General features: G+C 46.0%; 1 protein-coding gene and 1 long non-coding RNA gene across 2 annotated transcripts; both read left to right on the top strand.

Moving 5' to 3' along the window:
* Nucleotides 1-13,415: 13,415 nt before the first annotated feature.
* Nucleotides 13,416-27,122, top strand: LOC144177938 (uncharacterized). The gene is made up of 3 exons (XR_013323884.1): nucleotides 13,416-13,513; nucleotides 17,707-17,881; nucleotides 26,131-27,122. It is a non-coding gene; the product is annotated as an uncharacterized LOC144177938 (long non-coding RNA).
* A 17,308-nt stretch (nucleotides 27,123-44,430) lies between these two features.
* On the top strand, nucleotides 44,431-48,660 carry LOC144177937 (uncharacterized). The gene is made up of 3 exons (XM_077705511.1): nucleotides 44,431-45,844; nucleotides 46,943-47,062; nucleotides 47,864-48,660. The coding sequence occupies exons 1-3, from the start codon at nucleotides 44,906-44,908 to the stop codon at nucleotides 48,407-48,409; spliced, it is 1,605 nt and encodes a 534-aa protein (XP_077561637.1). The 5' UTR covers nucleotides 44,431-44,905; the 3' UTR covers nucleotides 48,410-48,660.
* Nucleotides 48,661-72,089: the final 23,429 nt, after the last annotated feature.

Genomic DNA, 72,089 nt, shown 5'->3' with positions numbered 1-72,089 from the left:
TTCCAGACATGGCGTGCGCGTCGTCTTTTCAGCCCAGAACAAAGTGGGTAAGATTTGCTCTGTGGTGCAAAGGTTAGCAGACAAGAAAGAAAAAGGGACGGATGGGTGTGGGATAAGACATGGCATTAAATTTGTTAAGTGCGGTAAGGAAGTTGTGTATAGTATCCCTTGAAAGTGTGGAAAGAAGTACATCGGTCAGACTTGGCGCTGCCTGAACGTTCGCCTTCGTGAGCATAAGAGCTCATTGAAACGGGTGCCGTGTTCTCACTTGGCCACGCATTGCAAGAAGTGCACGGGCCACCCGGAGTTGCCACTCACGCTCACTGATGGAAGCCAAAATCACGAGGAACGCGCGTGCCATCCGGAGCTACCGAACACCATCGTTCTTGACAAACACCGTAAGCGGGCTAAAAGAGAGATCATGGAAGCATTTTACATCAAAAAAGAGGAAAATACCTGTGTCAGCCAACCTTCTGTTTTGTTATCAGATGCCGAGTTTGCTTTCTTGGATAAGGGCTGATAAAGTGTACCATGCAACTTTCGTTGTCTCAACACGTGCGGTTTGGTTGTATGCACGTATGCAGTGTTTTTGGTGGTTGTTCCCCGTGACTGTACAAGATGGTAGATTGTACTGTACTTCTGTGCTGGCGGTGGCTTAGATTGTGTGTATATATTTGTGTGTTTTGACGATTAAACGTTTCAGTTGCTAGTAGCGCTTCGTCCGGTTGTCTTTCTTGTCCAAGTTTTGTTTTTGCGCTGTTTCCCATTATGTTCGAGATTTTGCCACGCGTTGAATATCCCGAGATGGTAAAAATAAATCTGGAGCCGTCTCCTACAGTGCGCCTTTGCCTGTGTAGCGTGGTGCGTTAAACCCTGGAATTACTAAACCTCAACATCATGTTTCAGAGAGCTTCGCTCATCATGCACCTTGGCCTTTAGGACGGTCTGATGATTATTTCTTGAAAGTACCTTCGACCAAAGCCTGGTCAATACCAATGTATTTAAAAAAAGCGCTTCACTTCGCCAGGCATGGTGCATTTTTGGCAGATACACGGCATTAGACGGTTGGTGTTCTGGGGAACTCGCAAAGAATTCCCAAACACAGGTACTTGTAAATAATAACACCTTCGTACTACAGATATATTGCTGAAGGAAATGCTTCGTTGTTGCACTAAAATGGAGCAAATCAGGGCAACAAAAATGAAGTATACGTGTACAAACGCTCTAGTGCAATAGATAAATATATGTTACTTTTAGGAACGTTTCTTTCGGGAATTAGCAGGGACAACAATTTAGAAAACACCTCTCATAGTACGTGACAGCAATGAAGCGCTATCCTATTTGTTTTCATAGCTATTATGCTGTAGAAATCGATATCCCATGCAGTGGATCGGCTAGAATGACATTTTAATTAAAGCCACGGGAAAGCGTGAGAAGACAAAACCTCAGTCTAAAAGCTGGCAAGCACAATAATTTAGGCGACCTGTTCTCTTACTAAATCTTCTCTGAATAACCCTCCATCTTCCACGCAGCATTTTCTAAGCAAAAGCGAAATTTTATGTAGCATTAAACATATCCGCACTTCGGTTGCTAACACATAGGCGCGCTTGTTGCCAGACATTGCAAGCAACAACGTGCCAAACAACCACATCTCAATAATGGCGCGGCCAAAACTTGCGAGAGCAGTTGGGTAATCTTGGCGCCGGCTGATGGATTGTGCTGTTGCCGTTTTGCCATATCTAGCTGGGCCATATTCTGCGGCTTTCATGTGCAAAAGGTGCGCCTTATTCTTTCCTTGATAGCTTTATTTCGACACCGATCTTCCTCGAAAGCCATCGCTTTTTCCTTTTACTTTTCTCGTTAGACGCCTTCGCTATATCAGGATAGAATCATTAGGTGGGATCAAATGGCTTCTCAGGACCTTTCCATCGGAACCTTCTGCAGTTTCTTACGGTCATTCAAACATCCGGAGTGAGATTCCTGTTTCAACTGATATTTATGCAGCACGGATGAATCAGCGGGATCCATTTATATTCCCTAGACCTGCCTCCCCTCCTCCTGTCTTTTAATGATCCACCACACAAGCTTGGAGGGCGTCACATTGAGCACAACAAAATTATAAAAAGGCATATTGTCCTTAGGAAAAATTCGGCCCGCGAAATCTTGAGCTGACATTTTATTTACGCGTGTGAGACTGTTTGAGAGTACAGAATCTCCGTACAAGGCACGAAAACGCGACACAACCTCAGCGGTAACTTGTGAACGGACAATTGACAGCTTAAATTTTACGCTGCTAGTTCTGGCGTCATTGTCACTCGGCCAACTCGAGTATTGCGTCTTCATACCTTCGCTCCCCTAGCATTTTGCATTTGTTCGAACCGAACGTTTAACTCAAGTGCTCTTGTGCTTCTAGGCTGTGTTTTAGAACTTCCTTCACATCACAAGTGGCTACGAGGGCAATAATCTACACCCAGTACATTGAAGTGTCGGGAACTTCTTAAGGACTCAACCTTTTCCCCAGCATTGAAGGTCCTACACACTTAGGAAAAATAGTATAAAACTCTCATTCGACGTCTTTTTAAGATGAGGTAGGCCCACCACAAGGACAACGGCCCGCTGACGAGTAAGAAGACGAAATATAAGACAACGAAAGGGCGTTACGGCAATTTATTAACTAATTTTTTTGTTTACAGGTACCTCAAAAACCCCAAAGGCTGGGGTTTTACATGAAGGGTGGTGATGCACAAAAAATTACAAAAGAACCGAACAACCAACAAGAAAAAAAACGAACAAGCATATCACGAATGCCGAGGGTTTGAAGCACGTACTGTTCCGGAGACCCGAGAATTTGGCAAGTTATCGCCGATTTTCTGATCCCGGCGTGGCCGCCCGACTAAGCCTAACCTAGGCTTAGCACGAGTACGGCCCCGAGCTGCAGCGGCGACGGCCGCCCAGCCCCGCCTGTGAGCCCACGGATGGACCCTGCAGCCGTAACGATGGACATGGACACCGGTGCTAATACTACTACCGAATCAGCGACAACGGAGCAAGAGCTACGAGTGGACCGAAGCTCTGGACGAACGGCCGTCGCCGTTACCGGAGTCGAGCTCTCGTCGTCGGACGACGCCGGAGGGTGGACGGTCACCGGCAAGCAAGTACGACAACGGCTATCAGCCAACAACGACATCAGCGGTGAGTCGCCCCCACCATTGATTGTGAAGCCAGCGGTTCCGAATCGCGCAGCCTACGCGAAGAGGATAGCGACCCGTCTCGTTAAAGCGGCACGCATGCCACGCACGTTGCCGAGGGAAGACATTAAGATCGTGATGCGGCCACGTGGCGGCTTGAACGTCGCCCGGACTGAGGCGTCAATATTAATGTCGGCGGTTCTAGGTGCTGTGGGAATGCCCAAAACGCAAACGCAAGTGGATACGATCTGCACGAACGGGGTCCAAAATATCATAATCGTGAGTACCCTCGACGAGGAACGGGCACGGCGGTACGCCGGCGCTCGGAGACTCCACGTAGGCGGTCAGAACTACGAGATCAGTGCGTATCGCTCGGCTCCCAACGGAACGGCGAAGGGCATCATACCCGTGCCTTCTAGGCGGCTATAGCCTTGGCCATCGTGGACCCGCAAACAACCACGGTACTAAGTGACTCCAAGTCGGCAATGCTGGCCTACGCAACCAACCAAGTGAACCCAAACACTGTGAAAGTGCTGTGCAGTGCGCGTACCAACGCGCTGCCGGTGGCACTCCGATGGTTCCCCGCCCACGTAGGTCCCTTGCGCCTCCGCGGCGGACTGACGAACCGGAACGAGGAGGCCGACTCCGCCGCGCGCGAGCTCACCAGACGCGCGGCGTCCACGAGTCTGGCCTCCTCACCGGACCCGTCCGGCGACGTAGAGATGCCCGACCCCCTCACCACATACGGGGAAATCTTGGAGTGGTACCGGCAGACCCGAAGACGACGTCCGCCACCTCACCCAAATCTAAATCGGGAAGAAGCAGTTCTCTACAGACAATTACAGACCGAATCGCTCCTTACCCCAGTGCTTGCAAAACATCTGTGCCCCGGTGTATACGAAACCAACAAACCAACAAAATAGATGACACGACTGCAAATAATGGCATACATGACACGGTGAATAATCAATACAAAAGTTTTTGAACGGCAGCTTTGAACTGCGCCGGGTTTGTGTGAATTACGACGCTTTCTGGAAGGCCGTTTCATTCGATGACGGTCAAAACGGGAAATGAATGAAGATAAGTGATCGTGCGTGCGTGAGGTGGGTACACTGCTTTTGAGTGGTTGAGGCGATTCGATGGGTGGTGAGCAGTTTTTATGGAGAGGCTGTCACATGATAACGAGTTGTAGAATTTTTGGAAGAGGCAAAATCTTGCTACTGTATGTCGTACCACAGCTCCCAGCGTACTACTCGCACTATTCGTATTCACTCGTACTACGGCGTCCAGCCCTCAACGTACCCACACGTGAAAGCGGATGCGTGGTAGACGTGATCTCTTGGTGGTAAGACGAAGATAACGTAGTAAGAGGCGGGTGTGCCTGGGACGCATTGAAGTCGGGTGTTCGGACCCGTGCTCTGTCCAAGTGGTGGTCCACCAAAGCAACCACGACGCCTGCCGAACCGAAACAAGTCTGATCGCGCGCTATCGAATGAAGGCCGCGGGGCTTCCACGAGATCCCGGTTTGAAATACAAGCCGTGTCTCCGTTGACCTCCACTGGTGATGCCGCCCCGCAATGCCGTACGCGACAACCATGCCGAGGGTACCAGGTATGCATCAGACAAAAAACAGCGCCAGGGGCGAACACGTATGGTTTGTGTTTTTTGTTTTTGTACTTGGAGTATTCTACTTTGTTTAACTCTTTGTTGTTTCGTCTGCCGCTTTATAAAATTCCCCAGTGATCGTTTGTTAATAATTTATACCTCTCTCGTGCATGTATTTCCCACATTTTAGATGCGAAGCATCTCATGGTCGGGGCTATGTCCCTCCCTTGTTGCGCCGTCCACACCCCCACTGCGCATGCTCGGCTTTCTGAACGCTGGGTGGTGTCTTACCTCTTAATGGCTCCTAGAGCGACAGTGTTGCCGGTGTCTTCCTGGGCCGGCACGAGACGAGCACGCTTCCTCTTTAAGGGCTCCTGGAGCGACAGTGTTGCCGGTGTCTTCGTGGGCCGGCTCGAGACGAGCACGTTTTATCGTCGTCGGCAACGGAATGCGTCGGCGAGTCTCGGCGGGCCATGATTACAAGCATCCCACAACGATCCGGGGAACGTGCATCGACCTCATCTCCAGCCACTTTAGGGTTCATCGACTACAACAGCCTTGACTTTACATTTGACAGACCATAAGGCGGTCATAATCAAAGAGGAACGCAAACCCCAGCTCGACGTCACCTACGTTAAAGATGATGATGATAATGCTTAAATAAAGGCAAACTCATGCCACGTACAACGTCTCTCTCTCTCTCTTTTTATCTCTCTCTTTTTAATGCCTCTCCACTCTAACACCCCCCTCCTTCCAACAAAATTACACCATCTTCCTATAGGAGAACCCTGAGTAGTATGCGAAACAGCCATGGGGTCAACGCAATTTCCCATTTCATAGTTCCGGTAAATGAAAAGTGTGGTAGTTACCATGAAAACCAAACGGTAAAAATAACGGCAGCTACGTACCTCAACCTAACGGAAACGACGAACTGACAACTAATTGGCACTCGAATCGACCCCATGGCTGCTTTGCATACTACTAGGGTTCCGCTAGGGGACGGTGGTGTAATTTTGGGGGGAAATACATACATGAACTCATTACAAAGGTATTTATTTTATTTATTCTTTTCTCAAACCTTGCAAATACTGATCAACTGTTAAGTTATGAACAAAAAACCGACGCGCATCTGGACGGATCACTGCGAACGTCGTTCAGAGTTACCAGTCTACGGCCGCCCGTCCGTATAACTGCTTATCCTGTTTCATCCCCCACCTCTTACGGTGTTCTTTTCCTGACTCGGGCCCCACATTAGAGGCTTGCTAAGTTCCAAAGGGCCAAGTTTGCACTGCTTGGCGTTCTATTGTGACAGTCGAGACATAGCTCTCGAGACACAAGAGGTAGGCTCGGGCGCCTATTTTGCGTTTCGTGGCCAAAAGTTCTAATTTTGAAAAACGATGGTATTTATAAGGCTACTTAAGCAAAGAAATTTTGGTGTCTGTCTGTCTGTCTGTCTGTCTGTCTGTCTGTCTGTCTGTGACTCGATTCAGCTAGCCGTCTAAAGTGAAACAGATGCCTTATATACTGAGAGCCAAAGGCTTATATACTCACAGCCAAATATAAGCGACTCAGTCTGGTGACGATTTTCACATTTGTAAATATTTAAAAATTGAACAAGAACAAAACATTACACAAATATGAGGCAGAAATCAACACACCAGTAACATTTTCAGTGTTCCTTTATAAATAATTCACGGAAGCTTAATTTGTCGACAACAGTTACTACAGCACTGCACAAAAAAATCCACTTTGTTGCCTGCTGTCGTCTGCGCCACCACAGCTATTCGCGGCATTTTAAAGATGTCTAACGGCAACAGTTACGAAAGGTTCCACTAGATAGGTTCCACGTTCCACTTGGAAAGCAGGCTATGTAGGGCAACAGGGTTCTATAAAAGTTGTAATAGGGTGCTTCGATTAACGCGCGTATCCGCCGTACGGTAGCACTGTCATCTAGGCGCCCGGTACAAAGATGCAAAAAACGAAACAAAAAATTGACTTCAGCAAACCTCTAGCTTGTGTACCTTGGGTGGAGCACGACGGCAGAGGAACAGCATAAGAGCTGAGCTGTAGAGCGAATACTATCGTCTTTCGTGGACATTTGCAACGAACGGAGCAGATCCGCACTCATTTTGAAAATTGTGGGCGCAAAAATTAAGCACATCTACGTTAAAATAAAACAGCAGTGCCCACATACTGCATAGGTATTTAAAAAATCCTCAAATTAGCCCAACAAATTTTTTGGCCCTACAATAGTGAAAAAGCGGGGCCTATAAGAATGATAGTGTTCTTCTATATGGACGTCTCACTGGAGCCTGGCAGCTGAAGATGGCAACAGTCTAATTAGTGTCGCACAATAGCCGCCATAGGAGCAGTCGGTCTTGATTTCACCCAACCCGACCAAACCGCTTCCGCTCACTGACTACCCTGAGCCCCTGTTAATTATTAATATTGACGATGGCTAGTCAGTGAGCGGAAGCGGTTTGGCCAGTTAGGTAAAATCAAGACAGACTCACTTGCAGGTGCGAAATGACACCAGCTAGGATTGCTGTTCTGGATGGGAGCAGTCGGCTTGATTGTTACCCAACCGGCCAAACCACTTCCGCTCACTGACTAGCCAGAGTCACTGGTAATTATTAATAACGACTCTGGCTAGTCAGTGAGCGGAAGCGGTTAGACTGCTCCAATGGCGGCAATTTTGCGACACTAATTAGACCAGCGCCTCTGAAGTTTAGGAACACTCACCTGAATGGCCGCGTCATCGCAGTGCACGTACCACAACCAGGCTCCAATGCTAAGTCACACAACAACTGGTGGAAATGTTTGCGGATGGTCTAATTAACTGATGGACATTTTTTACCTTTACTAGAACGCTGCACAAACAATTATTATTAAATCATAACCTTTTCTAAAAATATTTCAAACTAGGCACAAGAAATCAAATTAAAGGAAACGTTTGTTTTGATGCTTATGCAGTACATACGCTTTTATTCTCAGCTACGAATACAAAATGCAAACTCTGCCGCCGTACGGCATTTTAATGTACTATATTGTTACTTTAAAATTAACAATCATTGAAATGAGATATTATCAAACTCTTTGTTGTCACGGCTAGTTGTGAACGTTTTTGAAAGTGTCATTTGGGCCGGATAACCTCATTATAATGCATTTAAAACGCCAGTGGAGCTCGTAAAAGGAACGTACTCTTGCAAGCGTTATGCACTTTGTCGGCACCTACGAAGTCTACAGCTTATGTTGTCCATTTTCCTTGATGACACCACTGTGCTTATTCTTTACACCCCAGAACTACGTGTAGTAGAATGTATCACACCTAGAACCTCTTAAAGGGACACTGAAGTGAATTTGTCAAGCTCCCGTTTTTGCTTGCACTGCGTAGACTGGCTCAAATTAGCACACTTTTCATCGTTTATCCGGTTGACAAATCGGTAATTATTTTACAAAGCGCGAAAGAAGAAAAACTACCATGCGCGGTTTGCGGCGGCCGCACCAACTAAAGCTGTGACGTTGGGAGGAGGGGCGCCGTGATTGGACGATGCCCAAGGTTAGCAATCACAGAAGTTTCGGTTTTGGTTTCGGTTCTGTAAAACATAACCAATGGCTTTGTTGGATGGGCATTCTCAATATCTCAGTAATCATCGTACCGCGCTTCTGCCATGTTGTCGGCTGTAAAATGCACAAGATAAGCCTCCCAGGACGGCTTGTAGTCATAGCATTCACTAGCCGAGACCTACGCAGTGCATGAACGCCCTCCGCGTACCCGCAGACGTTCAAATGTCATGCGCTTTTCCCCCATATTTGGAGCTTGCCTCCCTCATGCCTGTATCGTAAAAAGCGTGTTCGCACCAGGCCAAGGGTCTGTTCATTCTGGCCTGTGCCCACTGCCTGCAAGCAGTCGGTGCTTATGGCAACAGCACGCCAACGAGAACTCGCTAGCGCGCCAGTGCCAGCCTGCGCGCGTGTTGTGAACTAGTTCGTGTAGCCATGAACGTTGCGGCCCAAAAAAGGTGAACTCAATATAGAAAACATCGGCGGAAAACAAAAAAGTTAACTTACAAAAAAAAAGCACGTACCCGCGGGGATTCGAACTCGTGACTCGCAAAACATTTGCGGTGACATACCTGGCGCCCCAGACCGCTAGGCCACGGAGCGGGACGCAGAGGCCTTCCTAATATAGGGTATATATTATACAACCGGTTTGCACTTTTATTTAGTTTTGGCATTTTAAGCCACTTAGGTGACTATTTGTGGTACTGCGATCGTGCAGTAAGCGTCGCCCGAGTTTCCACAGTAGCTCACGTCTAGCAATTGCATTTCGTAGACGGAAAAGCGTTCGCAGATGCGTAGTCGTGCTGCTGACCGCTGTGCTTGTTCGCCCAGCGCAAAAAAGTGCTTCCCGCGCCCTAGTTTTACTGCTGTACGTAAAAATATCAGTTGATTTTATTTGCTTAGTACCTATATTGACTTCGCTGACTCTTCTCCCGCCTTCAAGAGGCCTTATATTTTCCTACTGGCGTACCAGTCAGCGAAGCGACCTTGACTTGGAGCTAGATACAGTGTACAAACAAACCAAGTAAAGAAAGGCACATTCTTCCATTCACAAACGTGTCCTGGCTTCGTTTCAACTAAGCGAACGAATTGCGACCAAGCAATTTTTTTTAACCTCCTTGATTGCGACGACCCGCCGGCGGCCGGCGGACGAAACGCTGGGCCGACTGACTCTGTCGGCCGGGGAGCCGTGCAGTAGCGCAGCCGTGGCGCAGCGAATTGCCAGCTCATCCCCTCCTGACGTCACACGAAAACGCCACAGAAAATGGGCGAGCGTAAAGAGAGGAGGACAGCGTTTTCGAATTAGTTTTTCTACTAAATAAAATCGCGTAAACGCGCCTAGAGTGGTCGAAACATGGCCTGGGGACTCCGGACTACAATTTGCGCTAGTAATCCCGCAATGTTTACATATCACTTCAGTGTCCCTTTAAACAACAAGACGTATCGCCAGCGTCGAAATCCTATCTCCAACGCACTACCATCGTGCCTTTTATCCTTAATGACCTCAGCCAGCTCCCTTAGACAACTTCGTTGACTAAGAGCTGACTGCCGCAGAAAAAAGTGCAATGACCTGGAGCGTTCATAATAACGCTCCGTGTATTTAAAACTCGATGTTTACTAGGGGTAATTAAATTGCACTTTCCGCCACTCTCACAGGGAGGCACGTTCGATGTCTCATCAATCTCCTTTTTCCTGAATCCTGTACACGATAGTGAAGATCTGTGCCGCAACCTTCACAATCGCGACATGGCTGCCTGCAGGCCCACTCCTCTTCATTTGTGAGGTGAGGGATAATACCAGGAAAGCCACTAAGGTATTTTGAAGCCTGGAACGTGAGTACATTACATTACATAAATTGTCGAGGAGCGTGACACACATTCAGAACGAACAAACTCGTCCTTCACAGAACAAACGTGCCGAAAGAAGGACGATAGATTGATGAGAATTCCAGTTGTATTGATGTAGTCACCTACGTCACCACCACGCATGAAACAGCGTTGTCGGCAATTCCGAGTCTCAGTAAGTTGTTTATTGTCACAATGTCTCTTTTGTTGGCTAGATGTGATGGGCCAAAAAGTCAGGTGGTAGGGCTGCGGGGAAGGTTATTGAACTCCCGAGATAGTGCCCAGTGCTCCTATTAATCTAAAATACCTAACTTGCATGAAAGAGCCACTGTTACAAAGCAAGTCGAGAGCCTTCTGAACTTCTGTCGTGGGGTAGCAATGACGACAGTATGGCGTCATGCTGTGTCATTCGAACATTAATACAGGCAGCCGCTCGAGTGCACCGAAACCCATAAGAGCCGACGGGCGTCTCACCCCATGTTCGAGCAATAACCGTTCTTCGAAAACATTGCCATGCCATTCCCCCTCCTTCCTCCTCCCCTCTCCCAGGCGCTTGGTTGGGTCGGCGCAAAAGCGCGCAGACTGCGCTACAACCGGCCAGCCGGCAGTTCCACGAACAGGGACCCAGCTCTGCCTTCCCTCCAAGCACAAGCGGAGAGCATAACAAGTCAGCCCCCAGATCGCGCGCTCGCCACCCGCCGTCATCGGAAATGCCGTAGGAGACATTGCAAGCGCTCCTGCGCCCCAAGAAAGATCGACACTACGGTCATTCCTTGTACCTCCCCACAAACAAAAGCGAGTCTGCTGTAGCACCTTGTGTTCGTCGCCATGGCCATGTAGCATGCGCGAACACCACCGCGCCATGGAAGGAGAGTGGGGGCCTTCCAGGAACATAGAGACCAAGCTTATCCCGGGCACTCCAATCACACAACGATAGGCCGCATCCACAAGGTCGAGCGCCAGCCGCCTTCCTTACCATATCTTGCGAGTCACACCATCATGCCGGGTGAGCGTGTCTGAACCAGCCCAACTTCATTGCTAATTAAAATATTTCTATACCCAAACCTGTGTTGCCTGTTATATCCTCGACTCCCTGTTTACCCACCTAGTGGAGAGCATGAAGCTAACCCCCTATTGCGGCGTCAAAACGTGGACTATGCGAGGTGTTCTTTTCTGTAGGCAACTTCAAGTCCACTTTGAAATAACATAATGAACTCAAGCTGCGTCATATCGCGAAAAAGGCCTCTGAAAGTTCACTTACGTAACTGTAGGTGTTCTATTTCTTACTGTGTTTTTGTGTGTTGTATCTGATATTCCTAAAAGTATTATACACACTAAACTTTTTTACGCCCTTTTGGCCAAAAAAGGTGTAAAATAATTGAAAAAAGGGTGTTGGGAGGCCCTCACACCCTTTTTCTTGAATCTCAACACCCTCTTTCATTGCTTTCCACCCTTTTTTCGTGAAAAAAAGGGTGTTGACCAACCTCAACACCCTGTTTTGAGGAAGGGTGTTGAAAGGGTGTGGGAAAGGTGTTCAGCTCTTCATTGATTGAGGCCATGCATGCAATATAATTTCAAAAAGACATCCCATAGCACCATCCTCCCAACCTCGTCAAAAATGTTCAAAAGAAAAAAAAAAGCTGCCAAATTCAATAAAAAGCATCGGCAGCACCGACGTTGAAACAGGAAAAAATATCAGCCCTTGCTTGTTACGACTTCGACAGAACAACACTCCCCCTCCCACTTTTTGTTTTCTACAGCCTTGCACGGAGCACAGCACAGCCTTGAACTGTGACATCTGTATCATCATTCCGTCGTTCCCTGTTCCTCTCGTGCCCCACCAACACAATCATAGCCCTCTCTGACAACAGTCATTCTCGTCACTCAGTGGAGTTATAACGTACTAGCAATCACAATTTTATTCCATTCTTATTGTTAGCGACCGTAAATATTGTGTACAAATGCAATAAACAGACCACATAGTTTTTCCTGCAGAAACAACGTTGGAGAACAAGGCAGATATCAAAAGAAAACAATAGTTGGGGAGGTAGGGGCATGAAATCGGGCGCTAAATAAACAGACGCCAAATAATAATACGATTACTTACACTAGAACACTGCCAAATTTCATTTCGCAGTGTTATCTTACTATCTGCTGCTTTTTTTAACGTTCAAATCGAGCGCCAAAAGCTTCAGTTCGCGTTTTGTGTTTGTAAACTGAAATATCTAAACTTCTTTATTATAATACACACAATAAATAATAAACCTAAAGATTATGTTATATTCAGTAAAAGAGGCAATTATTTATTGTTGTCGTTTTAATTTGTTTACGCAACTCCCTGCCAACGGCCGATTCCCTGAGTACGGCGCGCGGCGGCGTGGCCGGATTCCGGAACAGATACCCCGTGACCCGTCTTTCATCGATTGTTTACGTGTTTACTGTGGTGTGCGGTTAAACAAGCACAGTTATTATGATTAATTGGGCACCTCGTCGTCTTCGGTTGTGTCTGTCGTGTTCGACTTCGCGATGAAGTATTTGAGAACTTTGCCACCTGAAGACGGCTAATTTCGTTGGCGCTTGCCTCTGAACGTCGCTCGCTCTTCTGCGTCGGCTCCTCTCGGTAAGCTGTCTCGTCACATTTGCCGCCTTTCTTGTCACTGGATGTCGTTTGTAGCTGTCATCGCCGCTTTAAGGATTCGTTAACAGGAGCACGCGTGTGTGAATTGTTTAACTGAACTGGCGAGGTTGAACCTAGAGGGCTCGTCTCTAGAAAGGCGATGTGCGAAAGATGTGGTGCTTGCATTGAGCGCTAAACGCACTGGCGCTCAGTAACGCCGTGGCGCTCAGTAACTCAGTAACTTTTCCCATTCCGCAGCACTATATTGAACAGCTTCAGAGTTCACCACTGCGAACCACGTCTTACGCGTAGTTTATCAGAACACGGGCGGCTACTCCTCTAAACTGTGCTGCGCAGCGTTTTCGGCTTCGTTGATCACCGCAGTCGTTTGTGCCGTGTTGGGAATTGCGAGGGAGAATCGTTTGCGAGCGAATGTGCGCGCCTCGCAAGCTTCGTTGCGTTTGCGGCGAGCCACCTCACCATGTGTACGGTGCCGCGGTACGCGGGCAGTGATTTTGGCTGAATGTTGTGTGCCCGAGACGTAACATTCGTGCACCTAATCATTTCCATTCTTGCATGTGTGGTAATCATGTGTCATCCCGTTTTGGACCTCTGGACGGTCTGAGCGCATCACGTCCCTCCATTCAACCGGACAAGAGCCACAAGCATTGTCAACAGTGTTTGGCCTCCAGAACGTAAGTTTTCAAACACAGTTTTGGTAGCACAGTGGGCTATCATACTTGAATATTGTTCGATCACTTGTTCGATCACTTGTTCGATCACTTGACATCACAAGTTCTCTCCCCCGTAACAATTATTGGTGTTTCATGCATAACCTAACATGTAGGCGCTCAATGGCAACCTTTATTGTTAATTTCGGAAAACTCAAAGTTTCACCCAAAATCATAATGTGGGCGTAGCAGTTAATCACCATGTATACGAACTTCCTGGTGTTAGTCATGTCTACGGTGAAGCCATATTTCTTAGGGGGTGACACAAAAATGTTATTACCTTTGTAGTTTATTCTTCGGTAAAGCCTTACCAGTTCTGTTTTCAGCTATTTTTTGGATGTTTATCATGTGAATTGACAGTCCTTGCAGTCCACTTTTTCAAATAGTTATGTAACTGCCTGTACCATTTAAACAGCCCTGATTGGGGTTCTGAAGGCTGCGATTTACGCACGCTAGTGCTGTACCGCCAATAAAGAAACATCCTTCCACAAAAAAAAAAGATTTGAAAAATGTAAAGTATCCGCAGCATTATTCTTAACTGGAACATGCTAATTGTTAGGCCTGGGGCTTTTCCTGAAAGCACTGTGGATGTTATGAGAGAGGAAAACCACTCAAACACATCTGCCAAGGCCGTTGCTGCTCCAAGATGCGTGCAAGCATTGAGTCTTCTGAGCAATACATTACACCTTTTTTTTTAAACAACCGACGTGCATGCTGAACGTACTCCTGATTGGGCGTTTGCCAGGCGCAAGGAATTTTTTTTCGGGGGGGGGGGGGGGAGCCGTGGTCGACCAAAAGATGGGACGGGGAAATATGTAGGCAAGACATCTTGCGCGTTGTTTTGCAAACGATGCTTGAAATAACTGACTTTAACATGCGATTTGTGTATGCTCAACGCTAACTGTAGAGCCCACCTTAAAGGAGCCATGAAGAGAAAATGCAAGTTGGTTTTATTCGAAAGATTTCGTGTTTTATAGTGCCCCCAGCGCTTGTCTGGATACAAACGGTGCTTTATTCACTGAGAAATTAAACAATTTAGGTTAAAATTTTGATTTTCCCGCTCAATCGTGCGTTTTCGTGGTCCCAAATGACATCACAGGAACCGACCGCTCTGCAGCCTAGAGTACCTTCATTCACGCATCCGCCGTACAGGGCAGAGACACGTATACGCTGGCGCCGCCATTTTCGGTTGCTCGCTCGCCGCCGAAGCAAGTCATTGTGTCAAAACCGCGCTAAAATTATCGCCGCAACGCGGTTTACTGAAGAAGTTTGAATCATATTGTCTGTTTCGCGTTGCTAGGTCTCGTGGGAAACGAAAAGAATAACGCGTTGAGCCTGTTGGCCCAATCGCGGCGGCACGGGACCGTTCAAAGGTTGTCTCCACCCTGTACAGCGGTGTTGGTTTGTTCCCGCGTTTTTTTACGTTCTGTAACCTAGATGGCGCCACCATACCGTGGCAAGCGTTTGGTTTGTTTTTGCCCGCATTTAAATCTGGCTTGTTTTTGTTCTGGGAGAAAATATTCGTTCGCTGAAACAGTGCTCGCTCGACAAATGGGGTCACGTAAGACACCGTTGCTTGGGTCAATCGGCCAGTGTCGTCTGAGACAACCCCAAGCCCCGCAGTGCTGTGCAGCTAAACCAAGCATGCTGTGCGCAGTACGAACAGCAGAACGCATCAGTACTTCTATGTTTACATGTGCTTTCGTAACTTCCACTGTTTGTCCCATCATTATTATTGCTTTGTAAAGAATGTGCCCTAAATTTAAGCGCAAATCGCTCATTCGTCTAGTTTGTAAGCTCTACCAAATTGGCGTCTGCTTCTGCCAGCCTCCGCCAATCGCAGAGCTTAGCTCATGTGACATTATAGGTTCTGTTGCGGGAAATGAGCTGGTGGGTCGCATGACCATTCCCGTTTTTCCTAATTATGTAGCTTATTTGAGCGAAGTTTACGTTAAAAGTGGTGTCAGTATGATTCTAACGAGACAATCTTTTGAATGAACCAAACTTGTGTTTTCTCTTCATGGCTCTTTTAAGGAGCTTAGATGGTGATGATAATTAGGATCACCTAAATTCCCGTTCGCTGGTCTATGGGCAGACCACGGGCGAATCATTCGTCCGCAGAGCAGGTGGTTAGGCGGACCCGCGCTCGTGAGCGTGATCATGAGTGCGCTCGTGAGTGGCGCGCGGTCCCCGAAGTTCGTCGGGAGGAAGTGGAGGCCAACACTGAATGTTTGCTATCAAGATTCTCGTGTTTTAGATTTCCTTTAGAAAAGGGACTATTAAGTTTTCTTGTCAGCTATGAAGTACAGTCGAGCACGATTTGAAGGTTATCGCGCCAGCATTGAGCGGCCAAGCGTGCCACCAGCCCACGGTTTCGTTTCGGAACCATGAAAATCGAGATTTCGCACTCTTCGCTCCCTTGTTGGCTGTTCCATGATACAACAATGGCCCGCACGACTGACTTGCCACCCTTTTGGTTTCAAGCTGTACATTCGTTGTTATCAAGCACAGACTTGGACTTGGTTGCCCTTTATTACGCCGACGATAACGAAACTTGCATGGAATATTTGCTAAAGCTGGTGTTCTTTCTGCTTCGTTTGAAAGAGTAGCTTTCCCGCGACAACCATCGAATCGCAGTGGACTGTACATGCGGCGCATTCGTATATTATGGCGGTGAAGCTAGCAAACGTGCGTCTTCGTCCTTAAGTAATCGCCTTTTGTTATTTTTTGTGCTAGTAACGTGAGTAGTAAACTTGCGCTAAGCAGAACACCTCATTGCACTGCTGTTGAATGTTGAGCTTGTTGCACGTTTCTTAAATTTCATTATATTTCTATCTGTTAAATCGAAACAGACATGGCTTCAGTAAAATTCCGGTTAAGCAAATACAGAATGCTGATTCTAACCAAGAGGGAGGTCAAGGAAACAGTGGAATAGTGCCAAAAAAACAAAGCTCCGCAATAAGGAGAATTGTGTAGTTTTGTTGACGTGGAGGAAATACAACATGGGCAGAGCAATGCTTTTTATGCAGCAGAAATTATGGATCTGCAATAGTCAATGAAATGCGATGTCGGTAGAAAAATAAACATATCAAGGATTGATAGTTGACTGAACAATATACAGCGACATGCTCTGTCATGTGATTATACTTTGTACCAGTGTAAAGACAAGGAATGACACGCTCCCGTCCACATGTAAGCCTATATGAGGCTTTTCCTGCTGTTCTGCCATTCCCCGGCCGTGCTGTTCCGCCATTGAAACAGTGGGGCTGTTTTGATCGGCTCGCAGCAGGTTCCCGGCGCTTGTCGGTGTATCCGGCGCGAAATGCAGCCGGGCTGTATATATTGACAGGTACAGCATCTGGAGCGGGCGCAGGGATCAGACGTTGACATAGCCCTTGTTTTCAGCTTTATGTGAGCAAGAATGTCCTTAAAACTGCAGGTAACTTCAGGCGGTTTTTCAGGCTGCCTAAACCGCACCCCAGCCTTGGCATAAAACATTATGAAGAAGGGGGGGGGGAGCACCTGGACCCCCCCCCCCCCGGCTACGCCCTTGGCGTGTGCTTATTCTTTCTTACATCCACCACATTCGAGTCGTCACGTTGAATTGGGAATGCTGGAATCCAGCATGTGCTGGCAAGATACGAGAGCTTGAACACAACCCACTTGCCCACAATGAGTTTTCAAAGATCTCCACCACCTGAAGGTACTGAAGTGAGATGTAAGCATTGCCTGAAAACCATTCCAGATAAGGGTACGAAATTATAGTTATGGGCCTTTCTCGCCGATTTACGTGTTTTGAACAAAAAAAGTGCCATTTAAAGGTAACACGTCGTTCCCTGCCGATTTCTGATGCCTGATTAAGTTTGTGGGCATAAATGTAGCAGCTTTCTCACATGTCTAACGTGTATGCGGGCTTGTTAGGAGTGAAGTAGGTAAAAATTGAAAGGTTTGATTGTAGTGGTGTATAGATTACCTACATTGTTTTCATTCCTAGCAAAGAAAAATTGAGGTAACCTGCCAATTGTTCTGCATTGCTGCATTTTATTATGCTTGTATGATCCGTAGAACCTGCAGGAGTTCAGCTGCTTGTTAAAGGAAAAATGAACAATGGTACAAAAAGAAGAGCATCTACTAAATAAAAATCTTCACAATCGCAGGATGCCAACGGTCCACCTACCAACTTGCGTCCTCCATTGTTTCTGCTGGCTGGAGCGGCGCATGGAGCATTTTTCAGCTTCTCGAAGTTTGTGATCAAGCGGTGCCCCAAGTGAAGGATGCCGCAGACGGATCTTCTGTTTTAATGCCACAATTTCATGTGCTGAGCACTTACTCGTAAGGCATTTTAAATATTCATCTATTCATCATCCCAGAGGGTATGTTACCTTCGTCTTGGGTGGAATGTGGCTGGAATCAGGTTATTTGTGACAGAAACAAGTGAACCACGTGGGGAGGGTCATTGAGGCCTTGTTGATTGCGCATGGTTCTGAAATAACGTTTTCATTCAGCTGAATACTTTCTAAATATTACAATTTGTGAACAAAATATGATAAAAGTCATGATTAGTTGTACTACAGTGCAGGAAAGAAATGCCAGCACATGTTTTAAGAGCCTCTTATATTTCAGGTCATTGGCTGGTGAGCAATAAAACCGAACTCAAAATTGTTTAAAGTGAAATCAAATATTTGTTGTCACCAGTGCATGACCCGTAGTAAAAGCTATCTGGTCTCCCAATATCAAATGAGACAGGAAATGCCAAAAAAATAAGGAAATAAACAAGACAGCTTGCTACAATAAACCAATTCAAAGAATTGCTCAATGTCCATAAAGTGGTTGCTTGCTACAATAAACCAATTCAAAGAATTGCTCAATGTCTATAAAGTGGTGATTCAGGCGGCTTAGTTCGGTGTTGATGAAATACAAGCAGGCACTCGCCTGGTCAAAAACAAATAAACAAATAAAGACATTTTGGGGCCCCTACTGGTCCCTTGATCACAATGAAAGGGGGTGAAAGGTCTCGATTATTTATAGGTTCGGTGGCGCAGAGTGCGCATGTGTATCTCGGGGAGATTACCCCGCGACCGGTTAATCGTGTTTTTAGTTGGTTGAATTTGCACTGATTCTAAAAGTAGTCGTGTCGACAGGCGCTTCTCTGACGCGATTATGCTTGCGGAGTACCAATTGATGACGTGGTCAGTAGCCAGGTGATGATCCGCCAAGGCATTTCAGCTTACATTGCCCTTTTTGACATCGTTCTGGTGCTATTGAATTCTTCTTTTAAAAAATTCCAGTGAACTATGTAGGATGCATTGCTATCCTTGCATGGAATTTTGTAGGCAACTCCGGGGAATCTTGATTTTCTAAAGGGTCCTTCACGCGTACCAGCTTCTGCTTAAGCCTGTTCGTTGGCACGTGTGCAGTTTTAACGCCATATGTGCCAAACACCCTTGCAAGAGCTTCACTGATGCCTTGCGTGTAGGGGACGGCAGCGCGTTTTTGCCTGTCTTCTTCAGGAACCCTTTTTGAGGAGGCAACTGAAGCCCGCAATTGTTGCGTCCTCACAAGCTTTGAAGGGTAGCCGTTACTGCGAAGGTCCTTCCTTACCACGGCTAGCTCTTGCTCTTGCAGACCAGGCTCAGAGCAGATTCGTGATGCGCGTGAGAAGAGTGCAGCGGCGACGGAGCATTTTTGGCCTATAGGATGCGCAGAGTCGAACCCCAGGTATCTACCCGTGTGGGTCGGCTTTCGATACACAGTGGTTGTAAATCCTTTGGCCGACCGTCTGACAAGTACGTCGAGGAAGGCGATCTGTCCATTATTTTCCTGTTCCATGGTGAACTGGTTGCTTGGAACACAAGAGTTTAGATGCTCAATTAAAGGCATTACGTCTCGGCGGTGGATCACACAAAAACAGTCGTCTACGTAGCAGACAAAGATCTTGGGGCCGTCTTGTACGAGCATAGCGCAGAATTTTCTAGAGCCTCTAAGGCAATATTCGCACAGACTGCTGAAATGGAATCTCCCATCGCTGTTCCAAACCGCTGCTTGTAACATTATACGTTGAAAACAAAACGTGTTCTGCAGGCCAAATTCCAGGCAAAATTACGCGGTCCGGAGTTGCAAGGATCTACTCGAGAACGATGCATCTCTGCCTTCACGTTCGCCAATTGAGACGCAAGACTTATATTGTCTCCTGGAATTTGGCCTGCAGAACACATATATTTTGTTTTCAACGGACCAGCGGTTTTGAACAGGGATGGGAGCTTCCGTTTCAGTAGTCTGTGCGAATATTGTCCTAGAGGCTCTAGAAAATTCTGCGCTATACTCGTACAAGACGGCCCCAAGATGTTTGTCTGCTACGTAGACGACTGTTTTTGTGTGATCCACCGCCGAGACGTAATGCCTTTATTTGAGCATCTAAACTCTTGTGTTCCAAGCATCCAGTTCACCATGGAACAGGAAAATAATGGACAGATCACCTTCTTCGACGTACTTGTGAGACGGTCGGCCAAAGGATTTACAACCAGTGTGTATCGAAAGCCGACCCACACGAGTAGATACCTGGGGTTCGACTCTGCGCATCCTATAGGCCAAAAACGCTCCGTTGCCGCTGCACTCTTCTCACGCGCATCACGAATCTGCTCTGAGCCTGGTCTGCGCAAGCAAAAGCTAGCCGTGGTAAGGAAGGACCTTCGCAGCAATGGCTACCCTTCAAAGCTTGTGAGGACGCAACAATTGCGGGCTTCAGTTGCCTCCCCCGAAAGGGTTCCTGAAAAATACAGGCAAAACCGCGCTGCCGTCCTCTACACGCAAGGCATCAGTGAAGCTCTTGCAAGGGTGTCTGGCACATATGGCGTTAAAATTGCACACGTGCCAACGAACAGGCTTAATCAGAAGCTGGTACGCGTGAAGGACCCTTTAGAAAAATCAAGATTCCCCGGTGTTGCCTACAAAATTCCATGCAAGGATTGCGACGCATCCTACATAGGTGAAATCGAGAGCATGATGGAATCCCGTCTGGCCGGGAGGGTACATTAGGAACGAAAAAGAGACGCCGACCAGTCCAAAAAAAACGTACTGACGTTTGGGCTTCCAGCACCGAAGCCTTGTTCACAATAAATGCATCACCAGAAGTGGGTCGTTTAAGTGGGCTTCTATAATCGCTGCAAAGAGCGTGAGTAGATCGGGTTTAGATTTCCGTCGTTACGATTGACTGTGTTAGATGTGGTCTGAATGATTAGTGATTCCAGATGTAGCCGTGATGGTCACTTTTTCTGTAGCGACGATTCTTGCATTGTCCCAATCAATCTTGTGGTCATTCACGACGGCGTGTTTGGCTAAAGGATTGTTGCGGACGCTTTTATTCTTTACTTCACGTGCGTGCTGCTGCCGATGATTCTTATAATTTCCTGATTCCCCGATATACACGCCGCTGCAGTCTGCACAAGGTATCTCGTATACCACACCTGGGAAGCGCTCCTTGTGCAAGCGGTCCTTGACTCTCACGAGCTCATGGCGCATCTTTTTGGCTGAAACGTGGGCCACCTGCACGTCATATTCCCGTAAGATACGTGCCAAACATTTACTTGTTCCTGGAAGGTAATGCACAGGAGCTCGCTTCATCGGGGCAGGAGGCACGTCCAGTTGTCCCCGTCGTGTCAGTTGGCGTTCTGTTGTGTTTATAATGTGCCTCGGTAGCCAGGTCGTCCCGTACCTTTGCCGTGTCCACCACCGCATCCTCGGGCTTCGAGCACGATCTTTTCGCACGCTGCAGTAGCGTGCTAACAACAGCCGTCTTGCGGGAAGCGGGGTGCACGGAGTTGAAGTTCAGGTAGCGGTCTGTGTGCGTTTCCTTGCGGTACACGCTGAAACGTAGCCTCTGGCCCTGCCGAGACTCGAGGACGTCCAGGAAGGGAAGTTTGCCATCGGCCCCCTCTTCTGACGTGAACTGAATGGCACGTTCCATACTGCTGAGGTGGGCCAGCAAGCTGTTCGCCGCGTCTTTCTGAACGACGCCGAAACAATCGTCGACATAACGCAAGAACACTTTTGGTTGAGGGGCAAAGGAGGCTAGCGCGCGTGCTTCCAGCGCTTCCATAGTCAGGTTCGCCGCCGTGACCGAAATAGCGGCACCCATTGGAGTCTCCTGCCTTTGCTTGTAAAAATGGCCTATAAATACGAAGTACGTATTGTTGAGGCAAAAATCTGGAAGCCTACGTAGTTCTGGCACATCCATCGGTGATCTCTTGGGCAACGTCTGATCAGCCTTGAGAGCAGCGGTGCATAGGTTGACAGCCAGGTCAATCGGAATGCTCGTGAAAAGGGACTTCACGTCGAAGGACACCATCAAGTCGTCTTTCTCGATCACGGTGTTGCGAGTCTTCTCGACAAAATCGAAAGAATTACGAATGTGAGTGGTCCCTTTACCGACGAGCGGAGCCAGAACTTGGTGCAGGGCCACCTGTCGAAGTTCCTGCACCAAGTTCTGGCGCCGCTCGTCGGTAAAGGGACCACTCACATTCGTAATTCTTTCGATTTTGTCGAGAAGACTCGCAACACCGTGATCGAGAAAGACGACTTGATGGTGTCCTTCGACGTGAAGTCCCTTTTCACGAGCATTCCGATTGACCTGGCTGTCAACCTATGCACCGCTGCTCTCAAGGCTGATCAGACGTTGCCCAAGAGATCACCGATGGATGTGCCAGAACTACGTAGGCTTCTAGATTTTTGCCTCAACAATACGTACTTCGTCTTTATAGGCCATTTTTACAAGCAAAGGCAGGAGACTCCAATGGGTGCCGCTATTTCGGTCACGGTGGCGAACCTGACTATGGAAGCGCTGGAAGCACGCGCGCTAGCCTCCTTTGCCCCCTCAACCAAAAGTGTTCTTGCGTTATGTCGACGATTGTTTCGGCGTCGTTCAGAAAGACGCGGCGAACAGCTTGCTGGCCCACCTCAACAGTGTGGAACGTGCCATTCAGTTCACGTCAGAAGAGGGGGCCGATGGCAAACTTCCCTTCCTGGACGTCCTCGTGTCTCGGCAGGGCCAGAGGCTACGTTTCAGCGTGTACCGCAAGGAAACGCACACAGGCCGCTACCTGAACTTCAACTCCGTGCACCCCGATTCCCGCAAGACGGCTGCTGTTAGCACACTACTGCAGCGTGCGAAAAGATTGTGCTCGAAGCCCGAGGATGCGGCGGTGGACACGGCAAAGGTACGGGACGACCTGGCTACCGAGGCACATTATAAACACAACAGAACGCCAACTGACACGACGGGGACAACTGGACGTGCCTCCTGCCCCGATGAAGCGAGCTCCTGTGCCCTACCTTCCAGGAACAAGTGAATGTTTGGCACGTATCCTACGGGAATATGACGTGCAGGTGGCCCACGTTCCAGCCAAAAAGATGCGCCATGAGCTCGTGAGAGTCAAGGACCGCTTGCCCAAGGAGCGCTTCCCCGGTGTGGTATACGAGATACCTTGTGCAGACTGCAGTGGCGTGTATATCAGGGAATCAGGAAATTATAAGAATCGTCTGCAGCAGTACGCACGTGACGTAAAGAATAAAAGCGTCCGCAACAATGCTTTAGCCGAACACGCCGTCGTGAATGACCACAAGATTGATTGGTACAATGTAAGAATCGTCGCTACAGAAAATGTGACAGCATCACGGCTACATCTGGAATCACTAATCATTCAGACCACATCTAACACAGTCAATCGTAACGACGGAAATCTAAACCCGATCTACGCACGCTCTTTGCAGCGATTATTTAAGCCCACTTAAACGACCCACTTCTGGTGATGCATTTATTGTGAACAAGGCTTCCGTGCTGGAAGCCCAAACGTCAGTACGTTTTGTTTGGACTGGTCGGCGTCTCTTTTTCGTTCCTAATTCTACATAGGTGAAACTGGAAATTTTTAAAAGAATTCAATAGCACCAGAACGATGTCAAAAAAGGCAATGCAAGTTGAATTGCTTCGGCGGATCATCACCTGGCTACTGACCACTCCATCGATTAGGATTCCGCAAGCATAATCGCATGAGAGAAGCGCCTGTCAACACGACTACTTTTAGGATCAGAGCATATTCAACCAACTAAAAACACGATTAACCGGTAGCGGGGTAATCTCCCCGAGATATACATGCGCAATCTGCGCCACCGAACCTATAGATAGTCGCGACCTTTCACCCCCTCTTCATTGTGAACAAGGGGCCAGTAGGGGCCCCAAGGCGTCTTTATTTATTTGTTTTTGACCAGGCGAGTGCCTGCTTGTATTTCATCAATGAATCACCCTCCCCTGACGAGTTTTCGTCGAACCTTGGACTCTGTTAGGTGTCAGTGGGTTTACACAGCCAACTTGTGGGGACGCACATAAGCTCTTAACAAATGAGCTGCGTAGTGGCTATGCACTAGCCATGGTTTTTATTAGTTGCCTTGATGTATATGATCTTCTGTCGCAGTGTTTTAGGTAGCTCACTCGCACATTATTCCTTTGTTTTTGGACATTGTGGAGTGTCCAATGTATATTCCTTCTATTTCTGATGTTTATTGCAACTGTAAATATGTCAGGAGTCCCGTACTGTGTGCATGAAGGCAGCCTAAATAAAAAATTGGCTGCCGTGTCTTTGCTTAGAGGGGCCATGCAGACAACACACAAGTTTGATTCATTCGACAGATTGCCTCGTTAGAATCCTACTGACACCATTTTTAGCTGCACTTCACTCGAATAAGCTATATAATTAGGAAAAACGGAATGGCCATGCGACCCACTAGCTCATTTCCCACAGCAGTACCTATGATGTCATATGTCCCCAGCTGTGCGATTGGCTGAGGCCGGCAAAAGCAAACGCAAATTGGGCAGCCCTTATAAGCATGCCGAATGAGCTATTTGCACCTAAATGTAATGCATATTCATTTTACAGCAGTAAAAATGGGGCAGTAAACAATCAAAGTTACGAAAATACGCGTACACATAGAAGTACCGATGCGCACTGCTGTTGGTACGGCGTGCACTATGCTTGTTTTAGCTGCACAGCACTCCGCCGCTTTCGAGTTGGCTTGCACGGCCCTGGCCGATTGGCATAGGCGATGTTGTCTTACGTGACCCTGTTTGTCGAGGATACCTCATGTTTCATAAAACCATTACTTTCTACAGTAACGAAAACAAGCCAGGTGCAGACGCGGTCAAAAACAAAGCAATGGCAAACAACGGTTTGTGGATGAGTATGGTAGCTCCACCTGGGAGGACTGATGGCTAGCAAGGCTGCAGACCCGAGTGACGCAGTAGTTTCTTTGATTACATGCACTTATGGCTTCATTGCTGATATCCCAAAAACACGATATGGTGGGAGAATCAGACTTTTAACCTAAATTAATTTCTCAGTGAATGCAGCATCATTTGCTGAAGCGGTGGGGCACTATAAAACAGGAAATATTTCGAACGAAGCGAACTTCTATGTTGTCCGAATGGCCCCTTTATAATGCACTGTATTGTATTTTTGGTTCCTGTAGTGATGTCACCATGAAGGAACCGCAGTAGACAAAGTTAATGTTAGCGCTTTACCATGCATTTTTTTTTGTGTTTGATGGAAACAAATATAGTACTCTAACCAAGGACTTTATCCGAAGCGTTCCCAACGTTTCGGAACCTACTTGGCTCCTTCATTAGAACTGTCTATGTTTGACCAAGAGCCATAGTTCTACATATAAACAATTTTTTTGTTTGCTGCAGCGGATCAGAGGCTAGGGCACAAATAGGGGGTAGAACAGCTAGATATCTGTTCAACTTTCGCCGGCTTGCTTTGGTGTGACAACTGTATCTAGTTGTCAATTCCAATTTGTTGTGGTCAGTTTTTCTCAACTAAATTGTAGCTTTTTTAAAGATTATGGAAGGTTTTGTGGGCCTAAAGGGTTGCCGCATTGCATGTTTGGCCTATGTAGCGTTGAAAGCTGATATTTTGCTTCAAAGTGGAATGTTGGCCTAGCATCATGGTCCTGTGGTTGCTGCTCACTTTCATTCATGCCATTATTTTTTATATTATCACTTAAAATTAAAAGTTAACCAATCTGCTGTCATTTTAATTTTGTCACCTGCTTTATACTTTCTTTTTTTTCAACTGTCTGTAAGGAGTGACAATTCGTCTTTTTATGATACCAAGGCATCGAACTGTGCTAGTTGGTACATGTTTGAATGGATGAAAAACCAGTGGAAAACACAGGGTACGGAAGAGAACGACGGGATAAGCTTGTCCTGTTGTTCTCTTTTAACTGTGTCCTGTGTTTACGCTGGTTTTTCATCCATTCAATTTTCATGAATTTGTTCAACAGTGATTAGTTTAAGTGCTCAAGCAATTTTTGGCTTGAAGGTTCCGTGTAGCATTTATATAAGTGCTCTCTGCTCTTTTTTTACCCAAGACCCCATTACCAGCCTTAATGAGATTGTCTTTTGTAGACATGAAGTTGAAATAAATATTTGTTTGCATTGCTTTGCATATTTTGAAAGAATTGCTTGCTCACTTTCTTTCAACCCTGTTTCTTAAACCTGCTTAAAGCATTTTTCCATGTTTATTTTTTTTCAGAACCAGGAAGGGTGCTCATCCTCGGTTCTTGCTGAAGCACCAGTATCTGTACTTCACACGTGAGCTTTGAACACACAGTAATTATGGTATGAAACATTTTACCAGTATTAGCTTGCTTTGTAGATGTCAAAGCTCTCGACAGTGTAGTACATTGTCTGGTGTAGTGCACAATCTCTCTATAACAGCACCCGCTGGGTGCTGTTGTAGAGAATAATTTTGTGGCTATAATACTTGAGATTATTTTAAAATGTACATCAAATACTAGTAAGAATAGCTCTCTAAATTGGTGGCCATTTTCCTGGTGGAGGCAGAAAGTGAAAATGCCCATGTGTGGAGATTTAAGTCCACAATAAATATCCCAAAGTTGCCAAAGCTAATCCAGAGCCCTCCTAGCGGTGCACCTAATATCCCATGTGCAGCTTTGTGTAAAAACAGCCAGAAATGTATGATCAATTTAAATTGATTTTAATGTTTCTAAATGCAAGTATTCTAAGTTTAAGCTGCCTTATTTAGTAAAATATTTTCTAACAATTGCATAGCTACCAAAGGTTTACAGAAAAGCTTTCATTGGTTATGCACCTTCTCAGCGAAACAAAAATGTCATTAAGAAAAGCAGAAAAAACCTAAATATGGCAAGTAGCAACAGTAAAGCTGCTAATAAAAAAGATGCTAAACGTTTTATTGATAATATTGCTGATTTTACTTCTAGTCAACTCTTAAAAGGGCTATAGACGGGTTTGATGGTTCCCATGACGCACCTCGTAATACTAGACGAAACTAATGGGCACTGGCTGTTGGCTTTTCATTTGCAACATCGAAAAATGACCCCACATCCACCAGCAGGGACATAATGCAAGGCACCATGCACAAGCTAGACTCATGATAAAATACTGCTATAACAACAATGTCATCACATTTCAACCAGGGAACTCATATGCATTGTTCTGTGATGTTTACAGTTCTTGGTATTGCTATGGGGGGTCATTTTTCATGAAGCAAAGAGAATAATGTAAAATAAAATAAGTGGCAGTGGGGACCCAACTTTTATGGGTAGAATAAAGCCACAGTACGTAGGGAAGTATACATATTGTATTTGGTCTGCCTTAATATTGAGCTTTTCTGCTCAGCTCAAGAATAAGGCACTAAACATTGCGAGTAGCTACCGTGATTGGAAGTTTGATGAAATGCTGAGAAGCCAAGGGTTTTAAGGTTCGAAGAACTTTTGTGCAGTTGATTTGTTGCACGCTTTCTTGCTTTCACTGCATAACACGTCTATGCTGTGCAGTGAAGCTCGAAGGATGTGCGCTGCAGTTTAGCAAAATGAACATAAAATTGAATTTTTAACACCGTTTCGAATAATCAACATCCTCTAATGATACAACTTCTGTACTGCGATTTGGCTGTAATATTAGACTTTATAAATGGATGCTTCAAAAATCGGTGGGTCAGAAAGTTCAAGTAAATTATCAGCTGACATCGAGCTTTAATGGAATGTCTCATAGAACGGAGCTTGGAAAGCACGAATGTTTCATACCGTAATTGTGTGTCATACTGTGCCATATGTGGCTGCACACCTGCAGCGCCATTTGTGAACCGAGGATGATGCACCCTTTTTGTACCCCTTTAGGTGGGTGCTTTTGCAGAAAAAGCTCCTACCTATGATATTTTGGGCAGAAAAGGGTGCTCCTGCGGCGAAAGAATCCAAGCACCCTAAAGGGTGTGCTTGGATTCTGCCGGTACTTGTCTGTGCTAAGCGCATGATATGGTTTGGACATTCCAAGCTCTAGCCCGCCGAACGCAAAGTAATGCCTTGACTCCAACGCGAGTGCTTTTAATAACAACTTTGATGACACCACTGTTTGGAATCGGTTGAAACGGAGCAGGCGACGCACGTCGGTGTTATATTTTTCTTCGGCGTGAGGCCGCAGTGGCACGAGCCGTGCGATCAGCCATGTTCATGGCTATTTCAGTGTTGCCAAACGAAGAAATTGACAGCTAAACTTTTCAATGAATAGCGGCTATAGGATGGGTCAAAGATAAATGTTCTTTATAGTTCAGACTGCTGTGTCCACCTCATTGCATTCGGAGGGAAGGAAGTTCATAATTGCTTGTATCTTAATATTTGGTATGTGCTTGGCTGTAAAGTTTTAAGAGAAGTTGCCAAAATGTTTATTAATAGACACCTCAATCATAGTTTATGGTTGTGAATTAGTTTGTCTCAGGATTCATGCACAGAATTTTGCAAACATTCTTGTTTCTTTTTTTGTGTTGCAACATTTACTGTCGATTGTAAAAGTTTGTTCGGAAAACGTGGTTTCATTCGGCTTGAGTCTCAAGATTTTTGACACAAAAGAAATTGTGCAATTTATGGTCAATAGAACTTATAAATGTGGTTGTCTGCCTTTTAAAAAAGTCGTGACGACAAATACCAATACAAGTTCTCTACGGGTGCACATCACATGGGATATTGTTTTTGGAAGCTACCACCAGAAAACATGATTGCAATTGTAGTGGGGGTCCAGTTCTGTCTAGTTGTATCACTTGAATGCTAATGTGTAGTGAGCACACTGATAACGGTTTTCAGTGGTCCCTCTAGTGCACGAATGTTGTGATCGTCACGTGCATGAAAATGGGAAGTTCTATTATTTCTTCTTTTTTGGTTCAGACTACTACGTTTTTTTTGTGTGTCATGTCAAGTTAACCGATATTTCAAGATATCCGAGTTTGATGCCACGAGGGATCACTGTATATATAACTTTAAATTGTGCCATTAGTCATAAATTATTGCATTTCATTTACTTACAGAGCCTCCAGACATACACCTGTCGCCATGAATTGCATTAGGACACCCTGGTGATAGGTCGCAAGCCTCCAAGGCTATGGTGATGACATGCGCAACACCATGGTACTGCGCATGCCATCACCTTTAAAAAACGGTGTGAGGATGCTCAACACCCTTTATTTAGGGTGTTGAGCGTCCTCACCACCCTTTAAGGGTGTTGAGCATCCTCAACACCTTTTTTTGTTCTTACACCCTTTTTTCGTCCGTACACCCTTTCTTGGCGAAAACACCTTTTAAAGGTGTTAGCCATGGGACAAGGTTTTTACACCCTTTTTGGCCAAAAAGGGTGTAAAAAAGTTTAGTGTGTATGTTTTTGTTAGATTCCCAACATTCTGGAGACGATGAAGAAAAATAGTCTGTGATTTTATATGTCTCTGAATGACGAGATAAATGGCGAACACTTCTGAACTTTTTCAATCTTGTGCAAAAACTGCGAGTCCGTATTCCTAGGCGATTCCTACGGTGCACCAATTTGCAACACGGCGATGCTTGCAATAAAAGAAATCGTACATGAAAACTATTCGAGCAAAAAAGCATACGTAAGGTTTCGAAATTAAACATGTTACATTGTAAAAGTTTTTGATTTTTTTATTCATTTATTTAGCTATTTATTTATTTATTTCCACCTACTGCAGCTCTTTAAGGACTCTAGCAGGAGCGGTTGATATACAGAGCAGTGATTACAAATGCACCACTTTAGGGAACAAGAAAATACAATATAAACACGTACACACATGGAAATTCTATTCACAAAAACCCCCGGTCCTGCAGATGCAAATCTACACAGAAAAAGTGTTATACATCCAATGAGTGGGCACTGCAGGACGGGGCGCACATACCAACACAACAAAGCAAGGAACTGTTGATTAGAAATTGACTTTCGATAAACGGCAGAAATTTATTTATCGATGGGCTCCTAATCTCACCAGGCAGTAACTTCCACTGTTCTGTTGTTCCTGGAAAAACCTAAATTTGAATACATTGGTGTGCGCATGAAATGGGGCGAGGCATAGGGCATGATTATTTCGAGATATGGTTGGCATATCGTACTTAAGATTGCTGTTATCGGAAAGGCAGTTAACTGAGTGAACGATACCATGCAAGAAGTTGAGAGACGCGATATCACATCGCGTAGAGAGTGAGGCAAGGTTTAAAGATGTAAGGGCGGATGTAGGCGAAAGGCTACGGTCATAACGGTGTCAAATGGAACGGATTGTTTTTTTTTGCACGGATTCAATTTGTTTTATTTCTTCTATCTTATACGGACACCAAACAATAGAGGCATAATCAAGAGCTGGACAAATTAGTGCTTTGTACATTAGTAATTTAGTTTCCTCAGGAATGTCGTGAGAGCACGTCTTAGGTAACCAAGTTTTTAAAGAGATTTGGTGTAGATTGAATTGACATGCTTAGACCAGGAGAGGTTAGTAGTGAAAATCACGCCAAGCTATTTATAATTTGAAACCCTTTGGATCATCAGGTCATTGAAGCAGTAGTTGAAAACGAAAGTCCGCGTTTTGGTGGTGAAAGACACTGAAACTGTTTTACGGAAATTGATATTCATTTGCTATGTATCACACCAAGAGCAAAATGCACTAAACGAGTCATAAAGAAGGTGGTGATCCTGAACGGACGTAATGGTGTTGTACAAAACACAGTCATTGGCGTAGAGGCCTAATTTACAGGTAATGTAGTGTGGAAAGTCATTAGGAAAAACCAAAACTAAGAAAGGACCAAGAACGAATCCTTGTGGTGCCCCTGATGTGACTTTAATTAGAGGTGAATTGCCAGAATTAAAGCTAACGTATTGGGAGCGAATGAACAGAAAATTGGCAAATAAATCTACTAGAGTGGAATATTTTAGGATGGCACAGAGTTCATGAAGCAACTTAGAATGGGCAACAGTGTCGAAAGGCTTTGCGAAGTCAATGAATATGACGTCCACCTGGCCGCAATTAAGAATTGAAGAAATGCCATGGGTAAATTTCGTCAATTGAGTTAAAGTGCTCAATCTCCTTCGGAAGCCATGCGGCAGATTGGATAAAACATTGTTAGCCTCAAGAAAGTCGATTACATGTTTGTAAAAGATGTGCTCCAACAACTTGCTGGAATGTGATGTCAGCGAGATCGGAAGTTTGGCAGAAGCTGCTTATCACCAGACTTATAAATCGGCCAAACCGTGGCCAATTTCCAGGCACCGGGAAAAATAGCTGGGGACAAACACTTATGAAATATAATGGTAAGGTAACGAGATGTTCATAACGCATACCAAATTAAAAAGGAGTTTGGAATATCATCGGGACCATCTCCCTTTTTTTCGTCTAGATTCAGAATAAGATCCAAACTCCATCATTACTGATAGTTTCATCAAAAATTGGGCCCATGTCAGAAGGAGAGTTAAATGCAGGGTTAACAAGATTATGAGTAGAAATGACAGAGTGAAAGTAAGTATTAAACGCATGGGAGATATTTGGTCATCAGTATTGGTTTCACCGTTAATCAAGAGTGAGGAGGAAGAGCAGCTACTAAGCATAACTGATGTCTAGAAGTTACCAGGATTACTTTTTAGTAAGGAGTGTAATTATGTGCCAAAGAAAAAAATTCTTGCAGAAGCCATCATTGCGGCAAGTTGTTTTTTAGCTTCCTGGAACTCGTTCACACTATCTGGTTTACGAAGGTTCTTTCGACGCCTCAGCCTGTGCACACGACGAGATAAGTGAAGAATATCGCTGTTCACCCAAGGAAGTTTCTTATTCGTTTTTTTATTTTTTTATTGGAACAAAGTGTCGAATGCAAGATTTTACAACATTTTCAAAGTACGTCACAAAAGGATCAACGTCACAGTTGCTGCTCATGAATTCGAACAGAGAAAAAGCATCAGCAAGGGCATCCAAAATCGAAGTATCATTAGCACGATTAAAATCCGGGAATGTTGTGAACGAATACAAGGATTTGAGCACAGGATAAGACAGCATCACGATGACAGCCTTATGATCCGATATACCTTCGGTAGTTTCACATATCAATCGAGCTCCGCAATGTTAGAGCTTACAAACATTAGGTCGAGAAGTGCGTCCAGTCGAGTTGTAATACTAACCAACTGCACCAAGTCATGCGACAACGAAAAATTGATTAGCTCTCGGCCGAGACCACGTTCTCGACCAGAAGGGGTCACAGAAGGCCAATGAATTCCGGGGCATTGAAATTTGTCATGCAGATAATATTAGATGAATCGATATTGTGGTTATGAATATAACTATTAAAAAGGCGTATAGAATCGATGGAGGTGCCAGGTGGGCGGTAGCAGACACCAACCATGAGATGATGCTTGTGTAAGTAAAGCTTGCACCATACCGTTTCAACATCTAAAGCCACAGGCAAAACAGTGAACTTGAAGGCCGACCAAGAACTTCAAGTTCGTCTGACTTCAAGTCCACCTTTGCCATTCTGTTGATCATTGCGAACTAGGACGTACCCGCGTGGAGGTATCTCAGAGTCGTAAACGCCTTCATGTAGCCAAGATTCAGTTGCACCTACTATGTGTGGAGAAAACGTGAATACCAGGGAGACAAAGCTAGGAAATTCATTGAGTAGACTTCTTGCATTGACATTCAAAATTATTAGGGCATTACAATGACCGTGAGGTAGTCAGGGAGGGGACGAAGATCCAGGAGGGGGTACACGGTGACGTGAAGGTTTACGGGAGTGTACTTTAACAAGCGTGTTAGGTGTTGCGTCTAGGGTATACAGAATGTTATCAATGAAATGTTTGTCGAAGCGCTAACGTACTTCAGACCCGCTGTTACGAAATGAAGCAGGAGCATCCCAAAGCATTGTTCGGACAGAGCGCACACTGTGCGAATAATCTTCCGTAACGTACCAGTTGGATCCTTTGAACTTTGAGACGTTCTTCATAACTTTTATTTTATCGCGGTAGTCTAGAAGCTTTATAATGACGGGCCGAAAATGGTTGTCATGGTACCGACCTAGCCTATGGTGACGTTCAATGGCAGGACAGTCTATAAGCAAGGTATTACTAAGTACTTGCGATACGCTAGCCCGGAGACTGTCACTGTTTTCGGCGTCCTCTTCATCCAAGCCATGCAAGATTAAGTTAGAATGAGAGGCATCTGGGCGACTTGGAAGGGGTTCATATTCAAAATTTACCTGCGCAAAAGACGGATACAAGAAAAGATGAACACCGGGCGAATGAAAACGATGAAAAGGGTGAACACCGGCTACCAGAACAGCATCTGCGGGTTGTCCGCAAGGGACCTAAGCACGCCCAGGAGTCCTCGCCTTCTCCAGTGGACAAGCTGACGTTCGCAAGGGCCATATCAAGGCAAGTACCTGACGACTTTCGCCCGGGCTGTTCTTCCCAGTGTGTGGATGTGGTGTCGAAAGCGTGAAAAAAATGCACGTCGGCCCGAAAGTTTTCGTCCGGTTGTAGAGTACCTTTCCACCAATGGACTAAAGTTATTGGTGTCCGATAAAGAGGAGCATTTTGTCGTAATGCCTGAAGGCCTGTTTGCGGAGAAGGCGAAAATAGTGCATGAAAAGAACTTCAGGCCCGTCTCGGAAAAACCTTCGAAAGTCAAGCAGCGGGCACTGCAGCTGGTGAATGAAGTAGGCCTTGAACGTCTCGCTGGTACCCTCAAGAAAGCTAAGGAAATGCATCTGGATATTTCCTACGCTGCAAAGACCCACAAGCTGGCAATACCGTTCAGGGCGATCGTTTCGGAAAGGGGCGCCTGGCAACAAGTTGTCTCCCGGTTTCGGCAATGGCAACTGTCGGACTTGCGTATGGATGACCCGTTCGTCATACCCAGCTCACAGACTGTGGTTGACTTTTTTCGCTATGAGAATCCTGGTGACTGTGCGGAAGCTAGTTCGCTGCAGAGGACTTATTTTATTCGTTGTCATATGACGAAGTGCTGGAGAGTTTTAAGGTGTGCATTAGAGAGCATAACGATGAGATGAAGTTTAGAAGCAAGAGTGCCTTGTCGGTTGAATCGTTCCTTGAGCTGCTGTCCTTTTATTTGAAGTCCGTGTTTGTGGGGGTGGGAACCGAGCTTCATGTGCAAAAAAACGGGATATGCATAGGTTCTTCTGTCGCGCCTGTCCTAAGCGATATTTTTTGAGTCGAGTAGATAGGAGGCTACGAGATTGTCTGGAGGGACTAGCTGTGAAGGTCTACAGGTATGTAGACGATTACCTGGTATTTCTGGAAAACAGTGGGTACCAGGGCCGACTGGATGCTGTTTTGAAGGTGTTCCGGAAGCAAGGCCTTGGGCTGAAGTTCACCGTGGAACTAATGAGTAACCGCGAGCTGCAGTTCCTGGACCTGAGGCTCGGCTTTAGGGATGGCCACGTTTGCTGGCGTTACCACCCAAGGGCAGCGAAGGCGTTACTTGGCTTTTCATCGTCGCACTCCAAGATTATTAAGAATGGCATGGCCTTCTCAGTGATCCGATCAATGTTGTTTAAATCTTGCACCCACGGCATCCAAGAGAGCTTCAATCAGCAGGTCGACAGGTTAGCAGCGTCCGGATATCCTAAATATGTGATAGATGCCGCGTGCCAAAAGCTACGTTGTCTACATGTTGCCTCTTACGTGTGGGAAAAAGTACATAGGTCACAGCGGACGCTGTGTGAACAAGCGGCTTCGTGAACATGAGTTGTCCCTCGGTGGAAAGACGCCCTTAGCCACGCACTGCCGCGATTGCGATTCATGTGAACCTGTGTTTGCCGATACTGTTGTAGTAGCGAGGGAAAAAAGCAAGCTGAAAAGGGAGATTATAGAGGCCTTTCATATTAAGAGACCTGGTAGCGCATGCGTGAGCCATACGTCGGTTGTACTTAGTGATAAAGAGTATGCCTATCTGTGCGGAACATGCAAATGAAATAGACCTAAGCCGGGTGACCAGTGTATTTGGAACACGTGCCTTTTTTGTTTTTTGTTGTTCTTGGAGTGGCCTTGGCTGATCGGTTACCCACAGCGTCATATGAAGCGTCATGTGACTGCGCATATATATGTTCTGTTTTTTCAATAAAACTTCAGTTGTGAGACTGCGCTCGTCCGTGTCCTTTGTTGTGTCCGTCTTTCGCGCAGTTAAATTTTGAATATGAACAAGATGAAGTTGTTGCGTCTCGTGCGATTTTCGAGATCATCATTTTTTTTATCTTTGTTCATTAACCGTCGGTGTCAGAGCTGCAAACTCACTGCTAAATGGTACCGATGAACCAACCGGTGCAGAAATGGCATGGTAAGTTTCAAGGGCCGAGGCAGACAGTGCCATCCAATACCGCGCTTGTGAGTGAAGTAATTGCGTCACCGGAATAAACGCTCTCCCTCACAATGAAAAAGAGTGAACGTGGTGGCGTTCGAAGATGTGTGTTAACGACTTTTGCTCTCCAGGTGGGAGAATCGAAACACTGTGAAGCCAGGATAAACATGTACTACCTCCTGATCCTGACTGTTGGCATTGTCTATCAAAATGGGGATCAAACCCTGACGCTATACACCTGCGTGTCCATGACCATTTTACGTGGGAAACATATGCGCAATTCCCTGCAGTAAGTTCTGGACTCTCGCATTTCTTTTGTACTCCCATTGCTTTTAATTAAAGACAATAGGTTGTGAAAACCATTTTGCTTGAATCGTTAGATTGTAGCGAGTAAACACGTCAGTACATGTCTTCGCTGCCTCTGTCGCGAAATGTGTGGAATGATGGCAGTGTCTGTGTATCAGCTACGTTGTCTTTTGACGATTTCATTTCTTACCTGCAAAAATAGTATTGATTAGAACTGCAGGTTTTTGATGACCCGTTTATAAAAGGAATTCTATTAAAGAAGAATTACTGAATTTCGCTCAATACGATGCCTTTCTAATAAAGGCTGTACTGATTTCTTTTTAGGCAAATGTGTGTCCTTCATGCTCCAGTAGTTCAAACGAGTTCCATAGACGACCGTGTACTGACGGAATCAATTCTGACGTCACCGCGCGAGCGCGTGGAGGCCAGCTAGCCCGCATGCTTTCACAACCGGCCTCTTAATGTTTGGCTTGCAGATTGCGTGCGCACGCTACAGTTTGAAATGGTGACGCCCAAGATAGACTTATTTATCTTCATAGCCTTCTTTTACTCGATATCGACCCGTAGGAGGCTCTGCTAATTAGCATCCAGCATGTTAAGTGTGTATTGTCACATAATCGAGCACAGGCCGAGGAAACAAAAAATACTCAAAAAATTATGAAAAGAACTCCGCGAAGACGGAGAACCAGTGCAGCTGGCTGCACTTCAAGGAGTGCGCGAAACAGAACAGGCTTGGAAGGTAATTTGCGATTCCCCATGATTCTTAGTTTATTTGCTCAATGAAACTTCTGAGGGCTACATTTCACCTCTTGGGGAAATCATGGCTCTACCGTCTTCTTCCCGACCATACGTACCGTACCATCGGCGTAAGATGCCCAGGTCCTCAAATCGCGCGTTCACGTAAACAGTAATTAGGTTGCGTCGGGCTGTGAGTCCTCTACGTTGAAATCTGCCCCAGAAGAGCGGGTATATTTACGACGAGCACGTGATCCATGTCTACGTGTGCACACCAACCAGCCCTTTCTGAATGCAGGCATAATAGAGCAGCTTTTGATTTGCATGTGCTTATACTTTAAAGACTTCGGCTCAAACATCAGTGCGGTAGCCCTTCATGCTTCTCGGTTACAGCACAGGTCAAGGCGTCACTCTAAAATTCCTGGAAGAAGTAAGCGCAAAAGAAGGTATGGCGATGGTGGGGGATGCTAAAGGGGTGGTTGCCTATGTGAACTCATCTATTATCGTTGTCGGTTTCCGGTGGCGTTACAAGCGAGAAAAATGCGTTTCATTGGGGACGGATTCACATATGCTTGACGAGGTGGTCCCTGAGGCAGCAACGCTGGCGATGACTTTCTATTGCTTTCGCGCGTGCTGGCATATCTGTGGACGCTCTCGCTTCATCCCTACGTGCTCTACGTCCTGCGGCAACCGGTAGCCGACCGTCCCGATGCCAGTGATAAGGGCAACTGCTGATAACGGTCCTAGTGCTGTCATCAGTCGGTTGCGAACATTGTGAAAGATGCATGGGTTATGGCGAGGAGTATAATTTCTGCAAGAGGCGCCGACGGTTGCGAGTAAAGGGGCTGCGTCCGCAACAAAAACTTGTGGCATTAGCCACATACCATCCGCCGGAAAAAGTTGTGGAAAAAAGAGTGAATTCTTCAACCTCGTGATGGCTTTTGCTGGAGATTTTCGTTCGGTGCTTCTGTCATGCAATGGCAGCAACAGGCTTTATCTGCTACTGCTGCTTGTGATCATGCTGATGAGGACGAAACATATAGGTGACGGGCTTCTGCAACCTTTTTTATATGCAGATCGAAATGATGAGACGATAAAGAGAGTGATGACAGTTGAATTTTACGGCTCAAAAGAAGCTTGGGCAAAAAGCGCCAAAACGTAGACGATGAATTTTCTCGTCTCAGATTTATCTGCAAGTTGCTAGAGGCCATTTTGCTTCCCGCCGGAAAACATTCGATGGGCCGTTGCGATTGTTAGAAAGGAGTTACGAGCCCAGACAAGAAGTGGTATTTTATGCTGTTTCTCGGCACGTGACAATAACCAAAACATCTATCATACCACGCCCAATATTTCTTTCGATGACCCACTGCCACAACACTGTTATGACTTCTAACACGTACACCTGAATGAATACGTCATACGGAACATCGCCCTTCAAGGTAACGGTTCGGAGCTTGCTGCGTGGTTAACAGCAGAACTGTTTGGGCCGGCACAAATCTGTGCAGCATAGATAGAAAATCCCGAGAACTCCTAAGGGCGTGCATCACGGAAACCGCTTTGCACAACCCAGGCTTGCAAGTAGACTTTGGGCACATAAGAAGCTCCCGCCTTCCCCATCGTCGTCGTGTATTCACCGGTTCGCCATGGGTCCCCCGCGGAGGAGACGACGACGAGGACTCTGTAAGCCCCGACGTTCACATACATATGTCTATGCAGATGACTTCGCCTTTTTTACTTCATCTCAAGACATACATTCCTTATTTCATTCCCTTCAATCATATTTGAGTGCCCTGGAAGCATGGTTGGATACTTGGAAATTTTCTTTAAACGTTGATAAGTCTGCCATCCTCTTGTTCCCTCTTACGGACCAAATATCGATTTCGTTATCGTATCACCAACAAACCATTCGTGAGGTTGATTCGCTAAAATATCTTGAAGTCATATATGACAGAAAATTGAATTGGCGCCTACACATTGAACATATAGCTACGTTGAACAATAGGTACGTATACCGGGCAGATCTAACAACCTCACCCTTGTGCCACTTCTGCCAGGAAATTGAATAGGATGAGCATTTCTTCCTTTTTTGCCTCCGATTCTAGCATCACCGAAGAAGGCTGCTGGAGGTTCCCCTGCGGCGTCTTGGAATGCCACTAACTTTGCCAGTGCTTTTGTCTTTTGGAGGCACGCAGCTAGGCCACTGCCATGGGGATGTCTGTCAAGCCATTCATTCCTTAATTTCAGAGACGGCTCGTCTGCCATGCTAAAATGATTCTGATCAGGCTCTCTCGCTCCTCTTTCTTGTTCTATTTCTGTCTTCAACCTATATACTAAATTTTTTCTTCGACTGCACCTTTTAAATGCGGAGCATTTCTTAGGCTCGCCTCGTCCTCCGTCGTTGATGGCGGCGACGTCCACACGCTCACTGCGCATGGGCAACTCTCCTGCTTACACCCACAGCTCCGCGAATACTACACTATAAAAAAAAGAAATAGTTAGTGGCGCCCGGTTTCGATCCCACAACTCTCAGGCCGCAACGGGAGGTACGCGGTGCTCTTCCCACTACGCTACAAATCCGGGACAGGAGCAAGTGCTACGAACGCGCCTTATGTCCTTGACTCATTCAAACTACGTCAAGAAGCTACTGATACAACGAAGGCACGCGAATCTGAACGTCAACGGAAACGATGAACTGAAAACTTTAGAGCAGGATGTTGAATTTCCCTTGGGAAAGCTGTGGCGGGAAGCGCCACACGCCTTGCAGCTCAACCAACCCCGTCCGCAGCGCCTCTGATGCTGATTGTTGCAGGATGCACCTAGGGATTGGCCAACCAAAGAATACATCGAGAGATAGCTTCGCGTTCAACCACCGGCATCTTCCCGTAAGGGAACCGCCGAAGAAGGAGAAGACAAAGCTGTGAAGAGGAGGGCGTGTACATTGCTCTCAGCCGGTGCACCAATGTCAACAACCTTTACCTCACCAACGCTGACGGAGACTACCGATTCTACCACACAGACTACAACATCGACAAGAATATGATGGACGAGTTTCGGCGCCTCGAGAACCACCGCTTACTCACCGTAACACAACAGCACTTGCGTGCCTTTGCCACCGGTGTGGACCCGGACGCGGAATTCCCTCTGGCGCTAGTAAAAACCATATCACTCAACATGACTACAACACAATGGAACCACACGGAACCGCCACGATGCTTCGCATCGTCATCAGGATTCCCCACGGGAAGATGGTGTAATTTTTTTTCCTATCTGGTTTTTTTTAATAATAATAATAAAAAATTCTCTTCTTGGCCAAAACCCTGAGTGGGTAAGCGCCACTTTATGGGCCACCACCACCACCACAATCAAGACGTGGAAATGGCCACCGGAACAGACCACGAACTGGAGGTTTTCCGAGGGGAGGACGCGCTCCAAGAGAATTTTTTCCCAGGCGGCCGTACTGTCCGATTGGGACGACAAAAGGGATGACGACGATTGCTACAGAATAAAATACCGTAGATATTCAATGGCCTTTACATTACAGTTCCGTCCAAAACGCCTTTGAACTGCAGCAGTTCCACTGCTCGCTCTCTCCTGCGATCCACTGTCAGTGTGTAGAGAAGCTACGTCGACCCGCAGCCGTGCTGTTACTCCAGCAGTGCACCACCTGTGCAACCTGCGCCATTTTCTCATTGCGAAGCGCCTCTAGAGCGTGAGGCGTTATATACAGCGTAGCATTGGAATACGAACCACGCAGTGTAAGTATCCTCATGCTTCACACGTCCAACGATCTTTATCGTGACCTTTCACTTAGAGAGCACACCGCTTTGTTCGTTATCTCGCAAGAAGTGTTAGGCCCTTGGAATTGTGTGCGGCATACACCCCGAACCTGTAGGGAAAGCATTGAAGCTACCTAAGTAATACGATAAAGCGGCTCGAAGGCAGAACGGACACAAACAATATGTCCATGCGTTTTTGGAGGGTGTGCAAGAAAACGTTGTTGCAAAGTCAACGTTATAGAAAATGTCGGGCAGAAACGCCTGTTACTCTACGCGGTTCCTTGATGGCTACCACCGTCAACGTTCTGGGCAATAAAAATTTGTCCACACCTGACCCGCCGTGGCGGCGGCGGCTGTGTGGTGTAGGCGTTGTGCTGCTGGGACCAAGGAGGCGGGTTAGATTTCCGGCCACGGTGGCTATTTTTAATTTATACCGAAAGCGTTAACGTAGTGTGTTCTATGGTTCGCCGCACGGAAGAGGGTCCCCTGGAGTTCAAAATAATACCGGGTTATCGTCTATGGCACGCCTCATAGCCCTGTATTGTGTCAGCAAAATAACGTCCAGCTGACAAAACGGTATGTTTTTGTCATGCGTAGAATGTCCATAGTAAGCGAGGCTGCCAAAAGGAGAAAGGGCCGCTGAAAAGGGAGACTAAGAAACACAAGTTACAGACTACACAACCCACGAGGCACTAAGTTCATTCAACCATGCTAGGGGGCCGAGCGCACAAGGTGACAAGAGGAGGCGCCAGTCGCCGGCTAATACTCAGAAGTCAGCATTAGACTTGCAGCGGCAAAGTTCATTGAGTAGTAAAAACGAAGGAGAAGGCAGGAGGTGGAAAGTGTGCCTGAAACACAGGGCAGACAAGCGTTTAGACGCGTGCTCTGTCCTAGTGGTCGCTCACAAAATACGGCGCTAGGCCTCCTCACTGCTGGCTACTCGTCTCATCGGGTGGTCTCGGAAGACGGCATAAGCGCTTCAGGTATAGCTGTGTTCGCGACACACCCTCCACCACTCCACACCTCGACTGGTGATCTGACCCCGCAATACCGCAGTCCACGACTGTGCCCATGGTATCAGAGATGCCTCGGGGAGGAACCAACGCCAGTACAGAACAAGTAATGCTTCTATTTTGTTTCGCTCGGAACTTAGACGCCACTCTATTTCACCTCTTTGTCGGGCTGTCTGCCGCTTACCGCAATTCTCCATTGATCGTTTGTTAGTCTTTTTCTCTCTCTTGCATGTGAATTTCTTGGGGCTCTTGATATTTAAAACATGGCTTCCTTCAAGAAGCTTTTCTACTATTTATTATTGTTAGGAACACGACAAATATCTTCACCTGCTACGTATACAAAATAAAACTGGCAGCGCATCTGCTTGCCATGCTGCAGACGTCATCCAAAGACGACAGTCCGCGATCTCCGCTGTCACATAATTTCCTCTCATGTGTTATGCGGCACCCCTCATGCTCTTCCTTTCACTGCTCGATATTATGCCGCATTTGCCTGCTGCGCTATTTGTTGGTACTGTTGGGACAGCTAGCTCTAGTCACTAGAGCAAGTCTCAGGCGCTGGCCTTGCATTGCGTAGCTAAATACTCTTCCTTTTGTAAATTCCCTCGCGTAGCAATTAGGCGCTCATCTAGTTTAAGTTAAACAACACTGCCAGACACTGCAAATTGGTTTAGGTTATTGCTAGAAGAACTCAATATCATCTTTTCTCCGAACAATGTGTGACAAATGCGAGGCCTAATAGAATGAAAATGTTTTGTTTATATAAAATATTGTTTACTCTGGAAAGGCGGAACTGAAAGGACAAACACACCCCAATTATCTCTCCGTAAAGAGCAAGTAGCTCCATATGCTTTAATCTGCTTTGAAAACAACCACGCATGGTATTACGAGACGAGACTGGTCTGTATTAAATGGCGAAATATTTCCTTTTTAACAGTACAGGGAGTCCATCCCATCAAATTTTGCAAAATTTGTACCATGTTACGTGCAAGAAAATCTAAAAAAACGCAACAGTGTTGCGAAGTCAAAACGTTTCATATAATTTTTATTTCACTATTGTATAGGCAGAAAGTCACCATTAAAGCGTTAAGGCAACGCACGGACATAAAATAATGGCTGCATTGCCACCAACCTAAAGTGGTTAATTGCCAGTTTTTGACGTCACTCTGAGGTCTGGTATTGGAGCCGGATTACGGTAATTTCAAATGTCTTTAAAACGCAAGTGGCGCAGAACGAATGGACGTGCGCATTAGAGGATTCATACACTTTTGCCGTGCCAACCACGACTCGAACTGGCGATTTGCTACGTCCCTTGAGCATCATATTGCCGCTACTATTTGCCCAACAGGGCTACGCAGAGCAACGTTTATAAAACAAAGAACATCATTTCCAACAACATGCAACACCAACATCAATGTTCCCTCTAGAAAATGCTACCCCCCCGCCTTGTAACACGAATGCCCCCAGCAACTTCTATTTTGTGGACTAAAGTGCTGAGTAAAGCAGAACAAATTCCAATGCCCTGCAGCGGCAATCATTTAGCTCGGTGTATTTAAAGCTCCATGCTCATTCTGTGTAATGAATGCGCATATCTCGCTGCCACAGTAATTGGGAAAAGCGTGTAGATATGTCATCAACGGTGTCTTCCTTTCGCACTTCAGTTCAGGATAGGGCGTTTTTGTGCCGCGATCGTGCACAAGTTCTCCGACGCTGCCTGCAGGAGCGCTTGAGGTGGAGCGCTTTTTAGGAGGAAGGGGCAACGTCTGTAAGGTTGTGTGTAATTTCTGCGCCAGTGTAAATTAAATGGGATGAATTCAGGTGCAGCGCCTCTCATATGTAGAACGAACGCGTATTTAGGAATGGGAGGGATGTTCTAGAGTTAAATACGCTGCTAGCTTTACTTTAGGAGGCGCAGCTGCTAGTTATCGTCGCAAAAATCCTAGTTGTCTGAATGCTTTAGCGCATTAGACCTGCTAGATATGACCTGCTAGATCGTAATAAACATACGGGCTGTTTTTTCTGGGTTTTTTGTGATACTTTTTGTTCTGGTTGAACTAATTTGCACTCCCCACTTTGCGCACCAGGCAGAAATGTTAGCTAGGAAAGTGTTTAGTTTCATTTGATCATCAATGGTCTGCACAGCCGTATAGATTGTGGAGTCGTTTGCGTATAACCTTAGTGTTGCGCCCGGTTCAATGCAGATATGTAAATCGTTCACGTAGACCACGAGAAGAATGGGGCCTTAAAATGATCGTTGGGGTACTCCTGAGCACACGTCAAGTTGGTCGGAGTTGGTGTTCTTAGTTTCTACATATTGGGTACGATTGCGGAGGTAGGCTTGTATCCAGGAGATAACTTGTGAATTATTGCCTATTGGTTGAAGGTTACAAATTGGTTGGCAGTGGGGGACGCGGTCGAATGCCTTCGATAGGTCCATTAGGATTGCACCTGTTTGTTCATTGGAATTAATTGCCGACGAGAAGTCACAGGTGATTTCAAGCAGTAGGGCGACTGTCGGAAGCCCTTTACCGAATACATGCCGTCTATGATAACATAGACGGTTTTGTTCAACATATGTCATCATTGCGCTTTTCATAATATGCTCTAAACGTTTACAGCAGCAACTTGTATGTGATATTCGCCTGTAGGTATTTACCAGGAACTTGTTCCCGTCCTTGCGAGCTGGTTTTATTTTAACGCAGAGCCCATCTAAGGGGAGCGAAGCCGTTGATAGTGAAATTCTGAAGATGAAGCATAAAAATGGTTCAAGTTGTTCTGCATATCGTCGTAAAAATGAGTTCGAAATATTGTCATTGCCAATAGATTTTTTGATATCAATATTCTACAACAAGTTATGAATTCCCGGTTTTGTAAGCACAATTTCAGGCATCGCAGACTCGTGATAACATGGGATATAGACTGACCCGGGCATGCGGGAGAAGAGGGACTGGAAAAACTCGTTAAAAGAGTTGTCCACAACACGAAGATCCTGTACAACACTTCCATTGACCTCTATTTGCTGAAAAGCGTCACAACGTTTGAAAGGTTGTAATGATGACAGCGGCGATGAACCCCGTCTTTACGATGACCCCCCTCCCTTCTCGTAGCCTTGTTGTGTCTCTCCATCCGGTTGCGGAATGTTGGGGCGGCCTCCGCCGACGCCAGCGAGTCGACACCCTTTGTATGTGTATCGTACTTGCCTGTCACGGCGCGCAAGCCGATAACGAGCCCCACTGATAACGAGCCGATAACGAGTCACACCCTCTCCCTTCTCTGGCTGCGCATGCGGCTATATAAGCAAGCCGAATAAAGCTGCGGGCGGTCTGCTTTGGCTGAGCCACTTCATGTGTCGTCTTCCTGCCACCCACACATGATACATGGTGTCAGAAGTGCAACCGCCAACGCAACAAGCATCAAGGAATGGACGCCATAAAGCCACCGGGACCACTGCAACTGTCTGGAAACATCAGACGCAACTGGGAGCTCTTCAAGCAACGACTCGACCTATTCCTGACGGCGACTTCGGCGGAGAAACCCAGGACAGAAGCGGTCAAGGCAGCGATCCTTCTCAGCACCGCTGGCGAAGAGGCACTGGAAATCTTCACCAACTTTACCTTCTATGAAGGTGAGCGAAAGGACGACTTCCCCTCGCTGGTGCGCAAATTTGATGAGTACTGTCTCGAGCAAGGAAACGAGGTTTACGAGCGACATCTATTCCGCGTGAGGGTCCAAGATGAGGCAGAGCCTTTCGAACGATTTTCCCGAGAGTTAAGGACGCAAGCCAAGCTTTGAAATTTTGGGGACCCTGAAGAGTCTATGATAAGGGACCAAATTGTTTTCGGGACCAATAACAAGAACACCAGAGAAAAAATGTTGCGGAACAAGAACCTGACTCTACAGAAAGCAGAAAATATGTGCAAAGCAGCAGAAGCAGCGGAGCAACAAAATAGTGCATGGGCTAGTGAGCGCGTACAGGTTGACCTTGCCCGCCGGACTGAACACAGCAAAAAGCAAAGAGATCGTTGCACGCAATGTAGTAAGAGCCATCCGCCACGGCAGTGTCCAGCCTACGGGAAAGTGTGCTACGCATGCAACAGGATGAATCACTTTGCGTCCTGCTGCAAGAACAAGCAGGTTAACGATATTGAGAACGACGCGGACGATCATTTCGACGTGCTTGACGTTAGCATCTGTGGCATCAACAACAACGCAGGAAAAGATTGGACAGTACGCGGTAAGGCGTACGGCTGCGAAATTGAAGTGAAAGTAGATACGGGTTCTCAGGCGAACCTTATTCCGCTCAGCGTCTTCAGACGCATGTCAGTAACAGCGGCATTGCAGAACAGCAACGCAGTGCTCACCGCCTACAATGGGTCCGTAATCAAACACCTTGGCGTGGCGACCACAGCACTTGAGATAAACGGCGCAAGGAAAGAAACCAATTTCTTCATCGCTAAGAAAGGGCGCCAAGCAATTGTTGGCCTGAGCACTTGCCGTGAAATCGGCCTTATCCCGGCAACCGTCGATACTATCAGCCGAAGCGGAGCAGAGGCGCCAGAGACAGAATTCGCGCGCCTTTCTCGAGGCACTGGGTGCGTAAAAAGAAAATACAAGATGGTTCTTCGGCCAGACGCTCTTCCAGTCGTGCAACCAGCAAGGAGAGTGCCACTGGCCCTGAAGGAACCATTACGTGACGAACTCGCCCGTATGGAGAAAGCAGCCATCATCGTGAAAGTAGAAGAACCAACTGAATGGGTGAGTCCACTGGTTGCTGTACGCAAGAAAAACGGGTCGCTCAGAGTATGCATGGACCCACGAGAAGGGAACAAAAATATATTACGTGAGCATTACCCTATGCCCATCCGCGAGGATATAAAAAGTGAGTTGTCAGGGGCCCAAGTCTTTTCGCGTCTAGATGCAAACTCCGGATTTCATCAGATACCACTTGATGAAGCTACATCGCGGATCTGCACGTTTGCAACACCGTTCGGGCGATACCGCTTTTTAAGGTTGCCGTTCGGAATTTCATCAGCCAGCGAAGTATTTCAGAAAACGCTGTCCGAAATTTTTGAAGGTGTACCTGGAGTACGCGTGTACGTAGATGACGTCCTGGTGTGGGGAGCTGACAAAGCTCAACACGACGAACGTTTGCGCGCCGCTCTAGAAAGGGCAGAGAAGGCAGGACTGACCTTTAACCCAGAAAAATGTGTCTTCGGTGTGAGCGAAATAACATTTTTGGGTGACGTGATCAACGCACAAGGTGTGCTCCCCAGCTCCGACTTGATCAAAAGCATCCGAGCTATGCCCCCTCCGGAAGACAAAAATGCAGTACGGAGAATGATGTGAGTCGTAAATTACTTCCGCAAGTACATGCCCCGACTAAGCGACCACACGTTATTGTTGCGGAGCCTCGTGAAGGACGATATCATTTTCGAGTGGACTACAGCTCACGCGCGCGAGTGGGAAGCCGTATGCGAGGCGTTAACGTCCCCCCCGCTGTTGGCTTTCTTTGACGAGAAAAAAGAGACAAAGCTGGCAGCGGACGCCTCTGCAATCGGAATAGGTGCCTCTTTATTGCAAAAGCACGGCAATGACTGGCGCCCAGTCATGTATGCATCGCGGACGCTATCTGATAGCGAAACGCGATATTCCCAAATCGAAAAAGAAACGCTCGGCATCGTGTTCGCGTGCAAAAAATTCCACCAGTTTACATACGGCCGCAAGATTCTTATCGAGACCGACCACCGGCCGTTGCTTGCCATTGCAAAAAAAAAAAAAAAAAATATCGGCGAGATGCCATCAAGGCTACAGCATTTCTTTGTGCGCTTGCTCAAGTACAATTATGATTTGCAGTTCGTTCCTGGCAAGGACCTGCTCCTGGCTGACATGCTCTCTCGCGCGCCTGCCTACGCTTCGGAGCCGGCAACAACCGAAGACGTCGAAGTCCACGCAGTTCAGGTCGTCTCCGGAATAGTAAGCACACCAACGAAGCGACGTCTTCAAGTTGAAACTGTGGCGGATCCTTACCTAAGTTTGGTGATGCAGCAGCTTTCCGAATGTCGACCTGTTGAAGGGGAATTACGCCCGTTTGCTGCCGAGCTATCAGTCATCGAAGGAATATTACTTAAAGGATGCAAAGTTGTCATACCTTTGTCCATGAGAGCTCAAATGCTAAAGAAAATACACGCCGGTCATCTCGGAAAGAACAAATGCAAGGCAAGAGCGCGTGGATTAGTTTTCTGGCCTGGTCTTGACGGCAGCATAGAATCGATGATTCGTTCATGCAGCGCATGCCAGAAATATGCGTACAAGCAGCAGTCCGAGCCACTTGTTCTTCGGCCAACACCCAGTAAGCCGTGGTACAGAGTAGGCATCGATATCTTTTCCTTTGCTGGTGACGCATACTTGACAGTGTACGACGCGCACTCCAACTTTCCGGAGGTGGAAAAGCTAGCTACCACGACAGCACGAGAGGTAGTAGAGAAAACGTCCGCTATCTTCGCACGCTATGGAATCCCTGGACAAGTATGCACAGACTATGGGCCTCAATTTGTCTCAAAAGAATTTGCCGACTTCGGAAAACGGTATGACTTCGAGCACATCACTTCGAGCCCGCTATTCCCTCGATCCAACGGATTAGCGGAAAAGGGGGTGCAGGTAGTCAAGCGCATCTTGAAAAAGACTACAGAGTCGCGTGATGATTTTTGGCTAGGTCTGCTGTCGTATCGGGTATCTGCATTAGAAGATGGCCACTCACCCGCACAACTATTACAGGGACGGCAACTGCGCACCAACGTCCCCGATTATAGAGCGGAACTCGGAAGCGCCGTAGTAAAGCACAAGAATCAGGACAAAGGCAAGCCACTGCCACTACTGCAGCGAGGAGAGACAGTGCGCATACGGGACGACGACTGGTCACGCCAGGCGAGAGTACTCCACGAAGTTGCTCCTCGATCCCACATCGTCGAAACGGAGGATGGACGGCTGCTGAGACGGAACAGACAGCACCTGCTTCGAACCCAGGAAGAATTCCGCGCCATGCCTGACGACGGGAACAGCCACGACGCCGAGGGTGACAACGCGCAAGTCGTGAGCCAGGGCGATCAAGTACCAGGTTCTAATCAATGTGGTCTCGCCACTCAGAGCCTGCAAGCCAAGGAGCCTGGAGTACCTGAGTTACAAAAGGAAACGCGGGAGACGGCCGGAACCCCGGGAACCACAACGGAAGGGCGGCCGTCAACCGGTACCCGCAGGTCAACCCGTCAACGCAGTGAACCGAAGAGGTTGCGTTATGACGAAAGTTTCCGTCTAATCTTTTGACTGTACTTGTGAATTGTGGTTGCTTACTGATTGTGTTCGTTTTGTTCAGGTAAAGAAAAATAGATGTATCGTACTTGGCTGTCGCGGCGCGCAAGCCGATAACGAGCCCCACTGTCGCACCCTCTCCCTTCTCTGGCTGCGCATGCGGCTATATAAGCAAGCCGAATAAAGCTGCGGGCGGTCTTCTTTGGCTGAGCCACTTCATGTGTCGTCTTCCTGCCACCCACACATGAGACAGTATGGGCCTCGCCAGCGGCTTTTACGCGGCGGTGGGAAAGGCTTTCCTTTCCTCCTGACCTTCGGGGACGGCCAAGGGGGGCGGGGGGAGCGGAGGTCAAATCCCTTATTGGCATGTGCGCTGCTCTGGGGAGGCGGCATTGCTTGCACCCTGCTCGCGTGTGCTTCAACGAGTTTGTCGAGAGCTGCGACTGCGAGCAGTCGCACGAAGACTCGCTCCCGTGGCGGTTTCTTTTCGCCAGGACCCCACGAACCTTTAAGCCAACCGTGCGGCGGTTTGGCACCTCTTTGGCCTCCGCGCCCCCACCAGGGATCGTGCCGCAATACCCCCCTTTGTGCGCTGCTGCGCCTTTTAATTTTAATCCAGTTTTCCTTGTCTTAAGTTATGCTTCATCGTCTGTAAATAGGTGTAAATAGACTTTTTCTTCATCATCTACCTCCTGCGTCAGCGTCATCGGGTTCTTCACCAACCTCCACGACGAAAGCACTCACCTTCTTCAACGACTGACGCCTCTGCAACGAACGCCAAAAACCGCGGTTGGTGCAACAACCGAAGTGTGGACTCTCACCTCGAAGCTGCGCCCGATTAAGTCGAGTGTTATAGGTGAAAAAGAGAATGGACTGCGGTGGACTGATTGAACGCTCCTATACGGTTTTCATTTCGCTGCTGTTTTTCTTCCTTTCATCCTATGCTTAGGAGTGAGAGTAACTTTTCACCTTGTGTTGTTTTGCAAGTGCGTTGTCATGTGGCTGCCGTTTTCTCTTGTTCCTCCCTTTGTTCTCGCGAGTGAAACTAACTGTTGCCTTTGTTGTTGTATACAGTATCCCGCACGCGGGTATTTTGCAGGGTGTATGATGTTCCCCTGGAGTGTTGTGCATCCTTCGTGTTTTATTTCTTTTGCGTAGCATTTTACCTTGTGCTTTGCTCGCAAGCGGAAATTTCGCTTGCATGCATGGAGTCTTCAACGGATATTCCTCGCAGTTTTTTTGTGTGTGTTTGTTTGGGTTACAGCGCTGTAATCACTTTGTTTTGGAGCCTGTAGTAGTCCAAGCAGTCCTGACACAGGCTTTTGATAGGGGAGCTGTAATGATGACGGCGCCGATGACCCCCCTCCCTTTTCGTGGCCTTGTTGTGTTTCCCCATCCGGTGGAAGAATGTCGGGGCGGCCTCCGCCGACGCCAGCGAGTCAACACCCTTTGTATGGGCCTCCCCGGCGGCTTTTACGCGGCGTCGGGGAAGGCTTTCCTTTCCTCCAGACCTTCGGGGATGGCCAGGGGGGGAGCGGAGGTCAAAACCCTTATTGGCATGTGCGCTGCTCTGGGGAGGCGGCATTGCTTGTACCCTGCTCGCGCATGTTTCAACGAGTTTGTCGAGAGCTGCGACTGCGAGCAGTCGCACGAAGACTCGCTCCCGTGGCGGTTTCTTTTCGCCAGGACCCCACGCACCTTTAAGCCAACCGTGCGGCGGTTTGGCACCTCTTTGGCCTCCGCGCCCCCACCAGGGATCGTGCCGCAATACCCCCCTTTGTGCGCTGCTGCGCCTTTTAATTTTAATCCAGTTTTCCTTGTCTTAAGTTATGCTTCATCGTCTGTAAATAGGTGTAAATAGACTTTTTCTTCATCATCTACCTCCTGCGTCAGCGTCATCGGCTACTTTCACCCATCCACGGCGACACCAACCACCTTCTTCTACGAACCTAACTTTACTGAGGTGCGCCAAAATTTTGGAGGCTCATGATTCATAAAGCTAATTAGGGTTGTGGGGAAAAAGTAGCTCCTGGCTTTTTTATTTTAGAGCGCAATTCTTTAAAAAGTTGACGAATGATTGCGGGGTTATCTCTACGTTTGCACATTTTTTTAACTTTTCTTTTGAGATGAATAATGTCACCTGTTACCCAGGGTGTGTCACATTTTGTTCTCTTTGTTTTCGACGGAATGAAATTCTCCTCGCAATATTTAATGGCATGTTTCAATTGGAACCATCAATTTATCACTGTGTCACAACTGTTATGTGAGAATTCGTCCCACAGTCTGTCTAGGTAATCGACAATGGTTGCATCATCTGCTCTGTTGTACAGTTTACCTACTGTTTTTAAATTGTGCCTGTCACGTCTTAATCTAGAACCGTAAAGAAATAGCTTTCTTATTAGCAGTTTATAGTCAGACACCCTTCTCGACACTAATTTGGGGGCCTATAAATTCTGATGTACGGGAGAGGTGGAGAAGAGAAGAACATTGGATTCGGATGGGCTGTTGAACTATTTGCAATGAGGAAAAGCTAAATGCGGTATTCTTCAGTAGTTGGCACCTAACTGCCTCCTTGGTGCTTGTTGAAAAGTTCGTCCAATCAATACCTGGTTGATTGAAGTCACTGGTAAGTACGACTTTTTTTGTATGAGACATCATACTATTTAGCAATTCATGAAGTTGATTAAGATTGTTACAAGAGGCGTTAGGACGCCGGTAAATGCCGCCTATCAGTAGCGCTGAAACATTCATTTTGAGCGTGAAACAGGTGCTTTCATGATTTTGTATGCCTTGATTCCTACGGAAATTTATTCCGCGTTTAATAGCTATTCCCACACCACCAACACGCCCATCACGATCTGAGCGAAGAAGGGGATACATTGCAGGCAGAATTTCGGAATCATGCATATCAGCGTGCAATCATGTCTCCGTGATTATGACTACATCAGGGTTGTACATCAACAAGAGTTCTTGTCCGTTTTGCTAACCATGCTTCTTGCGTTAAGCAATAGCATACACTGCGTCATATTTTTCCGGTTGTGTCACGCATTCTGGCTAGATGCAGCTATGGCCTCACTGCGCTGCTCACCGCCTAATAGCACCCTCTTATTTTCGGCGATATTCCAAGTGTATATCGTCCTTCACTTTCAGTTTGTCGAAAACAAGTGTCACAATATTCCTCCTTGCACGCTCACTTTTAGCGGCTTGCCATACTTCACCACGTGGTACCCGAACAGCCTTGAAAAGTCCTCAGAAATAGATACACTCGACTTCGTGCCTTTGAATTTATTGCAGTTGCGTAGGGCCGCCATTTTTTTCCGTGAAGTCTTGGAACCTTAAAATGACGGGGCGCGCTCATTTGTTATGTTTCTTTCGAATGCGATGTACAAGTTCAATAGATTTTAATTGGACGCCTTGTACGTTGCGAAATATTGCTCTCGCAATTCGCTGTTCGAGACCAACATTTTTTTCATCAACAACCTAGTTTATTCTAAAAATTACAATGTTGTTCCTACGGATTCCATTTTCAAAATAATCTACCTTTCTGTTGAGTTGGGCAACTTCTTCACATTCCTTTTAGGTGCGGAGTGCCTTAGGACGGCACAATGTGCGCCCGCGTCCGTGGGCATAGCATTTACAATCGCAAAAAATTACAGGAACCGGCATGATTAGAGCCTTTTTCTGGTCGACCAGACAGAGTTAGTGCCAGCCTTCTTACCCATTGGGCTACGACCATGAGTTAAAACCCTAGAGTCAAACGGCTTACTTCCTCGCCTGTAACGGTGCGGAGTACCTTAGGAGCTCCCAATGTCCGTCCGCGTTCATCCACACCAGCATCAAGCGACAATCAAGAGTAATTTGATTTGAGCCTTGAGTTGCAGTTTTATTTGAGGAATAATAAAGGTGCAACTCAAAGCTCAAATAAAATGACGGTCGGGGGCGCAAATCGGATACAACTCGGCGCAAATTAGATGTCATTTAGCGTCCCCGTACTCCGAACCCTCGCCATCATCCACGGAGTGGAGACGCTGCCATTTTATGCAGAAATGCATTAGAGCCGGGGGTTGTCTTGCGTACGTTGGCCGGCGTCCGCAGTGCGTCTGATGATGATTGTGGCATGATGCCCCTAGTGATTGGCCAACCAAACAATCCATCACGAGATAGCTTCACGTTCAACCACCATCGTCATCTTCCCGTAGGGGAACCGCTGAAGAAGAAGAAGGGAGAAGAAGACAAAGCTGCTAAGAGGAGGGCTGCGTGAGTTTTGGCTACCGTTATCCTCCTCGGCCGGCGCATCTTCCCGATCTGAACCCGGTCGAAGAGCGGCTTATCGCGCCTCGACTGCCCTTCATGAGCATCAGGCGGCTGACTCGAGGCAACGGGCAGTTTGGAATCAAGGGACAGGCGGTGAACGTGCCCATCGACGTATCGAAGGTTGTGCGGTGCCTTCCTCGCATGGTACCCGAGGACGTTGCGTTCGACGTTCACATCAAGCGGAGGCTGATGAGTCCGGCAACGTACAAGCGCGGGTTGGTGAAGCGCGGCAACATCCTGGCTTGGCTCAAGCACCTGGAATATACCCCGCTGTATCGCGCCATCAACGTTCGGGTCGATTGAAGTCGGCTCGATCACTTCAATGACGGCGGCGAACGAGAGGAACCGCAGGAAGACGACGTCGATGATGCTGACGGTGAGCTCAAAATGATTCCCGACGACTTTGACGTGAACGATCCTCTGCAGTTGGCGGTTGCGCTCAACGCGGTCTCGAAGACGCTTCTCTATAATGAAGCGTAAATGACGCGTGTGGGAAAAGAAAAAATAAATAATTACGCTCACACTCTCGCCTCTCTCTTCGCCATTTGTCGCATCACACTCATCGGTGCACCCAATGCATTTCTGCATCCTCACAATCCCCCTCGGGGAGGTGCGGGGGAATTTTTTTAACGTATTCTTCACATTTACTTATTTTGTCACCCGACTGTTTAAGTTATAAGAGTGGCGCTTCTACCTCTGAAAGTCTCTGCTGGAAGTCTTTCAATGCCGTGTGTGATGCGCACTGCGATGCTTGGTTGTGTGAAATAGTTTTGGCCATCTTTTCTTATTTGTCGAGGCCAGGATACTCCTAAATCACCGCTAAGTTTTAGCAGCAAAAGAATAACTCTGACGCACTTCATACAAGAAGCGAAAGCACACCGGGGGCTCAGCAGCACCACAAAACACAAGCAGTTGCTGTTTACGGAGCTGACGTAATGCGACTTTTCACCAACCTGTACAATGAAGAGTACATGCGTAAGCATTGAGCTTCGGGCGGTGCCACCAAGCCCACTGATGTCTTTGAGAGGTGCGTGCTGCCAAAATTTTATGCGGCTCGGAGGACGTTGTAGGTGTCGCTGGCTGGCCAAAGGGTTGATCCGATAAGCAAGCAGGAGGTACGACGTCCATGTGTTGCGGCTGCGGTGACGTCATTGTAAGCAACAGCAAGATACCACAAGGCAATTGACTGTGCGATACTACACCGGTCGCTGACGCCACGGGGCCAGCAGGCGCCAGAAATATGCCATGGCTGCTTTCTTGAGCACCCAGAAAAACCTGGACCATGAAGATTACATGCGCAGGCATTGCGCTCCGGGCGGTGTCACTAAGCCCACTACATTTTATTAAGATAAATATATCGCTTCAATAATGTCGTAATCGTTGACCTCTCATGGAAAACATCTTGCAGTGAATTGTGCAGTTAAAGGAACTCTGCGAAACTTCCGATACAAGCTTTCACTCTTTCTTCCGCGTCGGAAAGCACTGCGAAAGCTCTAGCGATCGCACCACGCAGCGGCACTGCCTGCTTTGCTCGTTGTAGCAGATGCGCCCACCTTTTCTGCATTGCTGTTGCGGCTTTTAAATGCAGAGCATTTCAGTAAAACTCACGATGTCACCCGCGTTGACGTCCGTAGTCCGCACCGTCGTTGTTCCTACTATATAAAAAAGAAACTACTATCCGGCGCCAGGTTTCGATCCCTCGACCCTGCGGGCGGAGCGCAATGTACATGCTGCTCTACCCACTGCGCCACAAAGCCGACACAGAATGGGACGCTACTAACGCGCCTTATATCGTTGACTCATTCAAATTACTGCTGACGAGCGCTCTCTCGTCAGCAGTTGCCACAAGTGCAACAACAATAACGTAACGCAAACTACTTAACGTCGTGCGCCCCCGCAAATTCTCTGCATTTGATCGTGCCCATCGCGAGGGGGACGTTTATACAGGAACTCCTACTTTTAGCGGACTCCTGGCGCCCTCTTTCTGCCATTGTAGAGACTATGAGGCGGTCTTCCAAGGGCGCCAAATTTGAATTCTACAAAAGCGATTTTTTTTAACAGCGGATCTGATTAAGCCTGAGCTTGGTGTTAGTAAAAAAAAATATTAACAACAAAACTTGCGCTGTCTGTAAATTGTGCACCACCGCAGAAAGGGTGTTATAACAGCAAATCCGGCTTTCGCACGTGCTAGAGTGTGAGCACAAGAGGCATATGCGTACGCGCCACCTTTACTATACCGTTTTGAAGGTTATAGTCTTTGTTGGGCACCAAAAAGGCGAAAATAAATTGGCGCTGCTTGCATTAGTGGTGCACGGCTGCAGAAACAGTGTAGGTGACTGTTGACCTAGCTTCTTCTCCCCTGGGATTCGCTGTCAGTGTTGGGGACCGACCGGAATGGCCTAATAAAATCTGTGTAAACTTGCCCTCACCTCTTGACACTTAGCCTAGCCGACAAAGAACATAACAAAACCTAAAGAAACTAGCAAAGCACAGCAGAACCTTAGAAAACGTAGCAAAAGTGTAATAAGCTAGGTTGACACTCATCTTCTTTGTTTCTCCATTCTTGTGCGGCTAGTACTTCCTGCACCATGTTTAACAGCGGAGCGGTTGTCGCCGGTCACTCTGAGTCACTGTTACCTTGTGAGTAACAGTGACTCACAGAAATAATAGTAAGTCACAGTAAGTAAGTAACCCAGAAGTAACAGTGAGTCACTGTTACTTCTACCGTTTACCGCGCATATGAGCTCAAGCCTTTTGAGGAGCACGCGGCATCGTCGAGGCTTGCTCGTGGCGCTCGCAAAAAATAATACCAAGAAAACAGTTCACGTTCGTCCGCACCTCAAGGGGGGTGTACAGGACAGCTTCTTCCGCCGCCCGGTTCACGGAGCTGGTTGCCGCGGGTTCTAGCGCGTGCTGACGCCTTCCAGTTTAGGATAAATATAAAGGCTGTGGAAGAAAGGATCCTGGCCCGCAAGTCATGCACGAGGAAGAAGACAATATTGACGGGTATGACGATGACTATTACTACACATGAGGAGTGGAAGGATTAAGATCTTTATTGCGCAGCAAGTTTTTATGGCGTCTTTAGGAGGTTCCGTCATCAGTCCAGGACCACATGGGCTTTGCCAGCCGCTACAGCCTGCACCACCAACCGAAGCTGGTAAGACAGGTAATAGCTGGACAGGACATGCTTCTAGAGCCTGGGAGAGTTGTATACAGATTCTGTTTGGGGAGAGGTTATAGGGGCCTCTACCATTCATGTGAAAAAGAGTGCAGTCTGCACCACAGAAGGGGCAGATAGCAGAGTGAAACGCGACAACGTAACATTTAAACAAACAATTTCAAGCCTAATGGAACACATGGTGGTGTGTCCCTCAGTGCTTACACAGAAAGAAAGAACTCCCCCAGCTTAGCTATGGTTCAAGCCTTGCGCTGCTTATATAGTGCAGGCATCTTTACTTTTTAGGTGCCCATCGAATGCGTTCATTCCTGCAGTTGCATTTGAAAGAAAGCCAGCCAATACCCGCTCCACCGCTGTAATGACGTAATTCCGACGGTCGACGATGGAAAAGAAAGAAAAATCTTTTGAGCAAGTTTCCAAGTTACCTTACAGGCATAGAGCAGTAATTTTGGGATAATGTGCTTCGTGGCCATCTAATATAAGTATTGGATGTGTTGGTTGACTACGTTCTGGAAGCATTTCAGATTTCGAAAAAAAGTTGAAAAGAGGGTTGCAGGGTCTTTTTGAAACGCCCAGTGGAAACGATTTGCACAAGTAACGTACAATATGAATGTGTTTTCAAACCGAGGTCACAACGAAATGAAAACCCAGCTCTAAAAAAATTAGTACAAAAAACACTGCTGCGGTTTTTTTCTCCGAACCCTTTTGAACCCATTTCATCCGGTTCAAACCGGTTCAAACCAAACGGAATCGTGCTCCTGAAGTGAACACCATGGACTCTAACCCGAGGCCGAACCGAACCCGAAAAAATTACGGTTGGACACCCTGTTACGATTAGAGAAGTGTGAAATGGGCTATAGCAGCTACGTTCTTTTTCCCACTCACATAATTATATGTGAAAGTAGCATTGATCGAACCTCTTTCTAGGTTATGTTAGGCACACTTTTATGAAAAAAGCTTAATAAAGAAAAAGTACTAAATCAGGCTAAACATGATGCCCTAATAACAAAGGCGTGTATGCCATAAAACTGCCCGCCGAATAAACCGAAGGGTTCTTCTCGTCAAGGCTTGGCTTCACTATCAGCGGCGGTCGCGCTAACACGAAACAGTTACAATGAATGATTATGAACGATCTATTTACAGAATAGTAGAGTTAGTGCAAAAAAAAAACGAGGACGGTGGCACTAACAACTGAGTTCATTTCGAATAGTACGAGCATATATATGCACTGAAGAAAAACAGGAAGGGAAAAAGATACATCGCGGGCATCTTCCAAACGTAAGAAAATTTTGTAGAAATGCAATTTCCTTATTACAGATTGAAAGCGACGGTACACTTATGCACATGGGCCCCCTTTTTTATGAAAAAGCCTCGGCAACCTCACGTGCGGTAGCATGTCACAGCACGTGAAGATAAATGAAGAGCATACTTCAAGTTAGAGTAAAACTGAACACCTCGAAATATTAAGCTGTTAGTTGCGGTTACTGGCTGCTACGAAATTTATTTGTAAGGAAGTGAAGCAGTGTTTTGTTGATTTGCGTTAAATACAACAAATTTAGATTTCTATGGACTGATTTGTAGCATGTTGTTATGACGCTAGTGAACTGCAATAATAACTACTGCAGTGGGATTACGATAATACGACTTTCAAGGGACCGCGAGAAAGCGTCGTATGGCCGGGGTTTTGTACGACCGGGGTGCGGGTAAATGCCGACCTAGCAGACGGTCTCACACGGCAGGCGCGCAAAGAACGTATCTAAACTACAATATTAAGAGCTTTCTCGTGTGATTTGTGAACCTTTAGCTAAAATGCCGAGTAAAAAAAAGCAACGCCTTTGTTGTGTCCCCCTCCCCTGCATGGCGTCCAGCTAGCCCGCCAGCCAAGCGCCGCGCACCACCCGACACCCGTGCTGTCCTGCGATAGTCATAGCCAGCCACTCCGCGCCTCCTCCGCGCGAGATAAGGTCGAACAAATCCAGAAGGGAAAAGGCGAGTGTGAAACTGCTAAGGCAAAGAAAAAGGAACGATAGTACAAGGCGGAGGTAAAAATAACAGCGGCATTGCCGTACAGGGTGAAGACACCCTTTGAATGGTTCCATGCCGTGGCTACTGGGTCAAAGTGCTCAACACATAGCTGTTTTTGTTTCTTAGAAGACCCAGCCACGCGAAATGGTTAAGATGATTTCAACTTCACGAATAAACCGCATGGCGGCTAAAATTATAGAACGGGCTTGCCACAGTAGCTTATTGCGGCAACCAGCAAGGGACCCAAAATGGCGGGGCCAAAGTATACGTGTCTCCACCCTTGCGGCGGCGCTGCGTGATTGACGTACGCTATCCAAGAAAGGAGTTGAGTGGCAACGCGGCTTTTAAAGAGACTGATAAGCAGAGAGTAGAGATATACGATGAGAGAGCGTTTGGAAAGGAAGAAACTTGGATCGAGCGGGTGGGGAAAGCGGCGGTACGGTCATCGCCTGTGGGTTGCGTCGTACGTGTTTACGCGTTCATAAGCGGCTCGGCGGTAGAATGAAATTTACGGTAAGCCAGCCGCCTGAACGTTGAATCCTCGCGGTTCGCGCTTTGGAATACAGCGGCCGCGTGGGGCCGTCGCAGGGTAACTCCCGCTCACGAGTACCAGCCTGCTTGCTTGCGTCTGTTCAGCAAGGTTGCTCGCCTGCCGGCAGACCTTTGCATATCAAGCAGCGTCAAACGGGGGTCAAGAATAGATAAGGTCGGGGAGAGGTGGGGAAGCGGTGTAAAATATAGGGAAAATGCCGGTTTATCTACGCCAGAGTTCGTCGTATGAAGAGGTCCGCGTGTACCCGAGTCATATCATTGGGGTTTGTACTGTGGGAGTTTGCCGGGACTGCAGTGATCTGTCGTAAGAAGCGGGTCGTTGTAAGTCCTGGGACGTATCAGCGGGCTTCCACTGTATATTAACAATTTTGAAAACATTTGTATGAAGCGAACACCTCGAAATGGTAATCTGTTGGTTGCTGTTACGCGGTGCTCTAAAATTTGATTTTGAGGAATCAAAGCAGTATTTCGATGATTAGCCTTAAATACAACAAATTGAGATATATACGGACTAATTTGTAGCATGTTGGCATGACCGCAGATAAGTAGATTATTAACTAGTATTAGGGCAATTTTGAAAATCCTTGTATGTAGTGAACCTGGTTGGAATATGTAGCGGAAAAAGAGAGGCCGGTGATGGCGTCTGGCGCATATCCACGATGAGGGGCCTTCTCTTTGTGTGAGGTATCGCGGGGTATCTAGTCAGCTCTCGACTAAAAAGGAGGTAGAAAGCAGAAAATCTGGCGTTATCGTACGGGAGGAATTATATGCAAAACCGATACAAGACAGAGCAATGTCGCCGTCTGGACGGTCATCAGAACAGTGCATAGAAAGAATATCCGTTCAACTTCCTTTAAGGGTAAGACTGTTGGTACAAGGATAGTAGGAAGTCGTAAGTTTGCGCGTGGTGGCGCAGGAGTAGAGGGTTTCTTCCACTACTCGCGAGAGTAAGTTTTGTCCTCGGTGAGTGAATTGCTGACGAGGAGCACCATGATGTAGAATCATGAATTTTTGGAGCAAATCTCCGCCATCTGTATCGCAGCTGGTTGGAAGGGCTGGTTTTATCGATTGCAGGTTTCTATAGCTTACAGGTTACGATTAAGGGTGTTACTTTTGAAAAATCTGCATCTGCGGCTGCGCACAAGAGGACAAGCGGCGACAGGCGAGTACAAAAGGACATGCCGAACCGGGGAGCCGGCACTACAACGAGCGATCCAAGCTAGGAAGCACCGCTGCGGACAGCGCTAATCACTCTCCTACGCTCTTGCAGGTTTGTGGAGCAGGATTTTCTTAAATTTATTTATTTAGACAAGATTGGAGCTCTCGTTGTTGTAATGGCGGAGAAGGCCCCCTCGTCGATAAAAGAGGTGTTGAATTTTGTTATCGACGGAAATGCGGCTTTAAGAAAAGAAATGCAAGACGAGAACACTTCCGTCAAAAAAGAGCTTGATGACGTAGTGCGGGGTATGGACAACATGAACAAGACTTTTGAAGAACTGCGGAAAACGAAACAGGAGCTTGATTCACTGAAAAAAGAGCACGCCACACTCAAAATAGAAAAGGAAGAACTTGAGCGATACGTGAGTGACATGCAAACAGAAATGACGCAACTAAAGCAGTTCACTAGGAAGCAAAACATTGAAATAAAGGGCATCCCACAGGAACCTAAGGAATCGCTAGTAGAAATCCTCCAGAGAATAGGAGACAAAGTGGAAGCGAAGCTGGAGCCGTCAGACATAGACGTAGTTCACCGCGTGCCCACGAAAGAGCCGACCAATACTAACATAATTGTTAGGTTTGGGTCACGGTCAGCCAGAGATAAGCTACTGCAGGCCGCAAGGAAGAAAAGGCTAACGACTAGCGATATTGGTTTCGCCGAAACATGTCCAATATATGTGAACAAGCACCTGTGTCCCGAATACAAAGTTCTGCTCGGCATGGCCATCCCCAAAAAGAAAGAAAAGAAATGGAAGTTCGTATGGGTGGGTGAATCTAAGATACTTGCTAGGAAGACAGAGAACTCCAGTGTAGTTCACATTGCTACTCGGGCCGACTTAGCCAAAATAGTGTGAACACCCATTTAGCGTTAACGGCAAACCGACAACTGCTATGGCGAACATTAGCTACAGCACTTTAAACCTTCTTCATTGAAATGCTAGAAGCCTTAACAAACATTTTGATTATTTAGTAACCTTAGTGTCTCGGCTCACGTTTCCATGCAACACAATAGCCATAACGGAAACATGGTTGAAAGAAAAAGAATTTATCAACATGCCTAATTATAATTTCCTTTCACTACCTAGAACAACCCATTCGAGAGGAGGTGGTGTTGCACTTTACTTGTCTAATGCAATAAAATTTAAGGAACTAAATGACATAACGGAAACAAAAAGTGAATACGAAATGATGTTTGTCGAGCTCGATGCAGAGATTACAATCGGTGTGATCTACAGGCCACCTGGCTCACGAAGACAGGTTTTTCTAAAAAGGTTTGAAGAAATATTGCAACACTTTGCTACCATGAACACAAAGGTGATAATTTGCGGTGATTTCAACATTAACACAGCAGATTGTTCAAGTACTGATTATCAAAACTTGCTCTACTCATACGGCTTTAAAAACCACATTACACGCCCGACTAGAGTGACTGACGTCTCTTCCTCGATCATCGATCACATTCTGTCTAATTTTTGTCCGGACTCGACTGAAGCGGGCGTTATTGCGGAAAATATCGCGGACCATTATCCTACCTACATCATTGCCCCAAACAGTCAAATTTCGAGAGTTAAATCTACAATACATAAATCACAACAATGGGACTATGTAAAAACAAGAACAATAATGCAACAAAGAAGTTTTAACGAAGATATCGATACTGATATTAACTTACTGTATGAAAGTTTTTCTAAAACATTACAACAAAGCTGCATCAAAACAGCGAACAGCTCTCGTAAAGCATTGCACTTCTCAACTCCCATTTGTCCCTGGATGACAACTGACTTACTTCAAGTGATTAAAAAGAGAGATCACTGGTTGAGTAAAATGAAACAACACAAAGATAATAATTATTACAAAGAACAATAAAGAATTCTGCATAACCTGTCTCTTTTCACTGATACGCAAGCAGAAAAAAGAATATTATACTAAATTAATACTAAAAAATAGCGGCAACTCAAAAGAAATCTGGCGCATCAGCGGCAACTCAAAAGAAATCTGGCGCATCATAAACTCTGTTATAAAGCCTTCACACAAGCTTAGCACACTTCCTGCTTTGAGTGTTTTAAACTGCGACCATGCTACCCTTGCTACGCAGTTCTATGATTTCTTTGTTAATATAAGCAACCAGATAACTAATACCTTCAGCGATGAACAAACCGCCATGCTACCTCCGCCGATTATTAACAGCTTCGCTTTCAGAAAGATAACCGCCTCAGAAATAATCGATGTGAGTAGAAATATGCAATCAAACAAGGCAATGGGTCATGACGAAATATCGATATTAAAACAAAACATTGACACTTTGTGCTACCCACTGGAAAAAATATTTAATAAATCTTTTTTGACTGGAGCGTACCCCGAGCAGCTAAAAATTGGGAGAGTAGTGCCCCTGTATAAAGGAGGTGATCCAAACCTAATTGAAAACTACCGTCCTATAACGATTTTATCGTGTATTAATATGTTGTTTGAGAAGCTAATAGCAAAGCGGGTAATGAAATTCATTGAAAAATACCATATCTTAACAACGAAACAACACGGCTTCCGAATAAATTACTCATCCACAACGGCAGTTGGTGAAGTTACAGAAGTAATTAACCAAGCCCTAAATAATAATCGTGTTACAATAGGCATATTTCTTGATATTCGAAAGGCTTTCGATTCCGCCGACCACAACCTTCTTTTGCAAAAACTCGACCGTTATGGGTTTCGAGGGCCAGCATTAGACTTTTTTCGCAGCTACATGACGAACCGGAAACAGTTCGTGCAGATAGTTGACAGCAAATCTGACTTTAAAGCTGTCAAAGCTGGTGCACCCCAGGGGTCTGTACTCGGTCCCATATTATTTTCTCTATTTATCAATGACTTTCCAAATTCGCTAAGACTCGCCGAAACCACTATCTACGCCGATGATACAGCTTTACTCTTCTCTGATCGCAATTTAAAAGAAGCCGAAACTTTAGCCAACCTAGAATTGCGTAATATATTGAAGTGGTTTACCAGTAATAAGTTAGCTCTCAACATTACAAAAACAAATTTTATAGTCTTCTGCTCTAATCGAAAAAACGTAACAGTAGATTGCAAATTATTCTTGGGAAATACCGCACTTAGTAAGGTTGAGCAACACAAATATTTAGGAGTAATAATTGACAAGTCGCTAAACTGGGCACCCCCTATAGAAACACTTAGCAAAATGTTGTCTTTGGTTGCTACACATTATTTCAAGCACAGAAACACTCTGACAGTAAAACCCTACTATTATTGTACCATAGTATTTTCCACTCTCACCTTACGTACTGTATAGAATCTTGGGGATTCACATATGCGTCATATAGTGACATTATTGCGAAACTCCAAAAGAGAGCGATTAGAATATTGACGTACGCCCTTACCACTGCACCATCATCCCCGATCTTTTCAAAACTTAATATCATGCCATTTATTGTAGCAAGCGACTTCAAGACAACATTACTGGCCCAAAAATGGTAAACACACCTAACCGGTCATTCAATTTTATACAACCCAAATTAGATACCAGACACGCCCACCAATGCAACTTAACTTTACCAAAAATACACAATGTATATGGTCGCCGTACCATTTCCCTCTTGGGAGCCAAACTATTAAATAATATACCAGTCGAATTAAAACGAAACAGACATAGTACTCATTCGTTAAAAAATACTTCATGTCTGAGCTTTATGCTTCACTGTGTTAAATTTGCACAATATATTTTTCTCGTGCACATTGTATTTTATCTTTGCAATATTGCGTTGGATTGTGTTTTTTTGTGTATATTATGTTATGGATCCATTACTAGCCATGTCGGCTATGGATCCAGATGATTTCTCACCTATTTTTTGTATCTCATTTTTTTCATGAAATAAAGATTTTCTGATTTCTGATTCTATTGTAAATTGAAGACGTTGCACATCTCGTCATTATCGGCATTTTTTTAGTTATTGTTTTGTTTCATATATCTTCGAAATTCTGTTCAACGAATTATTTTTATTTACAGTTATATGACGATTACAGATAGAACCTCGGCGGAATCTGCATCAGTGTGGAAATACATGGCGTTACACCTTTCAGCATTTTCCAAGTTCTGTTTATATTTTTTGATTTTTCAGTTTTTCAAACTATTGCTTGTTTAGATGGCTCGGTTTACGCTATTAAAACGATTACAGGCGAAACTTCCGCTAAATCTGCATCATTGTGGAAACGAAGAGCATTACATGGTGAGCCATTTTGTGACTTTTAAATATTTTTATTGATTTTTGGTTTTGAAGTTTTCCTTCGACAACCTAATCTCATTCACTCTATTATAACAAATACAGATGTAACTTCCGCGAAATTCAATATTCTGAAAATGCAGGCCGTTAAAAGTTATGCCGCTGGCAGTAATTTTGTTATATTTTTCATATCCGTTCGGTTTTCAAAATTTCGGTTAACCTTGTATCACCTCCGCTGACATTACGAGTACGGATGAACTTCCCGCATATCTAAATTTTTGTTGAAATGCAGGGTGTTGTACGGTTCGCCATTTTTTGTTATATATTTGTATTTTCTTATAAACTTTATTTTGACCATTAATCTTCATTTACGGTATTATAGCGATTTGAAGTTGGTCTTCCGCAATATCTGCATTTTATGGAAATACAGTGCGTTGCACGGTCCTGGCTGAGGGAGCTACTTGGCAAAGAAAGGTATGCGTGAAAAGTCGTCGGAGGGAATTTTAAATTGACAAATGTTTTGCAGGTGTGTGACCGTTTGAATGTCAGGAATTGCCATACAAGCGCAGAAAACGCTATGCTAACTACGTGAGAACATGTCACAGGACAATCCAGAGCTTCAATTGCAGGCGGATATGCTGGCGTCATTGTCGTTTGGCAAAGTTCAGTATAGTATTCAGTTCAGTTCAGTGCAGTTCAGTTTATTCACCTAATACAGTTACAAAAATATTCAAGACAGTGTTTGGACCCTTAGCCAATTGGCTATTCGTGGGTCCAATACTAAATACGCTATCTTTACTTGGCAAAAACGAACACCATGGTTAGTAAAAAGCAGGAAAATGAACATATCAAACGTTTAACCCATCACAACAAAATATTTGACACATCGTATATCATAACATACATAATCAATTTTCAACCATATAGCGCAAAAGACAAGAGACAGACAAGTAGACACACATGGCAACTTGTCTGTGTGTCTTGTCTTTTGTGCTATATGGTTGAAAGTTATGTACCAACAAGCCCAAATTTCTACGATACATAATCAACATACGCGTAACATATTAATAAAAAGACAATTGATCATTATTTATACACACTTATTAGATGCAGTTTTAAAGCTAGAGAGAAGTTAGTTTTATTACTGACGTTATTAGGTATACTGTTACAAATATGGGCGCATTGAATTGAATTAATCTTTGTCCATAGGTGTTACGGAAACAGGCAAATTAAACTGGTTATTAGTTGCAGCTCTGGTGTTTACTTTATGGGAGAAAAATATACTCGACGGCAACGAATCGCTATGTTGCACTGTATTATGAATTGTTAGAGTAATTTTTTGCTTCTACACAAGGGTAAAGGGTAATATTCGTGTTAGCTGGAAACGAGATCTGCTAGGTCCTATTGAATTTTAAAACGTCATAATTCTTAACGCGCGCTTTTGTGTCAGAATAACCGGTTCCAGATATGTGATATATGTGCCGCCCCAGGATTCCAGGCACTAACACAAGTGGCTATGGACAAAAGCGAAGTACAATATCCGTAGTATGGCCGAATCAAAACATTCGCGAGCTTTTAGTAAAACATGACACCCATAAGCTAGCTTTGAACAGACATGTTGGATTTGCGACTTCCAGTGCATATCCGATTCGAAGATGATGCCCAAATACTTGTAGGAAGATACATGCTGAAGTTGTTTATTGTTTAAGGAAATAGATAACAAATTGGAACCTAATTGCTTTCGCCTAGAGTGAAAGATCGTGTATTTAGTTTTATCAAGATTAAGGGAGAGATGGTTGTTGTTGAACCATGCTAGTACACTTGTGAGATCGTGGTTTATTTTAGGCTGAATTTCTTCGATCGTCGCTGCTGTGAAAATAAGGGCTGTATAATCAGCGTACAATAATGCCTGTGAGTGTTCCAAAATTTATGAAAAGTCGTTTATGTACAAGGAGAATAGAGTGGGCCCGAATACTGAGCCCTCAGGTACCCCGGCTAATACTGTTTGTGGGCCAGATATGAAGTTCTTAATTTTCACGCATTGTCTGCGATCAGATAAATAACCGGTGAGCAATTCATGTATCTTACCCCTAAAGCCATAATTGTAAAGTTTAGTCAATAATTTGGCATAATTAACTGTGTCGAAGGCCTTTTTTATGTCTAAATATACTACTACGGCTACATTATTGTTCTGAAGAGCAGTGTTGAGAATTTGGCTTAGAACGAGTACTGCTGTGGATGTAGATCTTTTTGGTGTAAAGCCATGCTGACTGAGACCTATAATGTTGTACTTTGATGTATATTTCCTAATATGACTGCTGAGAATTTTCTCGAATATGGAATATATAACACTTAATTCCGAAATGGGTCTATAACTGCTATGTTTTAGTTTGTCGCCTTCCTTGAAAATAGGAACTAATTTAGCGTTTTTAAGTTGGTGAGGGTTTATTCCGGTTTCTAGCGAGTGGTTAAATATATGCCGAAGATGCGGAGCGAGAATATCGATATTATCTTTGAATAACTTGACTGAAAATCGTCTATCCCAGGGGCTTTTCTTGCATGAAGCATTTTAACTACGGCTATTATTTCATGCAGTTCAATATGATTTATTACATAACTGTCTAAAATAGGTTTCAGGGGTGGCTCTGAATTATTTATAGGATGTATTTGTTTGGCCAGCTCTGGACCCACGTTGATAAAATAGTCATTAAAAGAGTTTACTGTATTCTGGTCGACTAAATCAGGCTGTATTTGTGGCTTTGATTTTAGGCCAACGGCATCATTGAAAATATCCCAAATTTTTCTCCGATCCCCATCCGCTTGTTCGATGACAGATGAATAGTACTCGCGCTTTCTTTTTCTCATCATAGAAACCGAAGTGTTCCTGAGGCGTTTGTATTGGGTTTGGTAATATATATTATGTTTATTCTGTTTACGTTTATTGTACCAGTGGTCCTTTCTCTTAAGAGTTGTTAAAATAAAGGATGTCATCCAGGGGCATATAGTCACAGAATATATCGGAGTATTCATAGTTTTGGTGCTCTGGGTAAAGATACCAGTTAGAGAACCAGTAAAGTTCTGATATTCGGTATCAATATTATCATCGTAGATAAGATTAAAATCTGTTCTAACAAACAACGGAACAGAGAGTAATCAACCTTAGTGTTGGGCACAGTACCAAGTGACTTAGCATTTGTCGACAACTGGTTTCGAAGGGCAATACAAATAGGCAAATGATCAGCGATAGAGTCACAGATAACCCCAGAACAAACAATGTTATCATCATTAGAAAGAGCATTGTCAGTAAATGCACTGGTTGTCGTAGTAATCCGGGTAGGCTCAGTTATATAGTTACGTAAATTAAACGACTCCAAAAGCAAAGAATAGGTATTGGGAGATTCACATGACAGATCAATATTAAAATCACCAACGATTACAATACGGCATTTTTGTCCACAGGATAACAATAATAGGGATGCTTCAAGTTTTTTCACAAAGGTCCCAACTACCGAGTTAGGAGGCCCTTATACGACTCCTAATATATTGTACCGCAGTCAACTTTAACAAACAGTGCTTCAAAGTCACTCACACTAACAGAGGCAGTAGACAGAACCCGGAAGTCAATGTCGTTCCTTACAAAAACAGCCACGACTCCACCCCGTGAGGTTGCGTCGCGTGAAAGTGATGACATTGTGTACCCAGCAACGTGAACGGTTTCACTGTTTTTTAACCAAGTCTCACTGAAAGCCATCACAGTAAAACGAGTTTTAAGGAGTGATGTAAGTGATGTAAGTGATGTAACTATTTAAATTTTTTCGAAGGCTGCGTACGTTACAATGCAGTACTGACAGTGAATCTGTTTTTAGTTTTAGTGTTTCATCCAACTCACAAATTGTGTAAGCCATGTCTAGTGGCAACGAACGTAAATGGTTATTCTAGGGAGCTTAGGAGACGCTTGCCAAGTATTCCTCCCTTTGGACGTGCAAGACGCGAGAATTCTCCGTCCTCCGCATTAAGATCTTTCCGTGGTCTACCCAAATGAATTTCCACCCTTTCTCTTTGCGAACTGCACGTGCCTTACCAAAGAGGATCTTCGTTTCTACGCACAGGGGCTCATTTATTTATACTGTGTCGTTAGTTTCAAAACCAAGCATGTTGCAGGCCAGTTTTGTCTTCCTAGATGCCGCAAGCAGCTTGTCTCGCGCCGATCTCGAGCAAAACCTCACAATGACATTTGGCATAATCTTGTCTTTAGACGGCACCCTATGGACGACGTCAATGTCTCCGTCAGCAACCGTGGTGCCAAGGCAGGTGGCAATGGCCTGCACTCTCTGACGTAGTTCCTCCTTTTCAACAACTGGAAGTCCATTTATCTCTAAGTTTGTACTCCTGCTGTATTGTTTGAGTTCTATTATCTTCCTCCTTGCTGCCTTTAGCTGCAGATTTAGCTGTCCCTTCTCAACAGCCGATCAAAAAACAAGAGTGACGCGATCGGCGATGATCGCGCTTTAAAAAAACCAGCGAGTCCGGTGGACCGCTCGCTCGTCTGCTGCGTTGCGCCGCTCTTTTGCGTACCTGCGCCCTATGTTTGCACTTTCATTAAACAGTGCTTGTTTGCGTCACCCTTACGAATACATGGTGCAGCTTTAGAGGGCCGTTTTGGTACGTGTCTCAGTGACAAAATACTGCGAACATCAGAAGCGGGAAATCTGTTTTGCGATTCCGAAATCAGTAGCCGTAAGACCACGCGGTCTCGCGAACTGAGAGGCCACTAAATTGTTTACTCTCACTTTGCTTAATTACGTCCTTGCATAATATATTCTCGGTTCGCATTTAATAGGCTAGAATGTGGGTAAGCAACGTTTTGAAGTGTAGGGCCGATTTGCTTGCAGCCGACACGGTGGAGGGCTGAACGGCGAACCGGGTCGGAGTACGAGTACGGCTTTAAATGCAAAGAGAAAAAATTAAGCGAATTTCCAATAATATTTGACAATCATCTGGCGAAGTGTGAAGATGGGGGACAATTCAACTGGAAGCGACCAATTCTCTGTTCTTGTCTCGCTGTTTAACTTCATTTGCGGACAAAACTGGTATGTCGCCGTTCAGATTGTTGGCGGCGACCCCTGCACTAGAGGATAACCAACAGAGTCAGTGATGATCGTATGTAAATATTCGGGGCCGCGCGCCCTGTATGCGGCTGTGTTATGTTATGCAAATATAGAAGCACACACTCCTGCAGGCAGCGGGTGTGCGATTTGGTGCTTGTTTTGCGTCCTTTAATAGCGGTTAATTTGTTTATTTGACGCTATTTCATCACCTACTCGCTGGTATACATGTACCCTGCCGTTCGTAAATAGTGCGGCGTGAAACGTTCCGCAAGAATCATTTATATTTGCGAAAATACAACACAAATGTCCACTCGTTTTCTAGGTGTTGCCAGGCAAGCAGTTTCAGCTGAGTCGGCTGCGCAGTTCTTGCGTTCCCTTGCATGCACCCGCTGAAGCAGCCTTTTGCAGTTACCTCAGGCTATGCTACTCGTGAACTTTCGTTTGTCCACCGCACGCAAGAAGAAAGAACGGTAATTATCGTCAGCAAGTTAGACCACTCGACCCGGCGTTACTGTCCCACGCCGCGACGACCGCGACAGCTCGCTCAAAAGAAAGCTGATAAATCGGCTTGTTTTAGCGGATATTATTTTAATTAGCCTCTGCACCTATGCTAAGAGCAAATTCATACAGTATGCAGTCATTTAAACCCGCCAAAAAGCGATTAAACTAAGTACAAGCAACGTTCACATTGGCTTGTAATTGAAAAGACATAGAGGGCGGCGAGGGTAGTCTGCTTCTGTACTACCCAGAGGCGTCGGCCACTAGGGGCGCTGCATGTAGCAAAAACTCCAGCGCAGGAGCCCTATAGTGGATAAAGCTGTAAAGGAAGAGGCACGCTCACTGCCGATGATGAAGCGACGCTTCATTTTGCCGGAAGTTCGAACAGCGCAGGTGCGGGACTAAGAGCACAGGTGACAAACACGGGCGCTGACTAACAACTGTTTATTTTTGGAAGGAAAGAACATTTATAGGGGCACAAAAATTAGCATGGTTATCAGAGAACGGATTGCAGAAGGCGGGAAGGCATGGCAAAGACGCAGGGAAGCTCTTATCCAGCATGCGCGCGAAGATACAGGCGAAACGTGAGCTCCTTTTATCCGGCCAGATATGCCATTTTTTATCCAGCAAAGCCACCGGAGGTGTGCTGAGGCATGAAGATCCTCTGCTGTGAATGAGGCATGCCTCGGATATTTCACGTGTGCGCTCGCCTCTATTCCTTGTCAAGACACGGCAGGCTTCAAAATCAGGCATGAACGAATTGCAAGTTTTCACTTGCTGGACAAGCATGCTGTCTGTCCCGGTTTTCAGTGAGTTGGCATGTTCGCGCATCCTGTTATAAATACATCGTCCCGTCTGGCCGACGTAAGACTTTTTACAAGACAACAGTATTTCGTAGACGACCCCAATTTCACATTGGACGAAGTGCGCGGCGTGACTCTCAGTGCAGTGCTTGCGTGCTTCCTCCTGGTTGACTCTCTTGCAAAGCCCGCCCAGCTTGTTGAGCTCTGAAAAATAGAAATCCACACCAGAGCAGCCGACGATCTTATCACGTTATGACTTACTCCGTGCACGTAGGGAATGACCGCTCTCTTGTGCTCGTCTTGCCGGACCTTCTTTGTGGCCGTGTTGCACAGATCACCCATGATTCTGTTGGCTACGCTGTGCAGGAGCTGTTCTGCATAGCCGGTGGAGTGGACACGGTGGATTTGAGTTTTACAACTAATTTCAACTGTGTGGTCACAGGACCTGGAGAAGGAATTCTTTGTTGTCAGTGTTTATTTCCACAAAAGTGTTTTAAATGTATATTCTGGGATTGTTTGGACTGCCTCATTTATTTATTTTGTGTGGTATACAAAGCGTATTTTCCTTGCATGACTGTGATTGTGTGACTGTGACCGTCATTTATTGTCAGCGTTCATATATTCTACAAAACTGTTTTCAATGCATATTTCAGGATTGTTTTGAGGGCCTCATTTATTTAGTTTGGAATACAAAGTGTCTTTTTCTTGCGTGACTGTGATTGTGTGACTGTGACTGTCATTCATTGTTACGGACGAAAACCGGATCATGTTGGATGTTGCTGCTAAACGTTTTGTACATTTTTAGTGTTATTTTTGTAGCTTAGAAAAATGTTTTCTGGATGATGTACTCTCAAATTAGTTGGCACAGACCTCGTCAAGCCTGTCTGAATGGCTTTTTGTCTGTGCTCCTGGCATTTGTACCCATGAATGTCAAATAAAGATTGATTGATTGATTGAAAGAACCGAGGTGGCTACCGCCCTCTTCACCAACTTGGAGTGGGCCGATGACTGCGGTACGAGGGCATTCTTTGATAGAGGAGCGTACGTCCACCAGACGTGCTGACGGTCTAGTTGCAGCCGTACATCGATGAATAGAAGCTCACCATTTGTGGTTTCCTCTTTGGTCAGGTCGAATTCTCTGAGCACACCCCAAAAAATCTTGTAGAACTCCCGCACTTTGCCAGAAAGTGCGCATAAGGCTTTGCTGAATAAATCGCATATCTGGCTGGATAAGAGGAGCTCACGTTTCGCCTATATCTTCGTGCACATGCTGGATAAAAGTTTCCCTGCCTGTTTGCCATGCCTTCCCTTGTTCTGCAATCCGTTGCCTGATAACCATTCTAATTTTTGTACCCTTGTAATGGTTCTTCCCATCCAATAATAAACAGTTGTTAGTCAGCGCCCGTGTTTGCCGCCTCTGCTCTTAGTCTCGTCCCTGCGCAGCTCAAACTTTATGCAATGAACCAACTAGCCCAGTTATAAACCCTCCTATTTTGTAGTCTACGGGAAAGAAGTGTCTCGGAACGTAGCAGGTCACTCTGCCGTTGAACTGGTTTCGCGCTGGCCAGGAACGTCATGGTGGCCGCTGGCTAGCGGCGGGCGTGAAGAACTGAGGCCTGGTCCGCCACGAAGCCTCACTGCCCGCGCCCTACGCTACCAGAACCCCGATGAGTCCAACCGGCCCAACAGCGTCTTGTCATCTCTTGTTCGGCAGTCCTGTCGTTGACAGCCCGGGTGGTGGCGCGGACGAAAGAGCCAGTGACGGTC

Source organism: Haemaphysalis longicornis, unplaced genomic scaffold (assembly GCF_048455015.1).
Source record: "Haemaphysalis longicornis isolate Haplotype H1 unplaced genomic scaffold, Haemaphysalis longicornis Haplotype H1 scaffold_35, whole genome shotgun sequence".
NCBI lineage: Eukaryota > Metazoa > Arthropoda > Arachnida > Ixodida > Ixodidae > Haemaphysalis > Haemaphysalis longicornis.
This window is presented reverse-complemented; position numbering and strand designations above follow the sequence as displayed.

What these genes read in the sequence shown, in the direction of transcription:
- LOC144177937 (XM_077705511.1), top strand. Translation starts at nt 44,906, where the DNA reads ATGATAAGGGACCAAATTGTTTTCGGGACCAATAACAAGAACACCAGA. An exon ending in TAGAAGAACCAACTGAATGG is followed by an intron (nt 45,845 to 46,942) that starts GTGAGTCCACTG and finishes TATGATTTGCAG; the next exon opens with TTCGTTCCTGGCAAGGACCT. An exon ending in TTCAGGTCGTCTCCGGAATA is followed by an intron (nt 47,063 to 47,863) that starts GTAAGCACACCA and finishes CAACTATTACAG; the next exon opens with GGACGGCAACTGCGCACCAA.